The sequence below is a fragment of the Gadus morhua genome, chromosome 3 (genome assembly GCF_902167405.1).
Source record: "Gadus morhua chromosome 3, gadMor3.0, whole genome shotgun sequence".
NCBI classification, from domain to species: domain Eukaryota; kingdom Metazoa; phylum Chordata; class Actinopteri; order Gadiformes; family Gadidae; genus Gadus; species Gadus morhua.
In genome coordinates, this window is record NC_044050.1 from 11,612,882 (window position 1) to 11,684,970 (window position 72,089).

General features: G+C 44.4%; 1 protein-coding gene and 1 long non-coding RNA gene across 2 annotated transcripts; one reads left to right on the top strand and one right to left on the bottom strand.

The window, feature by feature from the left end:
• Positions 1-13,500: 13,500 nt before the first annotated feature.
• Positions 13,501-36,766, bottom strand: LOC115541034 (probable G-protein coupled receptor 83). The gene is made up of 4 exons (XM_030352745.1): positions 36,144-36,766; positions 30,567-30,692; positions 18,023-18,156; positions 13,501-17,558 (listed from the first exon to the last, which is right to left on the bottom strand). Exons 1-4 carry the CDS (start codon positions 36,588-36,590, stop codon positions 16,838-16,840), a joined length of 1,428 nt encoding a protein of 475 aa, XP_030208605.1. The 5' UTR covers positions 36,591-36,766; the 3' UTR covers positions 13,501-16,837.
• A 4,033-nt stretch (positions 36,767-40,799) lies between these two features.
• Positions 40,800-46,049, top strand: LOC115540148 (uncharacterized). Its single transcript, XR_003976124.1, has 2 exons — positions 40,800-40,886; positions 45,857-46,049. It is a non-coding gene; the product is annotated as an uncharacterized LOC115540148 (long non-coding RNA).
• Positions 46,050-72,089: the final 26,040 nt, after the last annotated feature.

A 72,089-nucleotide genomic window follows, 5' to 3' on the forward strand; every position in this document is an offset into this window, starting at 1 on the left:
AAATAATTAATAGTAATAATTTAAAATGTCACCAACAGCGGTAGAGATTTTGAGCAAAAACAATCCATTGCTCAGAGATGAGATAACAAGGATCTCTGAGAAATGGGAGAAAGGAACAGCTAAAACAGAAACAATATGGCCCATGGGAGGGACTTTTGATCCAATAATGTGTAGGGACATGGAGGTAGTAATAAGGAACTACAAACCTAACAGAAGTGGAAAAAGGCCTTAGAGATGAGAGACAGGGAAAGGTTAGTGCTAGCTTTGTTCAAAATGGAGGGAGAGAGGTGGCGCGCAATACGAGTGGCCAGAAAAATAATCACAAAGGAAGAAGAGGCTCAACCTTTGCCTCTGAAGCTTGAGCCACCGCCGTACAAACCAACTAACATGCATCCACTGATAACAGACAACGTGGAATATAAAGGGGAAGTCACACTAGATGAAGGAGATAATAAATGTAACACACAAGGGAGGGTCAGTGGGGACCCAGGCACAGAGGTTTCTGGCTACAGTACATCCATTCAAAGCCCCCTAGTACTCCAGTCACGGGGGAAACTAAGGAGAGCACGAAGGGGAAGAAAGGCACCCGACACCCTCCCAGGTAATTATCCCATTCTAGTCAAAGGACAACAGGTCCAATATCAACCGTGGGGTTCACAGGACCTGGAGGGAGTCATTTCTAAACTCCCCAACATACATAACGGGGCGTCTAAATGGATTGGAACATTTGAGGAACTCACAGTGGGAAAGCTAATGGCAGTGGGGGACCTGAAAGCTCTGTTGGCAAGAGTATTGGGGTTATCTAAATTGGAGTCTGTACTGAGGAATGGAGGGTTGGATGTAATGGACGTAATGCATGATGGGATTACACTTGATTGCTACAGAGTGGCGATGTGGAACACACTCAGAAGGGAGTTCCCGACCCATATCGATCATAAAAATATGAGAGGCCTCCCTATCAATGACACAGAGAATCCTGCATCCTACCTGCAGGCCCAAGTAGACAGATGGCGCATGGAGACGGATGAGGATCCTGAGATCCATCCGGTGTTCTCTGTCATGTTTAGAAACTCTGTGATAGAGATTCTACCTAGCCCAATCAAAGTTAAACTAGATGATGTGGTTGGACTGGTTACAAATAAACCACATAGAGACTTCTGTGACCATGTGGTTCATGCAGTGGAGAAATATCGGCAAAATAAACAGAAAATACAGGAACAAAGCAAAGAGGTGCAGAGGAAGCTATCTCAGCTTCAGTGGGAAGAACTCACAAGAAGAGAGAAAGAGAAGAAGAAACAGGCGGTTGTTTCAGAGCCTGTTGGAACAATATTGCAAGCCGTCCAGCAGGGCGCACCACAAACCCAACCTCCTCAACAGGCATTCTCTACCCTAGTACAACAGCCTCAGAGCCAATGGTCACCCACTCCACCATTCATATACACCATTCAGATACACCTACATAATACTGGGAACCCAACAAATGGGAATAGGCAGGATCAGAATAAGGGGCCCAAAGGTCAGTATATAAACAATTTACAACAAGGACACCAAGGACAGTTTAGAAACAATCAACAACAAGGATCCCAAGGACAACGCAGAGGTCCTTTAATATGTTATGGGTGCAACATGGAAGGACATATTAGGAGGAATTGTTTGGCTAACCCCTAACCACCACAGCAAGGACAGGGTAACGGTTATCAGGGAAGGCAGGAACAAGGAGGTAGCTACCAGGCAGGTCCCTTTATGGGACAGGGATACTAGGGCTGCCCAGAGAATCCACAGGGGGAGGGTCAGCTTGTAGCAATCACAAAACAAGCTGATGAGGAACCAATACTGCAGGTTCTGATAAAGTATAGAGGCACGCCAATGATGGCCCACACTGGAGCCACTTACACTTGCGTAGGTCCAAATTATGCCTCTCACCTCCCCCTGGCAGGAAAATTCACCAAAACTTTAGGATTCTCGGAACACACGCAGTTAATACCTATATGACAGCTCCAAGTCATAGGTATAGCTCCATTCTTATTTTAAGTTGTATTTGTGAGCGAATGAGGGAGTGAGTGAGTGAGAAAGAGTTACATTGAGTTGAGTTAGAGGGGTCAGATGAAGTGATTTGTGAAGAGTGAGACAGAGAAGAGGAAGAGTGTGTGGATTGGCAACGAGAAGTGGCGATGAGATTGGAGAAGGCTTTCCGGTTAGAATTTTCTTTGGGAGAATGATATCTTTCGATGGTCTTTAAAGATTAATAATCTAGTTTTGGAGTGTGTCCAAAAACGAACAAACCAGAAAGGAAAGGAAAGGATTACTGAAAGTGAAAATGGTTATGGAGATTTGTGAAAGCAAAGGAAGTAGGTAAAGAGAGGTAAAGAAAGTTAGAGAGAAGGAACGTAAGTGAGGAAAACCCGCCGGTGGGGGCTGGACAGAGAGACAACAGAGAGAAAGAGACTGAATTTGCATTGTACTGAATAGATTATTTGTGTGCTTGGATGTACTCTGTATTTGGTCCCTGAATGTAACCCATGTCCACTGTTTTAGAGAAAACATAGAACCACCACTGGGATTGGTGATTCTGTGGTTCTTGGAGACTCTGCATCGCGTCGGAACACCATGTGGTATAGATCATTACATCTTGGTACACAGAGCACTGGTGAGACAACGGGTTGGATCAGAGGGAGAAGGTGTTTGGAGAAGGGAGAGGAATGTATAGAAAGCAAAAAGGGCGGATGAGGACCGAGCCGGAGGTAATAAATCAGCGGAGAGGAGGCTGGGGGTCGGTTTAGCTCAGGAAGTAGAGGGTGTCTTGTAACCGAAAGGTTGCTAGTTCGATCCCCATCTCCTCCTAGCTGAGTGTTGATGTGTCCCTGAGTAAGTTACATGGTGATCACAGGATTTAGGAATAATTATCTAGACTCCAAAACATGAGCAATTAGCGTTAAAAATTGTCTGCACACCACACTCCACAGGAGTCAATGGGTTCAATGGCGCCAGGGTAAAGTGACTCATCAAAAGAGGAGCGGACCCAACCCATGGACTCTGCGTGGATAGGTGGATGTTATTTTGGTGCTTGGGCCTGACGAGGTCTAGGTGCCAAGATAACAACACAAATAAAATATTTCCTTCGAGATTATGATAAGTAATAGACAATTTATTAAAAGTGATCTTATATTTAGAAAAAACAATCGGCAATACTTAAAAATTAGACCAAATGAGTATGATAAAACATTGTCCAAATTTCTAATTTAGGTTATCCACAATGACAAATGTCATTTAAAATAAATAAGTAAAATAAAATAAAAAAGGGTGTGTGTGAGCCTGTTCTCGTGTGTGTGTCAGGGCTGCCGAGGTAGGGGAGAATCCTCTCCTACTCCGAGTGAGTACACAAGGGGATACCCAAGCACACTTCAGATAAAACAATATGGTTAATTACTAAATAGAAACAATGTATCAATTCAGTGTTGAATAAACTAGTTAAGATCAACATAGAGGGTTTGGGTTTGTAGTGAATCAAAATATGGAAAACACTAAATGCAATCAATAGGTAGAATAAAAGGTTTAATTAGGTCGTCCAATTTAAATAGATAGTGGAGGGCAATCGGGTAGGATTATGAAGAGAATTGTGATTTTGAGTAACGGTTAAGACAAAAGTGAGTCGCCCAATATTGAAAATGCAAGTTTTAATATTGTGATTTTTGTTTTCTTTCACATCTCCCTAGTTAAAGACAATAGGTGGATTGACGCTACATCTGCTGGGAAGGAGACATACATGCTATGTTGTCAAATTGGATTCGGAAGTAGTGGGTTTACCTTCAAATGCCACTAATACTGCTGCAACACTTTAATAATTTTAACTCTGATAAATTATCTTTTGTTTTATAGTCGCCCTGATGTGTATTCATTACGCACACGTATGGCTGCATAAGGCAGATGCGGCTGAAGACTCTGTCTCCATCCCTCCACTTTGCGATCTATACCACCATATAGGTGGGGATTGATCGTATCCCAGGTACGGCATCCTGCAATAAGCCAGTATGGAAGGCTGGTTAGCCAACGACGGGTAAGATCCCACCTTGAAGCCCGGGACAACCTAAATCAGGCACAGTCACGATTACTTGGCAGAGTCACTGTGAGCACTGGCTCACTTGATCATGGAGTGACGGACTGCAACCATCATAGGAAAAGCCGGCTGATGAAAGGTGGAGGGGGAACAGGAGTCAGATATGTCAGCTATGGCAGCAGAAGTGGTCTTGGAACGGGGCATGTCGCGTTTTATTTCATTTTATTTTACCTTTGTGGTATAGAAGGCCACTAACGCATTTACGTTTTTTCGGTTTAGTGCATGACTTCGGAACAGCGTGGTTTCGGGCGGCTGATGGTAAACCCACCCATATTGGGCTTTGGATTTGGACATACTGGTTTCGATTTCCCTTCCCAAAGGATTGGTTTCAGTTTGCTGATGCTTAAGGTTAGACGTTTCGACGTTGGTTGCACCAACGACGTTCTTAGATTTGCTTATCATTTAAAGCGCATGGTTTTGACCATTGCGCAAGGGGGGAGGTATTGAGGAGAATTAGTATGAAATATTTGAAAAAACAGTGTTCAACAGATGGTTAGAAGCAGTCCCATCAGAAGACCAAAGTGCGGCTACGGTAATCAAGGTTCTGACTAGAGAAGTCATGCCAAGGTTTGGAATTCCGTCACAAATTAGCTCAGGCGACAGAGCTGCGTTTATTCAGAAAACACTCAAACAAGTGATTTAACATCTGCATGTCAAACAAAGATTAGGCTGTGTCTACATTCCTCAAACCACAAGGTATGGTGGAGAGAGGAATCGGACGCTTAAGACAAAGATTAACAAAATTAAATTAGAGTACTAAATTAAAGGACTAATGCATTACGACTGACACTAATGAGTTATCGCGTGAAAACTAACAGAACGACGCATCTAACCCCGCATGAAATGTTTACGGGTCGACCCATGCCTTCACCTGTCATTCGAGGGCCTCATAAAGGACCTCCATTAGAACAATTGGAAACTGAATTAAGACGTTATATGGGACAACTAACTGGCATACACAGGCTTATTTTTCAACAAGAGAAAGACAGAGTTCCAAAGTTGGAGAAGGAGCCACCAAGGGGGGTGGAGCCAGGTGACCAAGTGTACCTCAGGATATTCAGGAGAAAGTGGGACGAGCCCAGAAGAGAATGACCATACAAAGTCGCCAACGCAACACCAACAGCCATCCAAGTGGAAGGAAGTGCCACGTGGTATCATCTCAACCACTGCACAAAAGCCGCTCAACCTAAAGCCAGGGATGAGTGTGAGGAGGAGGAGCCAGACGCAGACACACGTGGGGCTGACCAGCTGCCCCAGGACCAGATCCAGTCGAGCCAAGAGATACAACAGCATGATGATGCTGAAAACGGGGAGCCTGTTTCTGATCCTTTACGGGTTGTGCCAGATTTCGCTGGCACAAGCATAGACCCCGAGGAAGGATGAAACCACGGAGACAACTCAGACCTGGAAGAGCCAGGAATCAGGGGCTGGTACTGAAGGAAGCCTAAGAGAAACACAGGACAATCCGGCCCCAACTCACTCAGGAATAGTCAACAAGAAAGGGAAAATAGTCTTATATGCTCAGATACCACCGCGAGACCAAGTTAATGAATTTGTGTTTACTGTTATGTCGGATAACCAACCGTTATGTGCATTAACCTTCAGCCAGTCTGGCATAGAGAAGTCGGGTGACTGGGAGAGGATGCTCTATGGGGAGATAGATTGGAGTGACACTAGAAAGGAGACCGGAATGTGAGAATCGGACATCAGAAGGAGGTCATATTCTCTTAACTGGTGACCTCTCCATGGGAACCACAACCATTTCAGACAGTGTGAACAAATGGACATTGGACTAATGGGTTCCAGGGCATGGTGGCTGCGAACGGCAGCAACTACGATGCCCAAACCCCCCACGTTATATAGTATACCGGTACATGACGATAATCAGAGCTATTCAAATCTATGCAAGCTTGTTGACAATCTTAGTTTTTAATTTCTATTATTTACTTATTTTTTGAAATGTCATTTTTTGAGTTTCATATTTTTATGTCATATATTCTGAAATGCTAATTTTCAATGCATGCTGAAAATACTGTGTTATGTGTGAATTCTAGTTAGACATGTTAGACATTTGATAGATCTTTTTTGCCTTAATCAGGTTGAGATTCCTGAACATGTTTAAAGGTTTTTAATGATGATCAAATGTAGTGCAAAATATGACCTAAACGACTGTTATGTTTTTGTTATGGGGGGACTCGGCTGTTATCGTTGTTGTTTTTCTTCACGATAAAGTCTTTTGTCAATTCTTGCTCCGGACCCCTCGTTTTATTTTACTCTCTCTCTCTTGAATTAGTCTAAGTGTTTTAAATCTCGATTAATCTACAACAGTCCTAAGATCGAACCTTGTGGCACTCCACACATCACGTTGGTTGATTCTAATACAAAGTCGCCAATGGGAGTGTCTGTCTGGGTTAGAATCCTAGAATCTGGGTTGGAGTCCCAGAGAAAGGACCAAGTTCCTTTAGGTCGGGTTGGAGTCCCGACGTGGGTTCCAGAGAGACTGTTGATTTTCTTGTTGCACTTTCTATTTTACTTACTAAATGCCTTTTTAACTTTCAATTTATTTTCTATTTTTACCAGAAAGATACATGATCTGATACCAGAGAGAAAGGATAAGGGTTTGAGACCAAAATTCTGTCGCCAAAGTAGTTCCTGTTTTGTAGGTAGGATCTGAACCAATTTAAGACTTTAAATTGATGGTCTCTCTACAGTGTCGAATGCAGCACTGAGGTCTAGTAGCATTAGTATTGAGGTTTGTCTCAAGTTTGTGTTCAGACGGATGTCGTTTACAACTTTAATGAGGGCGGTCTCAGTGCTGTGCAGGGGTCGAAATCCTGATTGGAAGGTTTCATAACAACCAGTTGATGCCAGGAAGTGATTAAGTTGCTAGAGGACAACTTTTCAATGATTTTACTTATGAAGGGTAGATTTGATATTGGTCTGTAGTTGTTAATAATAGAGGTATCTAGGCTCCACTTTTTTAAAAGTGGTTTAATAACTGCAGTTTTCAAGGCTTTTAGGAAGTTGCCTGACTGGAGAGAGTTGTTAACTATCTGCAATATGTCTATTGCTAGGCAGTCAAAAACATTCTTAAAGAAGAATCTAATGTACTTTTTAAAAAGGCCATCTCCTTGCTACCACCTCTCAACCCATGTTCTGCTGATGATCTTGTAGAAAACTTTAATTAGAAAATTTTGAAAGTCATAGATGTCATTGCACCTTATAAGGTTAAAATTATTTCTGGAAAGCAAAAGGCACCCTGGAGAAAAGCTGCTTCTGTAACAGCACAGAAAAAAGAATGCACGAAAGTTGAACGCATCTGGCGTAAAACAAAACTTCATATTCACCAGGATATCTATAAAGAGAGCCTCCGTGCCTACAATTTAGACTTAAAAAGTGCTAGAAAAACATTTTTCTCCAATATTATTGAAACCAATACTAATAATATAATGTAGTGGTAGGTAAAGAATCAAGTCAACAGGTGGATGGCTTTAGTTGTGTCACAGTTTCCACAAGAGTTTTAGAGTCTATAACATTAAAGCATGCCATCCCTGCCACGTTACTTTTGCCTAAACAGGGTGGAAGGCCAACATTGATGGCGCGTCTGATGCCTTCAATTTTATCAGCATAAAAAGCTGCAAACTCATTGCATTTCTGCGTGGAATGGAGATCAGGTGGAATTTGTGTTGGGGGGTTGGTCAGTCTGTCAACATTTGCAAATAGGGTTTTTGCATTATTAGTATTGGTTTATAAGCAATCCATCCACGCAGAAATGCAATGAGTTTGCAGCTTTTTATGCTGATAAAATTGAAGGCATCAGACGCGCCATCAATATCTCCACTTGATACAAAAATGTTGGCCTTCCACCCGGTTCTCAGTGGGTGCTGGTCTCCGCCAGGGCTGCGCCTTGTCACCAATCCTGTTTGTGATATACATGGACAGGATATCGAGGCGTAGTCGTGGTGGGGAGGGGTTGCAGTTCGGTGGTCTGAGGATCTCGTCACTGCTTTTTGCAGATGATGTGGTCCTCATTGGATCATCGGCCTGTGACCTTCAGCACTCACTGGATCGGCTGGCGGCCGAGTGTGAAGCGGCTGGGATGAGAATCAGCACCGCTAAATCTGAGGCCATGACTCTTAGCAGGAAACCGATGGATTGCTTACTCCGGGTAGGAAATGAGTCCTTAGCCCAAGTGAAGGAGTTCAAGTACCTCGGGGTCTTGTTCGCGAGTGAGGGTACTTTGGAGCGTGAGATTGGCTGGAGAATCGGAGCAGCGGGGGCGGTATTGCGTTCGCTTTACCGCACCGTTGTAACGAAAAGAGAGCTGAGCCGCAAGGCAAAGCTCTCGATCTACCGGTCAATCTTCGTTCCTATCCTCACCTATGGTCATGAGGGCTGGGTGATGACCGAAAGGACGAGATCGCGGGTACAAGCGGCCGAGATGAGTTTTCTCAGAAGGGTGGCTGGCGTCTCCCTTAGGGATAGGGTGAGAAGCTCAGCCATCCGTGAGGAACTCGGATTAGAGCCGCTGCTCCTTTGCTTAGAAAGGAGTCAGCTGAGGTGGTTGGGCATCTGGTAAGGATGCCCACTGGGCGCCTTCCTTGGGAGGTGTTTCAGGCACGTCCAGTGGGGAGGAGACCTCGGGGAAGACCCAGGACTAGGTGGAGAGATTATATCTCAACACTGGCCTGGGAACGCCTCGAGATCCCCCCGTCAGAGCTGGTCAATGTGGTCCGGGAAAGGGAAGTCTGGGGCCCCCTGCTTGAGCTGCTCCCCCCGCGACCCGACCCCGGATAAGCGGACGAAAATGAGATGAGATGAGATGAGTATTGGTTTCAATAATATTGGAGAAAAATGTTTTTCTAGCACTTTTTAAGTTTAAAGTGTAGCCACGGAGGCTCTCTTTATAGATATCCTGGTGAATATGAAGTTTTGTTTTACGCCAGATGCGTTCAACTTTCGTGCATTCTTTTTTCTGTGCTGTTACAGAAGCAGCTTTTCTCCAGGGTGCCTTTTGCTTTCCAGAAATAATTTTAACCTTATAAGGTGCAATGACATCTATGACTTTCAAAACTTTCTAATTAAAGTTTTCTACAAGATCATCAGCAGAAAATGGGTTGAGAGGTGGTAGCAAGGAGATGGCCTTTTTAAAAGTACATTAGATTCTTCATTGATATACCATCTTTCGCAGTATTTGATTTTGTCTGTATGTCGGGAATAATAGATATATTAAAGAAAACACAAAAGTGGTCAGACAAGGAAGGATCAGTCACAGAGAGATCCGAAACATTGAGGCCCTTTGTGATACCCAGGTCTAGAGTGTGCCCCTTACAATGAGTAGCCTCTTTCACATGTTGAGACAGTTCAAATGTGTCCAAAATGGTAAAAAGTTTTTTTGCACACTTGTCATCAGTATGAAAATTGAAAAAGTCACCAGTTATAACTAGACAGTCAAATTCTGTGGAGATGCTAGACAATAAATCTGTGAAGTCATCCAAAAAATTTGCAGAATATGTGGGTGGCCTGTAAATAATTAATAGGAGAACTCTGGGGGAGCATTTCAATACAGCACTAAGGTATTCGAATGATGGAAAATCACCAAATAACATCTCTTTCCCCTGAAATACATTTTTAAATACAGCAGCAACCCCTCCACCTCTTTTTCCAGATCTACATGCATCAAAAAAGTTATAGTTGGGAGGAGCTGTCTCTATCAAAACGGTTGCACTGTTATTTTGTTCCAGCCATGTTTCAGTTAAAAACATAAAATCCATTTTAGAGGTGGTAATAAAATCATGAACTAAAAATGATTTGTTATTAAGAGACCTAACATTAAGTAGACCCATCCTGATGGTGTTGTTGATAGGCTTTAAGGTTGTTTTTGGTTTGGAGGCAATATGTATGAGATTTGTGAGGTTAGCAGTGTGTCTAAGTTTCCCTTTGTTTACTCTCTTGGTGGTTACAGCGGGAATGCAAAAGTTGCCATGTTTTGACGTAGGCAACCTTGGGTTCAGCAGATAATGCAAAACTTCCTTTATACTGTGTCTACGGCTGAACCGTTTTTGGTCACAGTAATACTCAGGACTACTATCAGTACAGGGGGGGGGGGCTGGGGCTCCCTCCGCTTGGGTGTTATCAGCCTGTGGCCATGACGATGGCGATGCTATCATTGACACAGATGCAAGTTTTATGCCAACATATTCCAGTTTCTTAAATTCAGCTGGAAAACCGCAAAGGGAGGAGACAGTGGAGCTGGAGTTGTTGTTGTGGCTATGGGAGAGATGAGGCTGGAGGTCATCGTCGATGGGGGAGTGCAGAGGAGGGGGGTGGCCGCTCCTATCCAAGCCAGCATCAGCGATGGGGGAAGGCACGGTGTCCATGGTTTCGGGCAGGCTGTTGTCTCTCTTCAAGGTCTGTGGTCTGTCTGCTATCTGTGTTTCAATTAGTGGCAGAGTAGATGCATCGGGGAGGCTGTAATCTCGCTTCTTCTCAACCTGTGCTCTGAATGTGGCCTGTGCGTCAGACCTGGGACTCGGCGGCAGCTCTGCTCCGGGAGTACAATCCCTTTCTCTGCCGAACTGCCTCCCCCCGCCGGAGCTGCCGGCCTGCCGCCGAAGCTAGGAGGAGAAATGGAGGAGAAAGGGATTGTACTCTCGGAGCTGAGCTGCCGGACCGTCGCCGAGCTACCCCCGCCAGACTTTTCAGCTCCCGGAGGACGCCCACCGGAGCAGCCAGAAAGCTTCGGCGGCAGTTCAGCTCCCAGAGTACACTGCCGGAGCTGCCGGGCTGCCTCCGAAACGGCTTTGAAGGCAGTCCGGCAGCTCCGGCGCTGGGAGCTCGGCGGCAGTTCGGCAGCTCAGCTCCCGGAGTACAATCACTTTCTCCTCCATTCATGGACTTCAGAGAGTCAAGGCCAAAGTTCCTTTCCCCCAATTCTTCTCAACCATGGCCGAGATATCCCCCAGTACGAGTCTTTACTTGTTGTGGAAGTGCCAGAGACGTCAGACACAGTCTTTATGATTCATTATATCATCCGAGGCGCACATAGCTTTTGGCCGTGATATTAGATATAATATTATATAAATACCCATATATGATATTATTATTATTATATTATATTATATAATTTATCGATAGAGCTCCAAGAGTCCGCAAACGGCAACAATCCCCCCATCTCCTCCATGCTGTGGTTCAGTCTGACAGCTCATTGGTCAATGGGCAGTAGCTCATTTGCATTAAAGCTACAGACACCAGAAACGGCGCATTCCGAAGGGACTGAAAGAGAGGGGAATAGCGGTAGGCGAGATTTAAAAGCTATATCCAGCAAACAGCTTTGAAAACATGTTTTCTGGAACTCAAATACTATGTTTACTTGTTGTGAAAACGACATAATATATCTCCTTTAAAAGGAGGTACTTCCGACCTTTCTCTACCCTCACATTTTGTATTATTTCCCCAGTTCTCACAGTATCTCACAGTTTTTATCTTTTATTCCATGACGATTTGATTGTATCGTTATATCACTTGTTACAAAGATGAGATTTACTTAATAAAAGAAAAAGATGCATCAACGTCATCTGATTATTATTACAATTATTAACCAGAGAATTTGCTGGATGAACAAACATTCCTAAAAATATACATCGATCTCTATAAGGTGAACCAACCCCAACCGTGTTATTTCCAAAACAGGTGACACTGTCGAAACTCTTCCACTCTCCTCATTTTATCATGTCAGGGGCTTGACCTTTAGTCAAAGGCAAGAAATAAATACCTCTTACCGTACTAGAATAAGTCCATCATTGTTTGGGAGAAGAAGGTTTGGTCTTTGGATTAACTTGTCTCATTGTGTGCATAATGCTGTCTCTGATTGGCACCGCTGATCAGATCATAGCTTGAATCTTGAGTCTCAAGGACTGGTTCCCTCTCTACGGGGAACCAGTCCTTTTGGTCAATTTAGTATGATTCATTGTGTGTTAGTGTGTGCTTAGTGTGTGTGTGCTTAGTGCTTAGTGTGCTTAGTGTGTGTGTGCTTAGTGTGCTTAGTGTGCTTATGCCGCTTTTCCACTGCATGGTACCAGCTCGACTCGACTCGACTCAGCTCGCATTTTTGGCGTTTCCACCGCGAAAACATGGTATCTGGTACCTGAAGTGGCTGCTTTTTTTAGCACCGCCTCGCTCTAGGTTCCAAGCGAGCTGAGCCGATGCTAAAAGGTGACGTCCGGCCACTGATTGGCCAGAGAGTGTGACGAAGTCACGAAAGCGACATGGCAACCATGCTGGTAACAGCCATAGCAGCGCAGCAGCCAACATATTCCACTTCTTCAACCTTCTTCAACATGCCAGCTAATAATACGAACACGAATACCATTGCATCGATGTCGTCCATTGTTGTTATGTGGGTTCTGTCCATGTGTGGGTTGCGTTGCGTGCGTGTTGTTTGCGTCGCGTACAAAAATACGTCACGGCCCTTTCGCGAAGCCGACCCCGCCCACGTCCAGGCGGTACTATTTGCGGTGGAAAACGACCCGTGCTTCTACCGTGTCGAGTCGTGTCATGTCGTGTCGAGTCGTGTCGAGTCGTGTCGAGTCGAGTCGAGCTACATGTGCGGTGGAAAAAAGCGGCATCAGTGTGCTTAGTGTGGTTAGTGTGTGTGTGTGTGTGTGTGTGTGTGTGTGTGTGTGTTGATGTTATTGTGTAGCAGGCGTACAGAAAAAGGTAATATAAACCGGCATTCACCTTTAGTCTGGTAAACGAGTTTTTAAAGAAGACCAAGCTGAACACTGTCGTAATGTTGAATGAATAGCACAGGGCTGGGACAACAGGTGGAACAGGGGCATTCAGACATAACAAAAAGTGAGATTCTTATGCACCTCTTTCTGTTCCTATAGAAAGCAGGCTGCGTTTCTCTCATCTGTGTCTCATCATAGCATACGTGACAGGCCTCCTTAACCTGCTGATATTATATTCATCTTGCTGATATGTTGTATGTAGGCTTTCCATTCAAATCATGCCTGTACATTTTGTATTTTATATTGCACTCATACATTACATGTGATACGTTTTCCGCGTACTAATTAATAACACGTTTCCAAGAACTCTGCACTGTTTAAGGTGGTGGATAACGGACTCCCCAATGTGCCCTGTGCTTTCATCACTGTACTCTGAATTGAGCAGTGACATAAAATGACTTCTGAATCATCACAGGCCCTCGCTGTCTCTCACGATACCCCTCGGTTTCGGCCGCCCATCAGGGATCGGAACGTAGCTTGAATCTGAGTCTAGTCAAGGACTAGTTCCCTCTCTACGGCTTCTCCGCTGAAACCCTGCCTTACTCTACACACCTTGCCAGTTTATTGTAGTTCTGTCAGGAATCCCTCATGTCATCGATTTAACCATTTATTTCATGAAACGGACATACAATTCAGTGTGGCGGTATGGTTCCACTCTTTTCTGGTGCTCCCTGCTGTATCATTTAAAACATGACCTACAGATGACAGATACAGATCACCAACAGCATAATAACATTTTATAACAGGGAGCACGATACAATCCCACATGGGGTACATCAGATATCTCAGCCCCATCGTACAGGTTACATACAATACAGAGCTGAATCAAAGCATTTGGAGCCTGGGGTGGTGGTAGGCGAAACTCTGCTCAGCACATTTAACTTCCCAGAGAGTTTGAGGAAGGTCTTAAATTGACCGCCTATCAGTGTACATGTGTTTGATTGGACAGCGTTAGCTGTCAGCTGATTGGGGCACATGACTAGAGTGTCCCGCCAGGACGTACAGAATATGTTAATATAAACCGGAAATCATCTTTTGTTTGGTCCATAAGTTCTGAAGGTAGACCAAAGTGAACACTGTTGAAATGTTAAATGAATACCCCTGGGATAAAAGGGTTATCGGGGGCATTCAGTCAATAACAAAATTTGATTTTGCCCTTTCCGGTTGACTGGATAACAGCAATTATTTTTCCACTTTTTTCAATAGTCCAAATTGCGCTTCTAACGACCGATACTGAGACAGAGCGAGGAGAGAGAGACAGAGCGAGAGAGAGCAAGAGTGAGAGCGAGAGAGAGACACAGACTTGCTTTCTGACCGAACGCCAGAGAGAGAGTGAAGAGAAGAAACTAATGTTAATGGAGCCTGATGTTCCCTGGGTAACTAGTCCGCTATGTATATATTAAATATACAGAAAACAGTGTGTGTGTGTGTGTGTGTGTGTGTGTGTGTGTGTGTGTGTAAGTAAGCAGCAAAAGCCTTAAAAGGACATTCAAGGCTGTGGTATTTTCCTGCTGCCCTCTCCTTTGAGATGTGAACCAAAGATGTCCCTGAGTTTCAGACTCCCTGAAACAGCTTAAATGGAATAACAGACAAAATTAAAGAAAGACAGGCTCACTCTATTAAATTAGCTCAATTGATAATTTTCTGTTTAGACATCTCTATTAATAACAAATGAGTCATGAATACCAAATTAACTCCACAAGTAAATATGCTGTAAAACAAAAATAAACAATGTTTTTCACTGGCTGTGAGGTGAATATCAAATTGCAATGGACACACTTGGCACCTTAGTGCTTCACATGGCCCTTCAGGGATATCTTAAGACCAAAGTCTACGTTGGTCAACAGCATTCAAGGCACCCTGAATGTTTTGCCGGATCAGTTTAGATGTGCAAAGGCATTGTAACCTTTGCACATTAATGTATATTAAGGTTGCTAGGTGACCAATGATATGCCGTCCTGCCCAAGCCTAATGATCAACCGTGGGGGTTACACACAGAAACGGGGAGTTCTTTCATGCTGGTTTATATTGTGTTTGATGCTGAATGGCGCTATTATACGAGTGTTGACATTATTCCTGCAAATGGAAAAAATTGGTTGCATAAGTATCGCTTCCATCTCTTGTTATACAGAGAGCAGGTATACTTTATGCGATTAACTCAGAGGCCCTAAATAAAAAAATACCCCAAAAATTGTAGCTTATTTTACAAGAAAGGTTAGGAAATAATATATGTCAAGGAACAATTAAACAGTGTCTAGGTACATTCGGCCAGCACACATTTCTTTAGTTTTCTCCCATTGAGAATGTTTTAATGCAGAACTGTACACTCTTTTGATCCGGAGTCTCAGTCTCCAGCTGTTACAATAGCCCAGTCTATTCCCTGCTGTTTGTGCTCACATGGCTCACATCAAAAGTTATCAGTACAACTTTTCTGTGGCTCAAAGCCTTTCCAATTAAAACAGGATATCACGGCAGAACTAAACATATAGGTGTGTTTGCGTGTGTTGATGACATTATTGATCAGATCTAATAGCTGGAATGGCCTACTGAGACAGTGATGTAGTCTATGGTTCTCACTGTTTGAAGGTGTCGCCTTCAAAGGAGACCTTCAAAGGTGTCAAGCTCACAGACGAATGAGAGCACCGATCGCATAACGAACTATTGACCAGAAATTAGTTGTCAAGGTGAGAAGTCCTTTCCTCTCTGTCTTTAATGACGCGTTTCCACCGGGCTGTGCGGTTAGGCCCAGTACGATAAGGTCTGGTAGTGTAGGTGCGGTTAGGCCCAGTATGATAAGGTCTGGTAGTGTAGGTGCGGTTGGGCCCAGTACGATAAGGTCTGGTAGTGTAGGTGCGGTTAGGCCCAGTACGATAAGGTCTGGTAGTGTAGGTGCGGTTGGGCCCAGTACGATAAGGTCTGGTAGTGTAGGTGCGGTTAGGCCCAGTACGATAAGGTCTGGTAGTGTAGGTGCGGTTGGGCCCAGTACGATAAGGTCTGGTAGTGTAGGTGCGGTTGGGCCCAGTACGATAAGGTCTGGTAGTGTAGGTGCGGTTGGGCCCAGTACGATAAGGTCTGGTTGTGTAGGTGCGGTTGGGCCCAGTACGATAAGGTCTGGTAGTGTAGGTGCGGTTAGGCGCAGCTCAGTCATGGCTTGCTTTTCCATCGCAGACAGTACCCTTATGGTAGGGCAGAGTTTAAGCCGGATGGCGATAGCCGCGGCAGCTAAGTAAGCATCGTGAACTCATAGCAGCCCGACACAGTGCAGCCTGCTAATTGATCCAATTAAAAAATGAAGAACGTGACAATATAAACAAAGAGCAACAATGTAGGATGTCCAAGAAGGACGGCAAACCTTTGCGGGTCATTTTCTTCATAAACTAAGCACCTCGCGGATACTGTGTTTGTTTGTTTTTATTCCCATGTCGCCCGGAAGTGACGATTCTGTCGACCCATCAACGGACGGCGTGTATTTCAAACTTGTTGGCACCCTTTCAGATGTCTTGCTAACCAAACCGAGGAGCACTGAGAGATAAGTACGGCTAAGTCCGGACCCCGCCCACTTTTGGCGATGGAAATGCTAACCGTTCCGCACCTATTCATACCGAAGCGAACCACAACCACGGGTGGAAACGCACCATAAGTGCCTTCTCTGGGTTGAATGAGGACATTCCAAAAACCATTACGTCCAGTACAACCACCATATCAAGGACTTTGTCCTTTCTCCCATTCTGTACAACCACAACCACACGCATACCACATCCACGAGCTGACATGTGTCTCGCTCAGCCAGGGAATCAAACCCCTGACACATTCCCTTCAGAACGGGCGTCCAAACGCTCTCACACGTCCAGCGAGCCGGAGCGTCCCCCCCCACAGAGGTCGCAGTCGTGGGGGTTTCTACGGTCTCAGCCACACTCCGCGACCCCTTCCTTCAGCTCAGAGCCACAATGGGCTCCACCGACAAGATGTCGGTTTTCCCAGAAATCCCCTGCCGGAAAAGCACTCGCGAGTCCTTTGGGTTGTGGCAGGGGCACACGGAGGAGGAGCCGTGGCTCGGCTGGGAGGAGGCGTGGCTTGGCCGCGAGGAGCCCAGGCTGGGCCTGGAGGAGGCGTCGTTGCCGTCGGGCCACGCCGCCCTCTGACAGGGCACGCACACGCCGGCCGAGCGGTCCGCCGGCGGCACCCCCACCCGCTGCGCCTGCCACAGCCGCCGGAAGACGGAGGCCAGCAGCCGCAGCTCCTGCCGGAAGGTGGGGTTGAGGCAGCAGTAGATGAATGGGTTGTAGCAGGTGGAGCTCATAGCCAGCCAGTGGAAGCAGAAGTACAGGGCGTTGGAAGAGTGGATGGCCTGGCTGGAGAGCAGCACCACGTAGCAGTTGAGGGGGAACCAGCAGACGGCGAACACCCCCACCACTAGCAGCAGCATGGCCAACGTCCGCCGCCGCTTGCGCCGCCGGTTGGCGTTCTGCGTGATGGTGGTGTCGCCAATGGCGTTGCGCCGCCACAGGTGGCGGCCCACCGTGGTGTAGGCGGCCGTGATGATGAGGAGCGGCAACAGGTACAGAAGGATGAAGGTGAGCAGGGCGATGTACTGCCAGTAGACGTCCGAGGGCTCCGGGAAGTCGGGGACGCACAGGCTGCGCTCCTGCCCCCTGGTGGTGGAGGAGGAGCAGAACCAAGTACAACAAGGGTTGTTATTAGGGTATTATAACAACAATTTAGGATTGTATTCTAGTAGAATAACTATTCTATCATTGAAGGCTGAGCTGTCCGGGCTTCGCCTTATGGACATGTACAGTGTGTGCAGACTGCATATCTTACAATAAACAAAGACAGAGACAGACAGAGTAGGAAATACAGACTTAACTACATTTCATAATTTCAATCAATTGTATGATCTTCCTTACTTTATCACTGGCTCACTTAATTCACAATTTTAATTTTTAATTTGCATCATATCATTAGTCATAGTCATTAGTTTAACTTTTACCTTTTGCTAGTAGGTATGTATATATTAGATAATGATTATTTCCAAACATTTGTGTGTGTGTGTGTGTGTGTGTGTGTGCGTCTGTGTGTGTGTGTGTGTGTGTGTGCGTGTGTGTGCCCACCCCACCTGTAAGCAAAGCTCAGTAGTTTCTGGTAGATGGCGTGCGGCAGGGAGAAGCAGCTGGCCATCATCCAGATGACTGCTACCCACACGCCTCCCCTCAGCGACGACATGCGCGTACGCAGAGGATGAATTATCACCTGAATACAGTTTCAGATAAACAGGGTGACCACACATGGCTAAAACCACACACACACACACACACATTTGCATACGCCCACACAGACACACACACACACACACACACACACACACACACACACACACACACACACACACACACACACACACACACACACACACACACACACACACACACACACACCGTACATAGTGGCCTTCCCTAGAATTTAATTTGAGAGGAACACTTGTGTATACTAATTTGCTTTATATAATGTGTTTAGAGCGCTGAAGGATTAGGGGTAAAGTATTGCTTCCCATCGCCTGCCGTTGGTCCTCAATGCATTCTGTGGCACGGAAAAGAGAATCCACTCTTGAGGCGACTTATCCTGGAGGGCTTCAGAACGCATCACAATTCAAGACATGATCTTAAGACTCAGCACTGTAAAACCCATCAACCACAACAAACAGCAAGCAAATAGAGGCAAATTCCCAAAGAGAGCTTCTATCATAGGTATGAGCAGTGGTAAAGGTCTACGTGGTACATTGGTATACAACACACATATGAAAGCTCCTAGATTTCTGTGCATCCACTTAAAAATGTGCAAGGATAAGTAATAGTATAGTTTTTTGACAGAACTTTCCATTTAGCAATTTTCCCCCCAAATACTTCAGAGAAAGGCTCGGTGAGAGAGGTTATTTGACCTCAAGTTCTCTTCCAGAGAGGGACAGCCTGATAATTTAAGCCTACTTTAACAAGATATTTGGCTGTCAGGGGTATCACAGTGATCAACTGTGATAATTGCCAGCCTGCATTCATCCAGACACATCCCCCATATGAGCCAACTAGACAACGCTGTTTATATATAGGAAATGTGCTTGATTATGTTGTGAGGATGGGGGCAGGAAAGGGGACCTTGAGATGTTTTATTTTACTTCAACAATCATGCTTAATAATAATCGTTAATCAATGCTTTACCAGAGCTTGCTCCTCAGTTAATTTTTTTCAGTTTAACATAAGAAATTAACTGAGGAGCAAGCTCTGGTAAAGTCCACACTATTCTCAATTACACAAGAAGATGTTAGATCAGTATTTAAGAGATATAAGGTCAATAAAGAGATGGTTAAAGTGCTGTTCAGAACAGCTCTGTGGGGTGTTCACTGAAATGTTTGAGATGTCCTTGGAACAGAGAAGGGTCCCAAAGGCATGGAATGAGTCCATTGTTATTCCAGTGGCAAAGGGCAACATTACACAGGGTTTAAATTACTTCAGACCAACTGGTCATGAAGTCATTTAAAAAGATTGTGAAATGTCTTTTGTTGTTAAGGGTGCATGGGTGAGGCCCTGGACCCATGGCAATTTGCATACAGGGCTAGAAGAGGGGTGGAGGATGCCCAGATTACACTACTACATCTCCTGTACAGTCATCTAGATGGTCCATGGCACACACGCCAGGCTTTTGTTTTTAGATTTTTCTTCTGCTTTTAATACTATCCAGCCACATGTTTTAGTCAGAAAAACTACTATCAGAATTTAATCTTGAGAGTAATCTTGTGAGCTGGATTATGGATTTCATTACTAACAGAACACCACAAGTAAAGGTAAATGGTTGTCTCTCGGAAAGGCGTCTCTTCCACTGGCTCTCCTCAGGGTTGTGTCCCCTCTACTGTATATCCTCTACACTAATGACTGTAGAAGTCAGCAAATGAATAGACACATCCTGAAATTTGCTGATGACACAATTATTCTTGGTTTACTGCATAGACATGAATCTCAGCATGGGCCAGTGGTTGATGAGTTTGTCAGTTGGTGTGACAAGTCTTTTCTTCAGCTTAACATCTTAAAACAAAAAATATGGCCATTTATTTTAGAAGAAACCAATCTTGTTCTCCTCCACCTACTTACATAAATGGAAACTGCATAGAGATGGTTGACCAGTTGAAATATCTGAGAACATTGATGGACAATAAACTCAAATTTGACGTCAATACTGATACTATTTGCAAGAAGGGGCAACAACGATTGTACTTCCTTCGGAAGCTTAACTCTTTCAATGTCGATAAGGTTATATTGTCTTTATAAATCTTTTATTGAATCTGTTCTCACTTTTTCTTTTATTGCCTGGTATGGGGGCATCAGCCTTAGGGACAAAAACAACCAGCCATATTGTGAAGGTGGCTGGGAAGTTGATTGGCTGTCCACAAGTATCCTTGCTGAACATTTATGAGAAGCAGGTTAGAAATGTCTATATTGGACTGTAAAAATCACCCCCTTCATTGTTCATTTGAGGCCCTTCCCTCAGGCCGGAGACTAAGAGTCCCTCTTTCTAAATCCAATAGGACAAAGAACTGTTTGCTCAATTTACACAATTCTTTGCACATACCTGTAAATGTATTTGAATCTGATGACTAGATAAGTATGACCGTTTATTAACTGTCTATCTCTTTGTCGATGTGTATATGTACCTGACTTCAAGTTTCCCTTTTGGGACAATAAAGTCAAACTGAACTGAACTAACAAATATACATTCTTACCAAAAATGTATAATCAATGTTTAAAAATAATCCATGTTTACCAATAATGAATGATCCATTCTGAGTAATGAACCGTAGAGATGTTCATATAATCTGATGTTCATATATAGACTAATGTACCCGGCCCTTGCCAATAGACTTGATGCAGAGAAGTGGGAGAGCAGACCTAAAATAGCCTGCTGGAAATCCCATTCAGGGCTCTCTTGGCTTGGGTTTGAGGAGAGCCCAGGGGTCTCATTTATAACCGTTGCGTACGCACAAAACGGGGCTGAAATTGGCGTACGTGACTTTCCACGCCAAGGTTGTGATCTATAAAAAACCAACTTGACGGGAAAATGCGCAGCCCTAAGCAAACTCTGACCCATGCGTACGCATGGTTTGGAGGAAAAGGAGAATTGGCGACACAGATGGTGTGGTGGTGAACTGAAGTCTGACCGAAGAATTGTAGAGTGAGAAGAACGAATATGTTTTATCATCGCCCTTCATAAATTTAATTTCAACCCGTATCATGCGTTAAATCCTAATCAGAATAATTTAAATCAACTGCGTTATTTCTCAGTTATAACTCCAGAAACATCTCCTTAGAATAGAAATAAAAAAATAATCTCTATATTTAATCCCGTCACTCCATACTGTCCACTGACGGCGCGACTGCATGGAATAAAGCATCTGTCCAACATGTGTCATTAACATAATATTTTTATGTGACACTGTAAACACATAATCAAATGTCAATTAAATCCCAAGTGTGGAAAACCAAGCCACACTCCTCATCACAATCGTTGTCCGTTACTCTTGAAGCTTTTCATGTCAAATCAGGCATTAAAAAGGGGTTATGTTCAAGAACATTTTACGTGGGTGATTACAAACTGATTATCCAAGGTGTTCTCGGTCAGTCTTATTACCGTAACCCTATAAATGCAGAGGTGAGCGCTGTGGTAATGCTGCACCATAGGCACTTCTGGCGGACCATGCAAATGGCAGGATTCGGAGGGAGAGGGTATTTAGGGACCATAACAATTTATTGGTAGGCTACATAAAAATATGTAACTCTATGTCTTTTTTAATTCTGGGACTGTGCGCTCCGTGCTACTGACAGAGTTCACTGCTGCAGCAACATGTTGCCACTCACTGACCGCCGAACAAAACTACCTTTTGGGCCTCCATCTCACTTCAACCTCGGTGAAATTTCGCTTTCTTGCTTTTCTCAGTACTTCTACCATTGTTTCCGACAAGACATAATACTTGCATCTGAGTCTGTTTTATATGCAGATCGAATTCATGAGGTCATTTGCATTGACCATTTATGGTTAAAAAGGGGCGTGTAGAGGGCGGAACGTGAAGCTGATTCAGCTGCGCACAATTGTAGTCAGTATGTGATTTATAAAGCAAAGATTGCGTACAGGTGTGCGTACGCAGTGTTTTATAAATCTGAATATTTTTTGGCGCACGCAAAACTTGGCTTCTGGGCGTACGCACATTTTTAGTAACGATCCCACGCACAGTTTTATAAATGAGACCCCAGACGTTTTGGCTGTATACGTAGAAATCAAACGGCCCTTTACGCTACTCTGAAGGACAACGAGAAAGGGCCTGGGGTCTCATTTATAAAACTGTGCGTGGGATCGTTACTAAAAGTGTACGTACGCACAAAAAAATATTCAGACTTATAAAACCCTGCGTACGCACACTGTACGCAATCTTTGCTTTATAAATCACAGAGTGCCTACAAATGTGCTTAGCTGAATCAGCTTCACGTTCCGCCCTGTAGACGCCCCTTTTTAACCATAAATGGTCAATGCAAATGACCTCATGAATGCGATTGGTAAATAAAACAGACTCAGATGCAAGTATTATGTCTTGCCGGAAACAATGGCAGAAGGACTGAGAAAAGCAAAAAAGCGAAATTTGACGGAGGTTGAAGTGGAGACACTTGTGGGTAGGGTGACCAGGCGTCCGGCTTTAGGCCGGACAGTCTGGATTTTCAATGCCCTGTCCGGCGTCCGGCGCAGCATCAAGCCGGACGCGTATTTGTCCTCCTTTTTGAGGCATAGGCTTGAAGAGCGGAGTTTTTTCATCTTTGCTGGGCTGCAGCACAATATCCAATCATAGACTGTAAAAAATGCATCCAACGCAGTAACATATCTGGTCTAAAAAATGACGGCTAAGAGTGGTGTCAGGTGACCTGCTTATCATTGGTTAAAAAAGTAAACAAGGGTCCATGTGCTGCTACGTCATATGACATTGACAGAAAGTAAGCATCATGCCAAAACGCAAGACCTTGGCTGAATCCGAATACTCATACTTGACTGCTATATATTATGCATTTTGTAGTACGCCACAAATATAGCGCGTCCGAATGCTCAGTATGCATTGTGTAGCACGGAAAACGTTTCCGAATGCGTACTACCGCCACAGTAAACAACGGAGTTCACTACGCTATCCCACAATGCAACCGGAGTCTGGTAACGAACGAAGAAGAGATGGCTGACCCGACACCACCAAAAAGAAGTTGTAGAAAGCGGCGAAAAAAAGTCATTAAAAAAAGTAAAGTAAGTAATTAAGTAAAAAGAGACATTTTTAATTTAATAGCAACGATGACAAGACAGCAAACAGGTAACTTATCAAGGTAATTTTGCCGGCATCTGAGGGGAGATACGTCATCTCCAAACATCCGGTGGAGTTTCATCAGTGTTCGGAAGCGTTCGGAGGTGTTCTACGCATAGCTGTAGACCGTACTACACAGTCAAGTGTGGTACGGTCAAGTAGTAGACACTGAACAGAAATAGTATATACTAAGTATTCAGATTCGTTTAATTCTGAATGGACAAAAGAGCATGAATTTATATCGAAAAGTTTTAAAAAGCCATATAGTGCAGCATTAACACGGCGCTAACCTCTGTATTTATAGGGTTACGGTAATAAGACTGACCGAGAACACCTTGGATAATCAGTTTGTAATCACCCACGTCAAATGTTCTTGAACGTAACCCCTTTTTAATGCCTGATTTGTCATGAAAAGCATCAAGAGTAACGGGCAACGATTGTGATGAGGAGTGTGGCTTGGTTTTCCACACTTGGGATTTAATTGACATTTGATTATGTGTTTACAGTGTCACATAAAAATATTCCATGCAGTCGCGCCGTCAGTGGACAGTATGGAGTGACGGGATTAATTATAGAGAATTTTTTTTATTTCTTTTCTAAGGAGATGTTTCTGGAGTTATAACTGAGAAATAACCCAGTTTACTTAAATAATTCTGATTACATAGATTTAACGCATGATACGTGTTGAAATTAAATTTATGAAGGGCGATGATCAAACATAATCGTTCTTCTCACCATACAATTCTTCTGTCTGACTTCAGTTCACCACCACACCATCTGTGTTGCCAACTCTCCTTTTCCTCCAAACCATGCGTGGTACGCATGGGTCAGAGTTTGCTTCGGGCTGCGCACATTCTCCCGTCAAGTTGTTTTTTTTATAGATCACAACCTTGGCATGGAAAGTACGCCAATTTCAGCCCAGTTTTGTGCGTACGAAACGGTTATAAATGAGATCCCTGGTGTTTGATCACCACTGAAGCACAGAGTCAATGAACAAAGCTCCCAGTTAAGACAGATGACCCCCTTTTGGTTTGACCTATTGCTTCCTTGTATCGCATCTTAATAATTTAGACTCCAATGAACCATTTGGTGTGTGTTTCTTTGCATCCTTTGATGTGGCTGCTTATACAATCTGACTAAAGCTCATAAGCAATCCTTTCACGATGCTCAGTGAATTATACACCTGTGCACCTCACCTTGATGATGCTCCATTCCTTCAAATGCTTTGCTCTCAATGAGTGTCCGACTACATGGTGCAGTTACGTTTTAGAGTGGTGTGTGTGTTATGGCGACACATTAGTGCCATAATTCACTAATGTGATAAAAGATGCATTCGAGCGTATTATATTATTCCACACGCGTAGATATTAACTGCGCGCGCCGAATGATCTCTGCGCGCGCAAAACAGCCTCTCGCGCGCGGAAATTACCTCAGCGCGCGCAAAACCTCTTGCGAAAGATGTTTTTACGCTCTCGCTCAAATTTAATTTTGGCACTATGGGGGAGGGAACCAAGGCAGGGCGGGCTTTCCTATGATTGGCCGTTTCTGTAGCGCGATATTTGATTGACAGTCCTCAGCCCTCCTCTCATTCAATTCTGAATTGTACAGTAAATGGCTGAAACGATAGTTACGTATTGTAACTCCAGATTCTATGAGTATAGGCGCAGCCTTTTAAGTGTCGGCCTCATTGTCCTTTAAATAGCTGAAGAAAAGCTGTTTATTGGGAGCAGAATGTCCGCCGGAGCCCGACTATATCTGCGAAATGCGGACGTCGTTGAGGCACGCCGCACGCAGACGTAATTGAGGCCCACGCTGTTGGTGGTCGGGGATTACAATTTTTTCAGTGCAACGGCTCACGCCTAGGGATAACCCAATAGCGATAGCCTTAAAAGGCTGCGCCTATACTCATAGAATCTAGAGTTACAATAAGTAACTATTGTTTCAGCCATTTACTGTACTATTCAGAATTGAATGAGAGGAGGGCTGAGGAGGGCTGTCAATCAAATATCGCGCTTCAGAAACGGCCAATCATAGGAAAGCCCGCCCAGCCTTGGTTCCCTCCCCCATAGTGCCAAAATTAAATTCGAGCGAGAGCGTAAAAACATCTTTCGCGTATGGCAAGCCATCCCCGCCAGAAAACGGCATCATTTAGACGCGTATCACCTTCATTACGCCGTAAAAAACGCCGTAAAATGTAGAAAAACGCCGTATTTTACGCCGTCGTGCGCAAAAAAGCGCCGCTTTTTACGCCGCAATTAAGCCTTTCAAGAGCGCGCGTAAAAAGCGCCGTTTTTAACATCAAACCGCGCGTAAAATACGGCGCTTTTGTGCACATCACAACGCCGTAACATACGGCATTTCTTTAGTACGCTAATAATCTCCGCCCTTCTTTTCTCTCAGCCAATGCATTTGAAGTGTTTGCGCCCAATCGCTGAACAAGAGAAGCAGACCAAATCAGTTCAGCCAGCACAGATCTGCTCTGAGGAGTTCTCCTCTCATTTGTTGTTAGTTGTAGCGTCATATAGATATATATTAGTAAATCCAGTTACAACAGTGTGGTCACCGTGGCCGTGGCCCAATCGATAGAGACGCTTGCTCTGTAGGCAAGAGGTTGTTTTAAAAAAAAAAAAAAAAAAAAAAAAAATACATTCGCGTCCTCGGCAGCCAGTCAGTTTCGTTCTCAGTGGGTGCTGGTCTCCGCCAGGGCTGCGCCTTGTCACCAATCCTGTTTGTGATATACATGGACAGGACATCGAGGCGTAGTCGTGGTGGGGAGGGGTTGCAGTTCGGTGGTCTGAGGATCTCGTCACTGCTTTTTGCAGAAGATGTGGTCCTCATTGGATCATCATCGGCCTGTGACCTTCAGCACTCACTGGATCGGCTGGCGGCCGAGTGTGAAGCGGCTGGGATGAGGATCAGCACCGCTAAATCTGAGGCCATGACTCTTAGCAGGAAACCGGTGGATTGCTTACTCCGGGTAGGAAATGAGTCCTTAGCCCAAGTGAAGGAGTTCAAGTACCTCGGGGTCTTGTTCGCGAGTGAGGGTACTATGGAGCGTGAGATTGGCTGGAGAATCGGAGCAGCGGGGGCGGTACTTCGTTTTACCGCACTGTTGTTACGAAAAGAGAGCTGAGCCGCAAGGCAAAGCTCTCGATCTACCGGTCGATCTTCGTTCCTATCCTCACCTATGGTCATCATGAGGGTTGGGTGATGACCGAAAGGACGAGATCGCGGGTACAAGCGGCCGGAACTCGGAGGAACTCGGATTAGAGCCGCTGCTCCTTTACTTGGAAAGGAGTCAGCTGAGGTGGTTCGGGTATCTGGTAAGGATGCCCACTGGGCGCCTTCCTTGGGAGGTGTTTCAGGCACGTCCAGTGGGAAGGGGGGGACCTCGGGGAAGACCCAGGACTAGGTGGAGAGATTATATCTCAACACTGTCCTGGGAACGCCTCGGGATCCCCCCGTCAGAGCTGGTCAATGTGGCCCGGGAAAGGGAAGTCTGGAGCCCCCTGCTTGAGCTGCTCCCCCCGCGACCCGACCCCGGATAAGCGGACGCAGATGAGATGAGATGAGATGAGATGAGATGATCAAAAATACATATAAAGACGTTTCAAACGTTCCATCGAGTCTCTCTCATTCTACAATGGCCAGCTTTATTGTTTCCCGTGGGAGCCGGCGCCCAGTCTGCGAGTGGACGATCTGAAACTAAATCGGATACTAGAATTCTTCTTTGAAGGTTGTGCTCCACACAGAACCTCCTCACCGTCATAACGGAGCACTTCGGGGCACTAGATTGCTTTAGAGCGGTATACTGATCGCGTCGTGTGTCTTTCCAGTGTCAAATAGCCTAGTTCACGAATAAAATCACCATGAGGTTCAAGTGCGGCCATAACTAAGGCTAAATATAATTAGACAGTCTATTGCAGGTTAAGGTGGTTGGCTCTTTTTTCTTCGCTGCGTTCTGCCTTCTGGTGTAGCCTATAACTATGCATGTATCTATTTTTGTTTTTCTGTTTCGGGTTTAAAAAACCAACACACAAAACACAGAAGCACAAATGCCGTTTATTTGTTTATTCCTTTTGCCCTTTTTCAGTTTCAAAACCAAATCAGAAAAAACTAAAAACAATCCTGTTGATTGTTTTTTCTGATTTTGTTTTAAATCGGAATATTCAAAGAACGAACCATACACGGATTCTCCTACCTCCTATATTCTATCACTTTACTGACACACACAATGTGTGGCAGTAAAGTGACAAGATCATTCCATAGACAAAAATCTTTCCATAAAACTAATTTAATTTTGGATAGTCATTGCACAGCTGTAACCGAGTATTCTCATTATAGCCTAGTTATATCCTAGTTTTGCATATTTATACATTGCATCCTATTTTCATATTTCATGTGGCATCTGTATTTTTATGTAGGCTACAGCATCTGTATTTTAATTGTAGCTTATATCTTCTTTTTACATTTTACCTTTTGCTGAGGTGGGCGCTGTATTAGCCTACTGTATAGGCTGTCTGTATTTGTGTAAGAGTTACTTGTATTGTGTAACCTGCTGGATTATGAAAGTTAGTTTTGGGTAAATAAAGTGTCTGTCTGTCTGTCTGTCTGTCTGTCTGTCTGTCTGTCTGTCTGGGGGAAAATGCCGTGAAAAATGTACGCACGGTGCGTTCAGGATTAGGACTGATATTATGTCGGTATAGGCCTAATCAATCGGGTTTTAATATTTGAAGCATTCATATCAGTCTATTCTTTTCGTAGGCTACTCTGCTGTTGGCCTTGATGGAGATATTTTTTTGCTTCCATGCACAAATAGTTGAATCCAACAACATTCCTGCGTCTCCAGAGCCCATTTAAGCACCGTGTCAGACTCAGTAGACTGTTTACAAGCCTCTGAACGTTGTTAGAGCATGGCTCCCCAGTTCATCAGTGTCTCTCTCTATGGCTCCCTCTCACTCCTTTCCACTGTGTATTTATATCGATTGAACAAGAGAGGATGTTACGATAACTCCGCGAAAATAAAGGCTCCATGGCTGTAATAATTTAAATATAATTAACTTATAAAGCGTGTAACAAGACACTTAGATGATCTGGCTGGCTGACTAAAAAAGCACTGAATTTGGAACTTATAACACAGGAGGTCTGGCTTGCGGACTAAAAAGCATTGCGATCATAAAAGCTTGACCATCTGACAAAAGCACAAATCGGACAATAAATGGATTCGATCCGACAACCTCTTCCCTACATAGCAAGCGTCTCTATCGATTGGCCCACGGTTATCACAACGTTGAAACTGCATTTACTAATATATATATCTATATGAATATGACGCTACAACTAACGCCAAATGAGAGGAGATCTGTGTTGAACTGATTTGGTCTGCTTGTTTTGTTCAGCGATTGGGCGCAAACACTTCAAATGCATTGGCTGAGAGAAAAGAAGGGCGGAGATTATTAGCATACTAGAGAAACGCCGTATTTTACGGCGTTTTGATGTGCACAAAAGCGGCGTATTTTACGCGCGGTTTGTTGTTCAAAACGGCGCTTTTTACGTGCGCTCTTGAAAGGCTCATTTGCGGCGTAAAAAGCGGCGCTTTTTTGCGCATGACGGCGTATTTTACGGCGTTTTTCTAAATTTTACGGCGTTTTTTACGGCGTAATGAAGTTCATACGCGTCTAAATTATGCCGTTTTCTGGCGGGGATGGCTTGCCATATTCGCGAGAGGTTTTGCGCGCGCTGAGGTAATTTGCACGCGCGAGAGGCTGTTTTGCGCGCGCTGAGGTAATTTGCGCTCGCGAGAGGCTGTTTTGCGTGCGCAGAGATCATTTGCGCGCTCGCAGTTAATATCTACGCGTGTGGAATAATATAATACGCCCGAATGCATCTTTTATCACATTAGTGAATTATGGCACTGATGTGTTGCCATAGTGTGTGTGTGTGTGTGTGTGTGTGTGTGTGTGTGTGTGTGTGTGTGTGTGTGTGTGTGTGTGTGTGTGTGTGTGTGTGTGTGTGTGTGTCAGGGCCGTGCAGCGACCCTTTGAGGGGCAGGGGCTCAAATTCAAAAAAGGGCACATGCAAAAACCACTACTGTCAGAGACACTGAGACAGAGTAGACATGAAACGGATTTGTCGTGTCCAGTGGCGGCTGGTGATCAAAAATTTTGGTTTGGCACAGTAATAGACTGGGGGTCTGTTACTGTGGGGGGTCTGTACCGGGATGACGTGCCCGGTACAAATTTGGCACCCGGTACAAATATGGTGTGACAGCGCCATAGTTACTACAGAGTAGCCTATACAGATTCAATATAACAATGTATGCTTTCCCTTTGCAATTTCAAAAGGTTTCCCAGATAGGTTAGCTGTATAGACAGCTGGTAGGCTATAGAAAATAAACCGAGTGGTAGCCACTTTCACAGTCAGTTAAAACGATGCTTGTTGAAAAGCTTTTGCTGGCAAACATAGGCCTATACTTCAAAATGACGCTACAAAACGAGATAACTGTTACAGTTTATTTAGCATTATCAACTTAATGGTTTTGGAAACAACTGTCTGTGTCTGACTCTGTAGTGATCTTACCCTGCATTGTACCGTCTCTTAAAACAACAAGCGCATCGCGCAGGCAGGCAAAGGTGAAAAGTCACGTTGATAGCCTATGACGTCACCCAGCGGCAGCTGCGCACTGAGCGCCGGTAAACGAGGCTACAAAGTACAAACCTTACTTCTCGATTATTACTTTTAGACATTTTTATTCTCGAATAATTTTTTCACATGTTAATGTTTAACTGTACATGTGTAATTTTACAAAGCATTGAAAATCTAAATGACCACTCAAAAGGGCACTTTGGTCCTTCAGAGGGAAAAGGGCAGGGGCTCGGGCACCCATAGCCCCCCCCTCTGCACGTGCCTGTGAGCTGTTGAGAGAAGCTTACTTCAACAAGATAATTGGTTGCCCTTTAATCAGACTTGAAGGCTATATTCCGCTAGTGACTGCCACAGAAAAATACTGTTATTGTGTATCGTGTCTTTGTGCGTCTGTGTGGGTTAGTATCTGTGTGTGTGTGTGTGTGTGTGTGTGTGTGTGTGTGTGTGTGTGTGTGTGTGTGTGTGTGTGTGTGTGTGTGTGTGTGTGTGTGTGTGTGTGCATCTGTGTGTGTGTGTGTGTGTGTGTGCATCTGTGTGTGTGTGTGTGTGTGTGTGTGTTTGTGTGTGTGCGTGTGTATGTGTAGATGTGTGTGTGTCTGTGTGTGCGTGTGCTTGTGCGAGTGTGTTGAGAGTGCCCTGTTACCTGGCGTCGGTCCAGAGCAATTGCGGTGAGTGTGAGCGTGGACACGTGCAGCGAGCAGTACTGGACGAAGCGACTGATGTGGCACATCACCCTGCCGAACATCCAGTTACTGTTGACGAAGCGCACCTGTAAACACACACACACACACACACACACACACACACACACACACACACACACACACACACACACACACACACACACACACACACACACACACACACACACACAAGCACACAGACACACACAAACACACACACACAATACACATATGCATGTATACACACACACACACACACACACCGCACACATGTACACATAAACAACAACATGTTTTTACAGAAACATTTGTACACGAATATTCACGTCACAGTTATAACACACAGACAGACACCGGTTGGTACACACAGGGACGTCCTTAGGGGGGGGGTAAATTAGGATGATTCCAGGGGCGCACCACTTACGGGGGCGCCCCAGAGGACACTGGTGGTATTATTAAAACTATACACAAAAAATATATAGATTTTTTTTTTCGGATTAAATCACCAAATTAAGGTGGTTTGTTTCGTTGTTTTGTTGTGGTTTGTTTCTCCATTATTACAAAATCATTAGAATGTCTTCACCCTATTATCACAGCAGCGCCTCAGAGACGAGCTCATTGCACTGAGTAAGATCAAGACATACCCTAAAGCTTTCTACTCTTTTGCAAAAAAGTTCAAAACTCCAGTCTCGTCGGTTGGACCTCTACTGGATAGCGATAACCAGCTCCAGTCCGACCCTGTCAGGATGGGCAGCATCCTACAAGAGCAATACGCCAGGGCATTCAGCAACCCTGACAAAGCTAACCTTGCTGAGGTACGTGTATCGAAGCTTGTTGCACAGTCACAGTCAATGACAGATCTTGTTTTCGACGAGCAAGACGTCCTGGGTGCAATCAAAGCAATGGACCGATACTCGGCTGTTGGTCCGGATAAGTTCCCTGCCATCATCCTCAAGGAATGTGGACAAGTCCTTGCGCCAGTGGTCAAACAGCTCTGGAGAGCATCTCCGGACTCCGGCGACATAGCCGCTAAGTTCAAGAGCCAGAGTGTAGTCCCACTATTCAAGAAGGGAAAAAGATCGATTGCTGCCAATTACCGACCAGTCTCTCTGACTTCTCATCTTATCAAGATGTTCGAGCGAGTCTTCCGAGCTAAACTGGTCGACTACATCGAGGCCCAAGATATCATCAACGACGACCAGCATGGCTTCCGGGCTGGAAGAAGCTGCTTGACTCAATTGCCCCACCACGTGGAAGACATATTGAATGATCTGAATGCCGACGAGAACGCGGACATCCTATATCTGGATTTCAGCAAAGCCTTCGACAAGGTCGATCATGCTATCTTGCTGAAGAAACTCAACCTTTATGGAATCCAGGGAAAAGTGCATCGTTGGCTCTCAAACTTTCTCAGCGGTAGAACTCAGCATGCGGTGATTGATGGTGTGAGATCTAACGTCATCAGAGTTCTGAGTGGTGTCCCGCAGGGCACAGTGCTGGGCCCACTCCTCTTTATCTTGTATATAAACGATCTGTTCTCTGTCGTTAAGCACAGCAAAATAAAGGTATTCGCTGATGACTCAAAGCTCCACAAGAGCATCGGCTCCCCTAAAGACTGCAAGCTGCTCCAGGAGGATCTCCACGCAGTTGTTTGTTGGGCAACTAACAACAACATGGAGCTAAATGAGTCCAAGTTCCAGCTCCTACAGCACGGGAAGAATCAAGATCTACAGGAGCCGTACAAGCTATCAACAGGACTGGTAATCTCCTCAGACGATGTCGTCAAAGATCTCGGAGTGTTCATTGACAAAGATCTCTGGCAACACATCACCAAAAAAACAGCCGAAGCTGCACGAAAAGCCGGCTGGGTTCTGAGGACGTTCTCAATCAGGGACAAAAGCACGATGCTACTGCTCTTCAAGACCTATGTTCGCTCCATCGTAGAGTACTGCTGTGCTCTCTGGTCACCCCATCTGCAGTGCGACGTTATCATGATTGAGTCGATCCAGCGCTCTTTCACTGCAAAGATAGCGGGTTGCTCGAATCTCAGCTACTGGGACCGCCTCAAGCATCTTAACCTCTACTCGCTACAACGCCGCCGTGAAAGATACATGGTCATCCTTGTCTGGAAAATCTACCACGGTGCCATCCCCAACAGCGTCAACCTGGTGTTCCAACACTCGGAGAGGCGAGGAGTAACCTGTGTACGGCCGCTTGGAAGCTCCAAGTATAGCAGCATCGACACAATGAGATTCCACTCGTTCTCATCAACTCCCTCTGCTCTGTACAACGCTGTACCCAAAAATGTCAAGTCAATCCCAACCCTGATCCAGTTCAAGGCAGAACTTGACCGCTTCCTTCAAACCATCCCTGACACTCCCCCTACTCCTGGATACACTGGGGCCAACAGAAATTCTCTGGTGGAGTGGGCTAGCAGCAAAAGTCAACTATAGCTGCTCCCAACGGGAAAATGGCGGTGGAGACACTTGATGTCTTGGCCTAGGTGTTCTAACCTGAAACAAACCCTAGGTATCCTAGGTAGGTAGGTACCCCTCTCATTTGTCATTATTTGGTACAGTCCAAGTCTTACGCTACTGCAGAGCAAAGTAGCAGCCAGGCAGATCGTTGTGAAGCAAGTGTAGACTGCTAGTGTCTTAAACTAGCAGTCTAAAGTCAGTTTGTGTGTATCCCGGACCCGGTCGGTAAAATTAAGAAAGCAGGTTGTCAGGGGAGGAAAGAAAGGAAAGAGAGAGAGGAAAGAGCTCAAAGCGGTCGAAAGTTCGTCACTCAGTTTTTTACCAAGAAAGGTATATCCCTCGCTCTACACTTTCCCAACAACCTGATAACAAGCCTAGCAGCTAGCGCTACTGTAGCTAAAATAATTACAGCCTGTACTGGATGAAAAAACTGAAAAGATCGTTTGCATTGCCATTCTCATGATATCCAATCTACAAAAAGCCTACATTATTTTTACAAGTCGAGCGGACTATTTAGTATCTCCCGTATGCAGGCGTTGCCAGGCAACGTTGCTATCGCGTCTTCATAGGGTCAATGTCTTTCCTAGGGGTAAATTAACACATTTTATTCTACTTCATTTAAGAATGCTCGATTCTGATTGGCTGGGAGGGGTGCATTAATCCGGCATATTGCCCGCTGACTTGTCGGCTCTACTTGCTGCTGACTGAGCACAGTAGATCAATACGCCGCTTGTATCGTTTTCTATCACATACATTTCAAACATGAGGTCCGTTGTAAAAATAAACCAAGGAGTGCATGTTTGATCGATCGTCATTAAAGCTGACTTGATACGAATGTAACAACTACGTTGTTAAACTAGTGATCAGTTGCAACCTTGTGTGGTTGCTATAGAAACGCGTTACCTACAGTTGAGCTAACGTTATTCACCGTAGTTCTAAAGGGAACTACTTTTCGAGGGAGATGAACTTAAACAGAGCATACATTTAATAAGCATGCAATACGAATAAGAAAAAGGCTAATTATTAAAGTATATTAATTGTTTTATTATGTTGGCCGGCGCGAAGTAGAATAAACGGAATAATCACCTCAAGGCAGGGCAATAAACAGTTTGATATGCCCGGCTCGCGGAAGGTTACCGCCCTCGACTTCGTCTTGGGCGGTAAGCCGTCCACGAGCCGGGCATATCAAACTGTTTATTGCCCGGCCTCTCGGTGATTATTCCTTACTTAACCTACACCCTCCAGCCAATCAGAATCGAGTATTCACCCAGACCATGGTATAAATGGAGATAATGCAATGATTAACATTCCATACTGCTTGCCAGCATGATAATAACATTTATGTAAACAGATTTTGAATATTTCGATTGGCTGCATTACAATATTAGCAGACATTAAACCAAGGGTACTTACATTTTAGCTGACTTTTTAGTTTTAAGTCAGCTAAAATTACAAGTAGTATACCCTTAGATTAATAGCTACTATTTATGGTAGGCTAATGCAGCAAATCAAAACATACAAATACATATTTAGTCATGCCCAGCTCAATCCAATCAAATAGACTGTTGACAACATTGTTTAATATGCTCAGATAATTACGAGACATATTCTGAATTATATGATGCATCTTAGAGTCAGGGCCCTCTTCAAGCCATGATGAACCCACAGAAGAAACCAGTGAGGTTGAAATAGAAGAAAGGGAGAAGGAGGACAGTCTTAGTAGAAGCAGCACTGTCACAGTTTATTAGCTTATTTCTGTCTATAGTAACTACAAGCCAGGTAAATGTGTAACTAAATACTAACTAACTATCTAGTGTACAAAGTAGCCTAGGTAAGTAGGTAGGTTCATCATGTTGTTATTCAGTTGTTATTCATTTTCTTCTGATGATAATGGCTACCCAATTTCGACCCAGTATTACCCAATATTTACTGATTATAAAATGTGAATGAATATATAACGTTAAAAATGTAGGCTATGTAAGGAATAATCACCGAGAGGCCGGGCAATAAACAGTTTGATATGCCCGGCTCGTGGACGGCTTACCGCCCGAGACGAAGTCGAGGGCGGTAACCTTCCGCGAGCCGGGCATATCAAACTGTTTATTGCCCTGCCTTGAGGTGATTATTCCGTTTATTCTACTTCGCGCCGGCCAACATAATAAAACAATTCATATACTTTAATAATTAGCCTTTTTCTTATTCGCATTGCATGCTTATTAAATGTATGCTCTGTTTAAGTTCATCTCCCTCGAAAAGTAGTTCCCTTTAGAACTACGGTGAATAACGTTAGCTCAACTGTAGGTAACGCGTTTCTATAGCAACCACACAAGGTTGCAACTGATCACTAGTTTAACAACGTAGTTGTTACATTCGTATCAGGTCAGCTTTAATGACGATCGATCAAACATGCACTCCTTGGTTTATTTTTACAACGGACCTCATGTTTGAAATGTATGTGATAGAAAACGATACAAGCGGCGTATTGATCTACTGTGCTCAGTCAGCAGCAAGTAGAGCCGACAAGTCAGCGGGCAATATGCCGGATTAATGCACCCCTCCCAGCCAATCAGAATCGAGCATTCTTAAATGAAGTAGAATAAATGTAATAAATATATATTTGGTGGGGGGTTTGATTCCCAAAAATTCTGGGAATCAGCAGATCCCCTCTCGACTCTTATTCATTGGTCACGAACCACTTAAGCCTCTCTGACCTACAGCGATCATTATAGTAGCCTAACTCTTATTTTTCTACGGCCGTGGGAATTCCGAATAGTGGAACTTTGTGTGTGCGAGTGTCTTCCAGTCTGCACGACACGTGTGTGTGTGTGTGTGTGTGTGTGTGTGTGTGTGTGTGTGTGTGTGTGTGTGTGTGTGTGTGTGTGTTCGTGTGTGTTCGTGTGTGTGTTCGTGTCTGTGTCTGTGTCTGTGTCTGTGTGTGTGTGTGTGTGTGTGTGTGTGTGTGTGTGTGTGTGTGTGTGTGTGTGTGTGTGTTCGTGTCTGTGTCTGTGTCTGTGCGTGCGTGCGTTTGCGCGCGCGCGCGCGCCTGCTTGCGGATCTCACCAGAGTGAACGGCGTGTTGAGGACCGTGATGAGGATGTCCGCCACCGCGAGATTCACGATGAACAGGCTCGTCGCGGAGTGCATCCTCTTGGACTTGATGACCACGTGGCAAACCATGGTGTTCCCGAACAGGGAGATCACGATGATCAGCGAGTAGGCGGAAACCAGCAGCGCTTTGGTGCTGCGGTTCTGAGACTCTCCCCCGTAGCGCTTTTTGTCGGCCAAAGAGCGCCAGTCGGCGAGCGTCCCTTCGTCAAAATCCAGGAGGTAAAACCCCGCGGATCCGTTAGAATCGTCCGAACCGTTCGAGCCTCTAGACAGCCCCTTCCCGGAGAGCAGGTCCTCGAAAAGACAGGAGCCGTTGACCCCGCTGGCCAGAATCCGGGCCATGCAACCCGCAGAAACTGTGAAAAATAACAAAGTTATTCCAACTTGTGTAGCAGTCATATTTCCAAGTATTTCTATGTTTGATTGACTTTAGGATAACCAGAGATCAGTTCGCGTGTGTTGGAGGATGATCAGGTCAAAGCGACGTTCTTCGGCATGACTGAAGTTAGTGAGAGCAAAGAAAGTGAAGCTAGATCGTCAGGTGGGAGCTTTTAAATCCGCTGTGCCTCTCTCTCTCTCTCTCTCTCTCTCTCTCTCTCTCTCTCTCTCTCTCTCTCTCTCTCTCTCTCTCTCTCTCTCTCTCTCTCCCCCCTCCCTCCCTCGCTCTCCCTCCCTCCCTCCCTCGCTCTCTCTCTATCGTGTGTGTGTGTGTGTGTGTGTGTGTGTGTGTGTGTGTGTGTGTGTGTGTGTGTGTGTGTGCATGCATGTGTGTTTCTGTGTGTGCAAGATAGGCCTTGACGAAATGTTACATTACCAAAAGAAAATTGTTGTATAATTCGATGCTTTGTTTGATTTATTCCACAATATAAATAACTAAAAAATAAGAGGAAAATAAAAATGTGTGTGATTAATGACTCATTTCAAATCGTTGATTTACTTGAAAATACGATTTATAATTTTTCCCTTTCGCTGTAGCACGTTAGAGAGAGACAGAGACAGAGACATATACAGAGACAGAGACAGAGACAGAGACAGAGATGTGCGTGTGTGATAAAAAATTATTTAATTGGCCAGTCCCAACACAAGGGAGGGGAGAGAGAGAGAGAGAGAGAGAGAGAGAGAGAGAGAGAGAGAGAGAGAGAGAGAGAGAGAGAGAGAGAGAGAGAGAGAGAGAGAGAGAGAGAGAGAGAGAGAGAGAGAGAGAGAGAGAGAGAGAGATGTGTGCGTGTGTGATAAAAAATTATCGGCCAGCGACAGTCACAACAACTAATAACCCGGCCAGTAACAACTGATTACCCAATCCTCCGCGCTGTCCCTTAGTCTGCTGCTCTCCATGGTGCTGAACGGCGCCCCGCGGTGTGGTTGCACTCAACGGCAGCGCGCTACACCTCATCACCTCATCAGATTTGACGAATTGAACATTCGCCTTGGCTTGCACACTTACGTAGGTTTGAATTGTTTACATTACCCGCAATGTGCGGTTACGTGTGATTTCCACAAGCACATTAGCGGTGTCTGATTGATATGCGACAGGCTGGCGAGAAGTATCCCTATAATCTCGTCAAGTGTTTTTACACTACAAATTATGCCCGTCTTATTTAAAACTTTTTCCTGGAGTGGTCCGCACGTAAACACTGAACGATTTCTTAATGGCGGGTCTTACTAAAAGTCGGAAACATTCGGATACATCGGGACACATTTCGGAGACATTCCCGGACACATTTCGGAGATCAGTCAGACACATCGGCAGGCCCGGTTCCAGAACAGAATGCCTTGGGGTGCATCTGAGATTACAGGGGGTGCACCAGTACTATACTAAAACCAGCTACCCAGCTTCAGTTCAGACTTCGCTTTTTACCACACAGGCTTTTCCTACCATAGACAAGCACTTCTGCGTAGTTCTACTGACATGTTGGGACAACAAACAATTACTGTGCTTAAAAGATGGTATCATATCATGTCTTGTGATGTGGAGAACATTTCAGCCGAAACATTAGCTTATTGATATCTTAGATAGCTTTGAATATGAGATAGGTTTTTGAGGTGTAAAAAAGAACAGAATTCTACACAAAAAAAAAAACATGTGACTGCAATTCAAAAATAACGATTATTTTTTTTATAAATTGTGGCAGGATAAAAAAGAACAGAATTCTACACAAAAAAAAACATGTGACTGCAATTCAAAAATAACGATTATTAAGTGGCAATTGTATATTGCCACTTACAAATAAAACAGATTTTAGCTGAACAAGGAAAGAACACTTTCAGACTTTGAACTTTGAACAAAAAGTAATCATACTCTTAAAGTTAACACGATTGTAAATAAATGCAATAAAAAGAAATATGGGTTCTTATGAACATAATACATTTAATACATGTATTGGATATCCAACGGATATATAACTGTTGCTGCCGAAGAAGTTCAACGTCACTACCGTGCGCACCATAGATATACTATATGGGTGCGTGCATTTTGCACACGATGCCGGCCGGCGGCCAATCACAGCAGCGCTGATATAGAGCGACAACATTGCGACCTCGAGTGTGATATTGCTTTATACAACAGTTATACTAGTAAAATGTACTGTTAATAATAATAATTGACAATAGATTTTGAATTGTTTGTTTATTTAATCATATAAACGAATGAAATTGCTTCCGGCAACAAAAATAGATCCCCACTGAGCGGACTGTTGCCAAGCAACATATAAACAAAACACCACACATAAATGCGGAGTGATTTTGTCAGTTTGGTGAACAGTCTGAGTGATGTTGGATGCTGATATCTCAACGGTATTTAATGGAAATTGTCACAGGTTTCATTACAATTTGTTTTGTGAGCAAGTATTTTATTATTTTTTATCATATTTATAAAAAAAATAATCTTTTTTATTTTTTTTCAATTGAGGGTGCAAACATTTTTTTTGGGGGTGCAATGCATGCTTATGCACCCCCGTAGAACCGGGCCTGCACATCGGGACACATTTCGGAGACATTCCCGGACACATTTCGGACACATTTCGTAGTGTAGCTACGAAATTTAATTAACTTTCCTACCTTCATTCTTATTCTCGACCGTTGGCTATCATCACCATGCATTATCGAATGTTTCCGAGCAGTTATTTGGCCGAAATCAATGAAAAGTGACTACCAGAAACAGTAATTTGGTGTTGAAATATGAACAATGATTATTCAGCTAGGAAATGTCTCTGCAATGTGTCCGGGAATATCTCCGAAATGTGTCAGAATGTGTCCGGATGTCTATGTAGCCTGCCCCAATCTCCCCTCTCGAACCACACATAGCCTATTGAGGGTTTCATTTTCAAGTAACGATTAGACGGCATCTCGGTACCCGGGAGGGACAGGACACGGGTAGAGGTGTTGATGACTCGATCAGCGACATTAACATGAATAGTTCTAAGTGGAGTTAATAGCCTATACTCAGATGTAGTTTACTCATTCTTGTACATGAATGACTTGAATAAAAAAAAACTAAAAACATTCCTAGCATGCAAATTATTCTAATGACGTCTCCGTGCGTAGTCCCGACTGCTCCAATGAACCAAGAAAGCCGGCTCCTTGACGAAGGGGAAATATACCCCCTCGGTTTTACACAGGCAGGCTAGGCAGTGAAATAGTAACATCTGCCAAGCAGCGACCGTACCTGTTGGCAGTGTAAAAATGCCTTTAGATTATGGTGCTTGAGATTAATTATCCGAACGCCCATTGCTTTGAGCGCCATTATAAATGGGAAAAGCACATGCCTGAGGGGCGGGGGGATGTGGAGCGTACTCCACGAGGTGCATGGAGATATGAGAGAGGTAGAATTGCTGGAATCAAATGCAGAATCGAATTAATCGATCACAACCTGTTACCTGTGGAGAGACGATGCGTTCGGGCCAAGCAGCAACGCAACGGGAACCGGCGAAAACTGGCACGTGATCCGTCCACCCGGTGTCTCGAATGTTACGATTTGCGTTGCATGACTCAAACAGAGGCCTTTCATGGGGACTACATCAATGCAATCGTTTTTAGATCCATTTTTTTGAATGGTTTCCCAAACGGGGCAGATAAGTGTTTTCCTTCACACCAATCAATCAAGTTAGGATGAACCCAAGTACAGACATCCAATCAGATAGACTTCTGAGACAAGACTCACTTTTCCCTGAAAACTCCCACTGGGGGCTGTTGTTCTCCTATGTATATCAATATTTTTTTGGTATTTTTTCTCTTTGGTCTTTGGTCTCTTTGTTCGACACACATCTAACATCAGGTGCAAGGAAAAAATTGAAGGAAAGTCGTGTCCGAAAAAAACACGAAAAAATTACTTTTAGGCATTGTAATATATACTTATTCAGAAGTAGCAATTTTTACAGTGTAATATCCAGTTTCAATAGGAACTAAAAAAAAACATGAAACTATACACAACATATTCATGCAATGAATGTTCTTGACTAGGAAAAGTGTTTTACTAAATATTTACTCATACTATTAAATTATTTATTGTCACTGCACCAACACCTTCATATTCTAAGTCACTTTTATTCTGAAGAAACAGCGCGTTGGATTAAGCGCATGCGCCATTTGAAAATGTAAAATCAGTGAAGCAAGCGCCAGAGAAGATTGGCAAGAAGGCTCTGAAGCTCTGAAGCAAGAACTCTGGAATCGCCATTTGGCTGGATCGGGTCGAGACGAGTGAGTAATTGCCTTTCTGTTTTATATTTGTAATCGTAAAAGAGTTTGTGTACATTGTGATAGTTTTATTATCGTCTGCATGACGCAATATACGTTAGCGCTACTGTTTGTAGCGCCTGTAATATTCGTTTTTCGCAATCGCCATTTTGGTCTACCAGGCGAGACTAGCTTAACGTTTGTAGAGGTTAGTTGCCGTTTCTGAATAGAAAGCAAAAGTTTAACTTAAAATGTCGTCTCTCAAAACGAAAACGAGTTGTTTTTATAGGGAAGTGTTTATGGTTGACGTCCAGTCAAAACAAATAACTTTTTGGCGCCATGTTTGACAATGACTTGCACTTGAACTTGTTAAAGTGGAAAGGAAGCAATCAAATAAAACATGTCTATAGCACTAGTTAAATATTTAAATATACCATAAATACAAATAAAGTCGGAAATATGTCCCGTTATTCAGAATGAAGCACAAACACGTTGCATTAATTACAATGTTTTCAGCCTGTGCGCCGCCATCTCTGTTTTCAGAATACGATGACGTCACGAGAATGGTTGGTATTAACATTCTATGTTGTTTACATAGCGGCTCATAGCCTCACAGGTAGCTTACTGCCTCAACAAAATGGATATGGACGAATTGGATAGACCCACCAATGAGGGCAGGCATCCAATTGCCTATGCTTTTGAGCCAGTAAGAGAAGTCGGAGTTTTAGTGCCCCTAACAGAGCCTGACTATGGAGGAGAAATAGATGAAGGAGAGAGAGATGTATCTGAGCGCACAGGAAACAATCGGTGGTGCTTGTGTGGGGTTTGTGTCCCTATGTCCACTGACATGGAGAGTGTCTGCTGCCATGAAATGAACCTGTAGTAATGCAGTGTAAGATATGTATATATATTGCACATTATATATTATTACATTATTATATTTTTTATATATATATATATATATATAATAATTATTATAATACTAGAACTGCAAGCAGTTATGCAGGGGTCCAAGAAGTGTGCATTTCGCCGGCACAACGCGACAAGAAATGTGCGTTTCGCCGGCACAACGCGAAGCATGTGTTCAAAACGCTACCCTGAACCTGTGGATACAAAGGATTTGACTGTGGTAGGAGTAGCGAGAAGTCAGTGTAGCGTTTTCGTGGCGAAATTTTGTAGAAGATATACAATTTCCTTGTTTATTGCGCCCCCTAATGGCGAAATTTTCCGAAATTTTTATCGTACGACATTAAGGTTAGCACCAACATGTGTGCACAATTTGGACTCGTTCCGATGTGTAATTTTGAATTTTTTGGATTTTTGATTTTCCACGTCTAATTTAGCTAATAAACCAATATTCAAAACGCTACCGTTTCGTCGTCAAAGGTCGCATCAAAAAAGTGTCTCATGCATTCTTTTCGTGTGCGTCTGACGATGTTGTGTGCAAAGTTTGGTGTTGATCGGGCGAGAAATGTGGGAGGAGTAGCGAAAAAACAGTTTTGCGGTTTTCGCGATTTTGCGAAAAAAAATTCTAGACGCAAATGGGCGTGGCCTAGGCCAAAAGATGCAGCAGACTCCAGTGCATCTGTGTGTACAAGTTTTTGAATGTGGGAGTTTCGGTGTGGGAGTTATAGCCCCAAACGCGTATTCCTTGGTATAGCGCCACCTAGTGGCCGGCGTGTCTGGATTTTTTTATCTGAGTAGCGGTGCCGATTCTGGATCTAGTCATGCAATTGGCGCGTGTGCAGCATTTACGGTTTGGGCTGTGGTTCCACTTTCACGGGGAGGTAGTATAAAAATCCTTACAAAAACAATAGGGATCCAACCTGTTGGCTTGGACCCCTAATAATAAGATAAGAAAAGTAAAGTACACGGGTGCAGCAGCTGGGCTCCACGCTGCCTTACAGTTCGTTAATTTCATGATACAAGTAATTGTCGTGCCATTTGGGTGTGCACGTGAATATGCGAAAATAGTTCAACCGACGGTGTTTGCAAATGGATTATTTCCGATAACAATGGATTATTTTGGCGATGGATTAGAAATTATCCAGAGCATGGAGCGAGCTAGTCTGCAAACAAGACAATCTTCAAACAGTGAGTGTACTTGTACTAATTTATCTGTTTCTCTAGTAGTAGAAGCTAAGTGTACCTCTCGTTCCTCTGCCTGGCAAGCACGTTTCTGCGCTCTTTCGCTGCGCATAAGAGCAGCGCCCGGGTCCGATCTGACGGGTATGTCCGTGTCTCCAGCACTATATCCACTAAAATTAAAAATAGTTGGCACAGCATCTGGCTTCAGGCGATTGGTGGGACGGCGAACAAATCTCCCATCTTCAGAAAAAGCTCCCTCTTCGATGTAATCAGCCTCTATAAAGTGGTCGCTACATACTCTCTGCCCTGGTCCCATTGGGGGGCTGAGGCGTTTCAATGCAGCTAACCATCTTCGGAGCACTTCAGGCTTCTTGACGGGAATTACATGGAAATGAACTATTCTACCGCTCTACTTTAACCGATAAAATTCGTTTGAACAGCCAGGGGCAATACAAAAGGACCCCCCTGTTCTTCTTCCAATATCCGACATGTTTATTTTAAAGAGCCAACCATTCTGATGACGTAGCGCCTGCGTTTTTAAAACATGGCTGCGCCCTAGAGGCGAAAGTCGTTATAAACATGTCATTTTACGGTGAAACTACTTGAATTTCAGTATTCATATCCATGTGTTTCCAAAAATGAAAAAACAAACAAAAAATTGACACAGTTCTCAGTGCTTCATTTCCACTTTAAGTTATGCCCCGTTTACACCATCCAATCAAATGTATGATCGGGTCAATTTATCGGGGTAGCATTTACACATACCCGATGTTATAACGATAACATAACGATGTATGCCAGGGAAGACACCCGAAGTGCGTTTGGCGTCATTTGACGTCATTTCGAATGACGCCAAACACGTCAAATGACGCGTTTGGCGTCATTTCGGGAGAAGGCAAAGGGGAGACTGGTTTAGACTGATATTTATTTATATATTTATTTATATTACAATAGCGATTTTATAATAATAGAACGCCGGTTCTAAATGGGCGAAGTACCCTGTAATTATAAAAGTAGGACATCCATCCATCACCCCCTATTTATACACAAGTGGCAGATTGAGGGTCTTCCTTAACACAATCTGGTCACTCACAATCGTTATTTGTCTAGGGTTCTCGAGGGTCTTTCGTGTGTTGAGGTTGCCGATATAAAGACGATAAAACACGATAAAGCGCGGAAGATTAACGAATATAGCCGATGTGCCCAGGAAAATCCCCGAACGATTTGCGATGTCTTACGTTATACTCCCGTTCTATTCCCGATTATAGCCGATTAGCCCATAGCAACACCTGGTAACCGATTCTACCCCGATTGACCCAAAATTAACAAACATGTTCGTTCTTTGCCGATGTTGCCCGTTGTTGCCCGATCATTGAGCATTTCTTCCCGTTTCTTCCCGTTGTCTAACGATGTTCCCGGGAAGAGTAACGGTGTTTCCCGATGCAACCACGCTATTTGCCGATGTAATAACGATAGCTGCTGATTTAGCCATCGGGCACCATCGGGGCCCACTATCGGGTAGGTGTAAACAGGGCATTAGCGCTAGCCTATATTTTCACTGAAGTCCACATTAACCTACTCAAAACGTTGACTTAAACAGTGGCTCTTAATTTTAAATTATCTTGGCATGATATTTATTTCACACACTTACACCGTCAAATTCTCTTACATGTTCTGCAGTTATCTGAAAGGTTAGCCGCGTTTACATGGACCCATCTATGCCGCATAGATTTCTATGCGGCATAGAAAATGGTCATGTATACGCCTCATTCGGAATACAATTATCTGTTCGGCATAGATTCTATGCCGAATAGAAGAGGTGGTGTAGTCCGTTTCAAATCGCCATGTATACACTTATTCCGCATAGATTGGGGTTTAACTTAGTGCAGCCGCAGTAGTTCGCAATTGGTCCACTGAGCTCCGTCGGTACTTTTAAGCACACCGAACTTCACCGCTGTCAAGGAAAGTGGATTTATTGCCTGATTCACGTCTTTGTTATCACCGTAAAAGTAGTCCGGTAAGCGTGTCCGGTTGCTAAGCGACGGGACACATGGGTGTTTATCAATGACGTGTTCGCGTATCGTAGTGTCCGCGCTCGTCCGAGATAACTGTAAATGAGTAGGCTACTACTAGTACTTTTGCAGGCTGAACGTTAAAATGCTTCTTAACTTAGAGAGATGGCAGCTGCAGTAGGTCGCAATTGGATCTTCGAGGATTCCTGGTCACTAAATTCCCGTAAGACCACTCTCTCCCACCAGTCTTGGCTGCGGACTCGCATCCAAATTCCTCTTGTTTGCGGCGGAGCTTAGGGTAAATATAAAGATCTGACGAGAAATTGACGTTGCTGCGCTGTCGTCCTCCTTCTTAATTGAAGGAGCAGGCAGAGAAAAGCTCTCTCCTGCTGTGCTTTCATTAAAATCAAATTTAAAATCCCCGATAGTGATAAGACATCCATTATGTCGCCGCCGGTCCAGAGATGTGTCAGGTGTGCGCGAGAGACAGAACGGACACTTTTGTTACTGCCATGTATACAGTACATTCGGAACACATTTTAGGAACAGATCTATGCCGCATATAAATCTATGCGGATCAGATGTGCCGTGTAAACGCGGCTACTGAGAGGTTGCTAACTTGGTGTGCGCTTTCAGCATCTTAGAAAAAAAAAAATGTATTCAGTGCTTAAAATGTACGTCACATACAAGACATAGGCCTATATTCTATCTCATTGTGTGTCTTTATAGCCTTTAACTGAACAATTGCACAATAAATGGTCAAATTCTTGACATGAAAAATGTTCATTTTAATCCACAAACAACATATGTGTAATCCGGGGCATATAAAGACTGGGACCAGAAAATAATTACTTACTCTCCATTGAAACCCATTCATATTTTACGATCTTAAAGGTCCCAAGGGGTCTACCGGAAAGGGCGTGACTTCGCCACTCTATGGAGAGGCGAGCGGGCAGAGAGGAAGCGCAGTGTCCTGTCATGTGGCAAGCGAAACTGTGGCGTCCGTGCTTGTCGAACGCATGCGCACACAACTGGAAACCGTTGGGATAGATGAGAATCACAATAAAATGTGACACTGAATTTGAAACAGCCCATTGTAATTTCTGCATCTATTATCAAATATGTAGTAGTAATACAGTGAAAATTAGTAGAAATGTGAATATTTGGTTGACATGTTGATTAACGTTTTGTGCCCCTAAAACTTCTGGTTGCGCCCCTAAAATCTTCAGTTAGGGGCCACAGTGCTCCTAGTGAAAGTCTGGAGCCCTGTACAGGAGCATATACCATCGTTTCACAATATAACAGCTTGTGGTCAGTATACTTTGGATGGTTACTACATTATGGCTTTTAATCAAAACCTGTTTGGAGAAAATGAATGGGATTTTTACTTCCAGAACCACACTGTTGCGATGTGTTGTTGATGATATTCCTTTACGGTTTTCATTGAGAATTGCTTTCATGGCTCAAAGGACACCTTGCAAGTCTAGCCCTGTATAGCCCTGTATAGAATACGTGGTTAAACTTAGATGAGCAAGGTAACTAGCACAAACAAAGGTTAGCTCATAAACAGGGTGTAACAGGTAATGAGCGCGCAGAGACCAGTTTCTTTTGTCCCTTTATTGGGATCTCTTTTATTCAATAAACCAAACTTAGGACAGGCTCCAAAACTATATTATAATGGTCGAGATCCGTGCGCTTTCTGGTTCTGTCGATCTCAGTTTCTGGATCTCTCTCTCAGGTTCCTTCTCTCCCCTACTGAAACACAAAGCAGGCACATAAGTACACATTCCCTGATTGGACCTGATCGCGGGCACCTGCTCGCAATCAGGTCCAATCCCCCCAGCCGATCCGGTGTGTTCACAACCGTCCTCTACCTCCCCCTGCAGGCCAGACGTCGCACGTCCTCCCCCACATAGGGGTTTTGAACTGAACTTTTGTACATTGCATTCAAAGGAGGGCCGAGCTCTCTGAGTGGCCAACGACGTGCGTCGCGACGTAGGTCGCATTGGTCGCGACGTAGGTCGCATTGGTCGCTGTGTTGCTCGCTCGTCTGGCTGGCGCTTTCTCGTCTGCCTGCCGTTTTGGTCGCTGGCTGGCTCGTCCGCTCAAAGTCTATGGGCGGTCCTTAATCAGTTAATTTGCATGTTATTAACAGGTTTTTTTGCGACGCAATCGGCCTCTTTCATTTCAACGTTTTAGTGGGATTTAGTACAATGTTATGATAATTGTTCGACATAATGACGGGCTGCGACGCCTGGCTGGTATCGGCTGGCTGGCTCCGACGACAGGCCAGCCATGGCTGTCCGCTGTCTGCCGCTGGCCACTGGCCGCTGGCTGCGGCTGGCAGCTGGCAGCTGGTAGGCTGACGCTGACCGACTAGGTCGCGACCATAAAAGCGTCGCGACCCTTTTGGCGGCAAATAGGTCGCAACCAACCAGAGGTATGGCTGAATGAGCGACCTGTGGCAGCCGGCCAATGTCACTATGGCTGCTACCACAACCAAAAGCCATGTTATCAGTTAACATCTCATTGAACAGAATAAATACACGTGCGTCAGTATAATAAAACCGTACATACAATGATATATAGCTTAGATATTGATGGACAAATATGCTTTTTTATAATATATATAAATTAATAGGGCTATTGGTCTATCCATCTCTAATTAATTTTAAATTAACTTTGAAATACAGTGATGCGTACAAATTTGTATTGATATATTGTAGGGCCTATTTGTTTGTTAAATGTCCAAGACTAATAAAATATCCAATGAAGAAAGATATAGTATAATATATTTTGATATAAGTGTAGCAATATCAACACAAAAGCCACAGTGGTGTAAGTGGTGCTATAGGTTAGTAATCAAGGGGTTGTGTTTTTGATTCTCTCCACGTCAGATAGATCTTTGCCCTTTTGGTCAAACTTACTGACGCAATCGGCCTCTTTCATTTTAACATTTTAGAAGGATTTAGTACGATGTTATGATAATTATACGACGTAATGACGGGCTGTGACGCTGGCTGGTGTCGGTTGGCTGGCTGCGACGACAGGCCAGCCGCTGGGTGCTGCTGGCCGCTGGCCACTGGCAGGCTGACCGACCAGGTCGCGACCATAAAAGCGTCGCAACCCTTTTTGCGGCAAATCAGTCGCAACCAACCAGAGGTATGGCTGAATGAGCGACCTGTGGCAGCCACTGCTGCTACCTCAACCAAAACCCTATGTTATCAGTAAACATCTCATTGAACAGAATAAATATACGTGCGTCAGTGTAATAAAAACGTACATACAATAATATATAGCTTAGATATTGATAGACCAATAGGCCTTTTTATAATATACATAAATATGGCTATTTGTCTATCCATCTATATTTAATTAATTTTAAATTAACTAATACAGTGATGTGGACAAATTTATGTTGATTATATTGTCTATCAATATCTAAGCTATATATTATTGTATGTACATTTTTATTACACTGACGCACATATATTTATTCTGTTCAATGAGATGCCCTAACTGATAACATAGGCTTTTGGCTGTGGTAGCAGCCATGGTGACAATGGCTGGCTGCCACAGGTCGCTCATTCAGCCATGCCTTGCCCATGCCCTTTGCCGCCAAAAGGGTTGCAACGCTTTTATGGTCGCGACCTAGTCGGTCAGCCTGCCAGAGCCAGCTGCCAGCCGCAGCCAGCGGCAGACAGCGGCAGACAGTGGCCAGCCATGGCTGGCCTGTCGTCGGAGCCAGCCAGCCGATACCAGCGAGGCGTCGCAGCCCGTCATTACGTCGTATAATTATCATACCATCGTACTAAATCATACAAAAATCTTAAAATGAAAGAGGCCGATTGCGTCAATAAGTTTGACTCAAAGAGCAAAAATGTATCAGTCCTTGAACAGAATCGAACGCCGGCCTTCCTGAACACTAACCAAGCGTCATTACAGCTTGTACCACTGTGGCATTGTATTCATGCTGTTGCACTTATATTAAAGTGTATCACTCTATAACGAAGAACTTTGTGCATAATATACCTTATTAGGCTCAATGACATTAAACAAAACAAATATATAGGCTGTTTATAAGATATAAAATACATTATTTGAATACGCCCCAAATTACAACTAATGTATTTTATTGATACTGATAGACCAACGATTTCATCATTTTAAACCGTACTTCAATCTAAAAATATTAAAACAATATTAGCAATAAAAAGCTGTAGGTAGCTTTCGCCAGAGAGTATGGCTTTCTGGTACTTCAACTGTCGCAAAAAACCCGTTAATAACATTCAAATTAACTGATTAAGGACCACCCATAGACTTTTTAGCGACCGAGCCAGCCAGCGACCAAAACGGCAGCCAGACGAGAAAACGGCAGCCAGACGAGCGACCAACACAGCGACCAATGTAGATAGAAAAGCAGGGTGGGCTAACGCATGCATTACATTTATCAATAGGCCTACTTCACAGGGCTCCAGACGCCATGAGGTCACCTTTATATCTCTGTTCATAACTTTCATATAATGTGAATGATTTTTAAACAAGAATAAGGTGTAGAGAAATGCGTGTCTTTATTTGAAACACAATTATAAATAAAAAGAAAAATAAGGTGTTTAAAGTGCAATGAATTGAAATTGAACATTTCGAACTAAACCATTCAGCAAAATAAAACTTTTTTTGTGCTTAAAGTATTAATGCGGCTGTAGACGATCACACACTCTTGAGACGTCTGTGTCGCCGTCAATCATGAAGGACATCTATGTGGCGTTTCCGACGTCAGCAGCTGTCTTTTGCTTTAAGGTGTTGTCACGACTTGACTCAGGGACAAGGACTCAGAAGCAAAACTCAGAAGACGGCAGTATGTTTAAACCAAAAACGCTTTACTAGAAAAAGGTAACAAAAAACGCTCTCATGGAGGATACAAAACTATAACCAAAAGGTGCTCGCTTAGGAGTATACAAAACACAGTTAAATACAGTAGTGTCTGCCAGTGTCAAAAACTAACAAATCCTGAGGCTTGACAATACGCTGGGGACGCAAGACGAACTGACATTAGACAAAGGAAAACAAGGGCTATTTATACATGAGGGAGGGGAACACAGGTGAGACGAATCAGAGACCGGGGAGGCAATCACAGTGGAGGAAGTCAAGTGCCTGAAACGAGAGGGAAAAGGGAACTACAAAATAAAACAGAAAGTGAATGACAAGACATGAGTGATTTTAACTTGGCTCAACAGAATTAACAAACTTTGCGTGACATGACAGGTGTCGCCTATTATCGCAATGAATTGTACACATAACATCTCATTGCTATACGTCGGGTTGACGTTTGATCCATTTTCCTTCATGAGAATAATTTCGGATTTAAATTTGGTGAATGGCAACTCCTCTTTGGCAATGTTGTATGCAACATTAAATTGATCATTTCCGATTCCTTAGAGAACCTTATTGTTACTGCCTGTCGCTGAAATGCAGCTGGGAGAGGGGCCACTTTCTCTACACACTTGTCACGTCATGTTGGGTTATTTAGACATATGCTTTTTTAATGTTTCGATACGAAACGTTGTTGACCCGCTTACAAATGCACTATTACGGCCATATTCTGACCGCACTCAGTAAAAGCAGTGCGTTCCGTAATGCACTGCGTAATAATAAAATGTTATATGAATGAGTCAGCATTTAATTAATTAGTTTGATGTAGGCCTACATCGTTTGGATGATGTGTCCCCAATCTCTTCACTTCCAATTTTTCCTCCAAAGAAATTAATGAAAACCGATTAGAAATTAAATAATCCACTTCGTTCATTTTCATGCCAACGCCCACCATACTGCACTTGCGCTACTGTGCTGTGATTGGTCGAAGGTCACTGTACTGTAGCTACTTTGCTAGCTGGTCCAAGGTCAGCCTTTGGGCTCAACTAATTTAGCCCAAATGGGAAGCATATGAAGGGGGCGTGTCAGGGCACCTGTCATTCAAACGTCAATGGAAGCTTATGCTACTGTGCTTGGGCTAAATGAAATTAGCCCAAATGGGGGCGTGTCACGACACCGGTCAATCACAATGAAATGGCCGCTTATGCTACGGTGCTTGGGCTGAATGACTTTAGCCCAAATGGGAAGCATATGAAGGGGGCGTGTCACGATACCTGTCAATCAAAATTGAATGGAAGCTTACGCTACTCCGCTTGGGCTGAATACATTAAGCCCATTCACAGGAAAAACCCCAAGATATATCATATATCCTGGGTTTCTCTGTCACTTTTTGGTGCAGTTGCTGCTTTAGGTTCTACCAACATTTAAAACAATATGTTCTAAGGTTTATAATAATATTTTTTAATTTTTACTGTAAAAGGTAGGGAGGGCTTAGCCCTGTTAGCCCAATTATACCAGCCGTCCCTGCACACACACACACACACACACACACACACACACACACACACACACACACACACACACACACACACACACACACACACACACACACACACACACACACACGACAAGTATTGCATTCTGCACTATAATCTGTATAGAGAGACAAAGACCAGGAGCCTAAGAAATGGTTGGTCATAAAAAGCATTGAGTATATAACATTGATTATGAAACCTCAATAGACTATGAAGGACCTTTTAAGTTTGGGGGTTGTGTGCCCGTTGCGATGGCAACGGGCGTAAATGCCTAGACTCTGAAGGGAGGACCTAGGACGATCACTCGTTTGATATTTATTTGGAAGGAAATCAGGCGTTGTTTGGGTGCAGCGGTACAAAACACGTTGAATCTAGGAGAACGCAATCAACTGATGAGACAGCTACAAAAATATATGAGCAATATATAGATAATTTGAATATTCGGTGTAATTTGGGTTCTAACCTTTAGCAGACAACTTTCATTTTTAATGAGCACTCAATTTGACTTCATAAAAATGAAATTTGGCTTGCATCATGTTGTAGGACGATCTTTGCTGTTGCTTTTTTTCAGGTTTTTACAAAGAACCTCTGATGTTTGCAACCACTTTCATTTTTCAGCAGCGCTACTATCACTCCCTCCAGGAAATAAACGACAGCAGAAAGCAGGTTTAGTGAAAACTATGAGTTAGTTAACCCTGAGATGAGGGAAACTCGGGTTTTTCAGTTTCACAAAGCCAGTTCAGCTTTACTCTGAGTCAGTTACCCTGGCAACATACTCCGTGAACCTAACCTGCTCGCTGGCAGGTTTTCTTCAACTAACCCCGAGTTTCTCCTGCTCTTAAGTTGATGCCTGCAGACTGAAGGCAGTGGCAGACATGGCGTGTCCTTTTATTGAAGAGCCAGTTGATGTCGAGGCGCAGATACTTGGATGTTTTATCATTCCCTGATGAGTAGCTACCTGTTTGAGCGTTTCCGTTTCTCTGCATCATCAATAATTTATATAAACAATATTCTCAGCCCTCACATCGCTCACATGACACATCGTGGACACGCTCAGTTCCGAGCAAATTCTTTGTATTGCACTTCGTTTTTTTGCCAACAGCAGTTTTTTGTATAACGTCGGTGATGCAGAGCATGTGTCCAAGGAAACTGTCTGTCGGGCTGTCCGAAATGTGACACTTGCACTGAAACGGCTACTATGCACGTTTGTAGTGTTCCCAAGTAACAGACCCACCAGACTTCTCAAAGAAGAGTTCCACAGAATTGTAGGTATCAGTCTAAGCAGTAATTCATTTATGTCATAAAGCTTTGAGACTTGAAGCACTAATCAGTCAATTTGATATATTTTAGGGTTTCCAGGTGTGATTGGCTGCATAGATGGCACTCACATTCCTATCATAGCCCCTTCAATAAATGAAGGAGATTATGTGAATAGGAAATCTGTCCACAGCATTAATGTACAGGTAGGCCTAAATAGTAGCCTTTAACATTCCAAATGAAATATGCTTCACTATACAGCTAATTACTGTTCTCCACTGTGAAGATCATATGTGACGCAGCCCATATGGTAAATAATGTGGAAGCGAAGTGGCCTGGGTCTGTGTATGACTCACGAATGTTTCGTGAGTCTACACTGAGTGCCAGATTTGCCCGTGGTGAGTTTATATATATATAGTTTATATATCCAGTATATAGTTATATCCTATGATCAATATTTTGTTTCCTCCTATTACAACTGAAACAATAAAGTGTATCTTGTATTATCATAGGAGAGTTTGATGGTTATCTACTCGGAGACAGAGGGTACCCCTGCCAGCGCTATCTGCTGACCCCTTACCCTGACCCTGACCCTTGCCCACAGCAACACTACAACTTGGCTCACTGCAGGACACGAGCCAGAGTGGAGATGACCATCGGCATACTCAAGGCCCGGTTCCAGAGCCTTCGTAGGCTCAGGGTCACCCCGGAAAGGGCTTGTGACATTATAGTGGCATGTTTGGTTCTCCACAACATTGCCACTAGAGGAGAACAATGTCCTACTCTTTCCCCCAATGATCCAGATAATAATCCTGACCCCCCTGCTGATGCACGAGTTGAAAGAGCCTTTAGAGACATGATATGCTTCAATCATTTCTAACTGACTCTGCCTTTTTTCTGTTGGCTATAATGGAGGTCAAATTTAAAGATAACCAGAAAACACAAATTTGGAGACTTGTATGTATAAAAGGCATTTAGGTGTTGCTTTCATATAGACAATTTTAAATACTGGCAGTGTTGGGATTTTTCTTGGTTTAGCAGATTTCCCAAATTACTTAAATATATCTATCACATGTTGAATGCAGCCACTAAATGCTGTTTAATGAGGGCAGGCTAAACAACATCACAATTGCTTGTACTTAAATTATACCTTATCTGTTTGAACTACATTTTTATATTTCATTTATAGTTGCAGCCAAGTCCGTTTGGGGCCTGTTGGGTTGCACCTGTGCGCACAAACACACATATGGAATATAATTGTTGAATAAGTGGAACATTCAAGAGAAAACATTTTATTTTTCTCAAATACTCGGTCAGCTATTTTTTTCCACGCGAGTCCCGCTTTTTGGCTGCTGGGATAGTATTGCTTTTTAGTAAAAAGATATGCTCGCTTTCTGCATATGCAGTCATTAAGATTTGCAACTCCGCTGGGGAGAAGTAGGAGGATCGAGGCTTGTTAGTACTTGTTGCCATGGTGAATCATGTTATCTGTGTTCCATTGATGAGGGCTTTTTATATCCTCATGCACGAGCTTCACTCAGAGTTACTTGACTCAGAGTTGATTGAACTAAGCGTTATTATATATTGAACTAACCGAAAATTCAGAGTTTTACAGCTCGGAGTTGGTCAACCTAGAGTTAAGGTTTTAACTTAAAGTTTGTTGAACCTGCTTTCTGAAACGGGCCCCCGGTGGTCTCCGTGTATTATAAATAAATAATAAATACATATTTTTTAAATTATTTAGGGGATAATGTATAAAACGCCAGTCATTATCGGGAAAATATTTTTTTGATAATGACCGGCGACGTTCTATACATTATCCCGCTTATTAAACGGCTACTAGCCAAAACTAAAAAATCACTTCACACGTGTGTCTTTCTACAATAACCCTTCCTAGTGTTGATCAGCAGAGAAATAATCGGCCACTAGTCACGTTTCCATCTAAAGGTGAAGCGAATCATTAGAAAGTTCGCAAAAAAGAAATTCGTATTCGGTGCATTTCCATCAAGTTGTTGGAGCGGAAAACTACACTAGCTGGGAGGTCATAGTGGAAAGACATTTCACAGCCAGCCTTTGGCTACAACATTGTAGAATGTCCAAGCCAACTTTTGAAACGTTGTGCAACTCTATCGATCCATTCGTTGGTCCCAAGCCAAGCCCTGGACGACGTCCGATTCCAACAGAAATACGCATTGCCATTGAATTGTACAAGTTGGCCACCTGTGCTGAATACGGAGTTGTGGGAGAGACATTTTGGAGACATTTAATTGTATTTAATAAATTGATACCAACCTGTGCTGTTGATTATGGATGCCAGAGATGTGACAATTGGCCTCTGGCCAAGAATATTATCAATTTTTGTGATAAAAAAGAATTTGGTTTTTCCACCGGCACCGCTTCGGGACATTTGTCGTTTCTCGCACATGTATCTTCGTCTTAGAGCTTTCCACTTACTCATCAACACATTCCTGGGCTTGTCGTATCCTTTTGATAGCGTGCTCTCTATTAGGTGCTGATATATGGTTGAATTGCGTTGTTGTTTTCCATCTAAAGTAGCTGTAATGTTTTTTTCTTCGATGAGAGCAAGGAAAAGTTGTACCTCTTCATAAGTCCACACGTATCTATTATTCTCATTGGCCATCTGTTCCATGGACATATTTAAAGGATATATTTAAAGGATATACAAATGCTTAAAATATATATTGACGATACAAGTTGATGTCGGCGTGGTTGCTATGGTCGGTCTTTATGCGAAAATCGGAAAGACGTTGTCAGTCCTTTGGGTTCAATGTTCGCTACCTCACAGCTGTTTCGAAAAGTGTGTTTCCAAAATTTGCATAAAGGCAGGGGGATGGAAACACAGCTAATGACGTTGACGTAGCATAGCAACCAAGTACGCTGGGGTTGATAAGTTACCGGACAACTTGCAGAGTGATACAAAGACGTGAATAAGAGCCAAAGAAACCCCCTTAAATTAAATTTTAATATTTAATTAATTAAATACAATAATGGCTTTAAACATGTGACATGCCTACGTGTTTTTGGCCTTTTCGTTTCAATGGGCCTGCGTCCACGTCAAGTGACTCTCATGAGAGATGCACATGGACAGATTCTTTAATAGGTCCATGCCTTAACCTCGTTAACTTGGTTTGGAGCCATGTTTGGAGCAGAGGGGATGGTCGATGGCAAACACCATAGCAACCATGAGAGTAACATGACGTGGACGCAGGCCCATTGGAAAAAAAAGGCCAAAAAACGTAGGCATGTCAAATGTTTATAGCCGTTATTGTATTTAATTAATTCAATATTAAAATATATATATAAATGTACAATTATTCAGTTATAATATTATAAGTAGACCATAGCTTTTATTAAATTATCGTTATGACAAGATCTGCATCTGACCATTGACCATCCTCTCGGAAATTCTATGAATGAAATCATATTGATGTATGGCACCATATCCGTATTCTCGCCCATCTTGAATTTAATAGACCATTCTCTTTCTTTCAATGAGGTCTGATGGTCTCCGTAAGAGATAATAAATAAATAAATATATACATTTATTACACGGCACTTCTCAATGCCGTGGAATGCTCCATACTCTTGCATGGGCCCTTCACAACTTCCGGCAAGGAATTATATTTGATAATTTACAGTTTAAGTATAATTGACCACTTTCAAGAAAAGTGTTTTTTTTTCCGGTAATTTACCAATCCCACCGTATTCAGTAGCTAAGCGATGTCAACGTCTTTGGCAGACTATTTCTCTGCTGATCAACACTACGAATGCTGGCAACAAATTAATTGTAAAAAGGAACCCTAACCCTAAAGTTATTTTTTCAAGTAGCTGTGTAATAAGCGGGATAATGTGTAGAACGTTGCTGGTCATTGTCGAAAATAAGCCCCTTCAAGACGAAGCAAGACACCTCCGCTTCCCGTAGTGTCCAGTTCCGATGATGACCGGTGTTCTATAAATTATTTCTTACTTATTACACTGCTCTTTTCAATGCTGTGAAATGCTCTGTTCATCAATTACTGCAGTAAAACGAACACAGAAAACAGTGAATGATATTGTAGCTTCGGCCAAGAAGGACAGAGTCAGGTCTTAAGGTAATTCCGCCTCTCATACACCGCACGACAGCAGAACCTTTATTTGAACAATGTCACACAACACACAGCGCACCGCACACCCACCCAATGGACATGCTACTCTGGGTAACGGTTGCCAGCAACACCCCACAACACATAATTTACATTCAACCGAACACACAACCCAAACCCATTAAACCCAACACCAAAAGGCACTAAACCCCTTTTCCCCGAACAACATTGCGAATCCCCAGACTCCCCGGGGGGTAGGAGTCGCCACACAGCTCCCACCTGAGGGGTCAGTCGTCCCCGGCGACCCCATCACCTGTCACATAGTCCTTCAAGTGTCTAGGGGCCTGGCGCTGCCGGTTAGGCCGCCGGGCTGCGGCCCCGTCCGGAGAGTCGGCAGGGGAGCGGCCTGGGGAGTCACGAGGAGTTCCCCCTCGCCAGCAACAATCGGGGCAAGCGGGCGGTACGGCGAGAGTCTGTCCTGGTGCAATACCACCACACGGCCCCGGGCGCCTAGCCCCGGCATCTGCAGGCGGTACACCAATTCGGACACTCTGTCCAGGATTTCCCCAGGCCCCTGCCAGTGGCTCCGCAGTTTAGAGCAGACCCCTTTCTTTCTGACGGGGCAGTACACCCACACCCTGTCCCCGGGTGTGAATGCTCGTCCCCGGCAGCGAGTGTCATAGCCCCTCTTCTGCCTCACCCCTGTGGCAGCCTGAGCCTGCCGGGTGTATGAACCACCAGCAGGCGATCCCTCAGCCTGCGGAAATAGTCCATAGCCGCACCCCCAGCGATCTCAGGCTCGGGCGGAGACCCGAACACCAAGTCCACCAGTGTCCGGAGCTCCCTCCCGAACATGGGGGCAGCTGGCGTGCAGTGACTGGACTCCTGTACTGCAGTCCGAAGGGAACAAGACCAGGGGAAGGTGACGCTCCCAGTCCAGCTGGTGCTGGCTGGTGAGGATGGCGAGCTGGGTGGCCAGGGTGCGGTTAAACCGCTCCACCAAACTCTGGGGATGGAACGGCGTCGTCCTCGTCTTGCGCACCCCCAGTCGCCGGCAGACCTCTCCACCCTGGGACTCAAAGTTCCTCCCCTGGTCGCTGTTGAGCTCAGCAGGGACCCCGAAACGGGCAAACATCTCCTCCACCAGCCTCTCTGCGGTGGTGGCGGCGCTCTGGTCCGGCACCGCATACGCCTCAGGCCATTTTGTGAAGTAGTCCATGGCCACGAGGACGTAGCGGTGACTGGGAATGGCCCCAGGACGTCGACCCCCACCCTGCTCCATCGGTGCTCCCACTAGGTACTGCTGTAGCGGGGCGTGGGAGCGCTGGGCAGGCCGCTTCTGCACTGTGCAGGTGTCACAACAGTGGACGTGCAGCTCGACGTCCCGTCGACAACCCGGCCCTCAAGGTTCTTAAACTGAGGAGCGATGCAGGTATGGCCTGAATTGCCGCACGGCCAGAACCACAGCCAACAACTCCCGCCGGGTCACTCAGTAATTGCGCTCCGCCCGAATGAGAGTGCGGCTGAATAGGCCACGGCACGTTCCTCTTCCCCCACCCCCTGGGAAAGGACCGCACCGACCCCCACATTGCTGGCATCGTGTCAATGACGAAAGGGCGACCAGCGTCGGGGTAAGCCAGGACCGGAGCCTCGGTGAGGACCACCTTGAGTCTGGCGAAGGCCGTAGCGCAGGCGTCGTCCCAGACATACGGCCGGCCTGCCTCGATTAGGCGGTCGAGGTGGCTGGCGACCGTGGCAAAGTCCTGGACGAACCGGCGGTAGTACCCCGCTAGGCCCAGAAAACTCTGCAGTTTGCTGATGTTGGCGGGGGGGGCCAGTCCCGGACCGCTGCCGCCTTGTCCGGGTCAGTGGCTACACCATTTTCGTTCACCACGTGCCCCAAGAACAACGTTTCCCTGGCCAACAGGGAACATTTGGCAGGGTTCAGCCGCAACCCGACCCGGCGGATGGCCTCAAGAACCTCCCGCAGGTTCGCCAGTGCCCCGCCGAAATCCGCTCGAACGTCGCCGGTGCGTTGCATAACCCGAATGGCATGACCCGAAAAGGAGTCGCCACAATATGTTTATACTTACCACTTACTCATCAACACATTCCAGGGCTTGTCGTATCCTTTTGATAGCGTGCTCTCTATTAGGTGCTGATATATGGTTGAATTGCGTTGTTGTTTTCCATCTAAAGTAGCTGTAATGTTTTCTTCGATGAGAGCAAGGAAAAGTTGTACCTCTTCATAAGTCCACACGTATCTATTATTCTCATTGGCCATCTGTTCCATGGACATATTTAAAGGATATATTTAAAGGATATACAAATGCTTAAAATATATATTGACGATACAAGTTGATGTCGGCGTGGTTGCTATGGTCGGTCTTTATGCGAAAATGAATGAAAAAATTCAGTCTTATTCTATATTGTGCAAAAAACAAATGTTTAGATGAAGAAATGTACATTGTATCTCATACGCTTTGATCTCATGCTGCTTTTATCTGTATCTTTTGACCTCCTAAACCCCAGAAACTGATGGGCGTTCTCTGTATATAGTCCATCACCTCAGCAGAGGGGTAAAATATATCTATGGTGCTGCTTGCACGACTAGCAGATGATTAATATGGATTGCATAATGGACCTATTATGCAAACAACACTTTTCCTGGGATTTGGGGTGTTGTTTTGGGTCTCTGGTGCTCCCACACGCATACAAAAAGATCTGTACATGATTTTTTGAGTGAGATATGCATTTCTGTGAGTACCCTGCCTATAGTTACCAAACGAGGCACCCCTCCTACGTAGGAGGGGGAATATTACCTCCCACTTCCCCACCCCTCTCCAAGATTTTGTGGACCAGCGAGCAGCTCGGGGGCAGCCCGGCAGGTCAGCTCCGGGAGTACAATCCCTTACTCCGAACTGAGCTGCCGGACTGCCGCTGAGCTCCCCCCGTCGCACTGCCGCCGAAGGCAGCTCTGGCCGGTGTACTCCGGGAGCTGAACTGCCGCCGAAGCTTGTCCGGCAGCTCCGGCGGGTGTACTCCGGGAGCTGAACTGCTGCCTAAGCTTTGGCAGCAGTCCGGCAGCTCCGGCGGGGGGAGCTCGGCGGCAGTCCGGCAGCTCAGCTTCCGGAGAAAACTCTCCCTTTCGCCTCCATGACGCCGCAAAATGGACTTCAGAGAGTCGAGGCCAAAGTTCCTTTCTCCCAATTCTTCTGAACCATGGCTGAGATAACCCCCACTTGTTTGCGGAAGTACTAGACGCAGTCTTTGTGAATCATAATATCATCCAAGGCGCACATAGCTTTTGTCTGAGATATTAGATATAATATTATATAAATACCTATATATTATATTATATTATTATTATATTATATTATGTAGATATAGAGCTCCAGGAGTCCGCAAACGGCAACAATCACTTCTCCTTCATGCTGTGGTTGCTGCTCATTGGTCAATGGGCAGCAGCTCATTTGTATTAAAGCTACAGACACCAGAAACAGCGCATTCTGAAGGGTCTGAAACAGGGGAATAGCGGTAGGCAAGACTTTTTTTCCTCAAAGCTATTTCCGGCAAACAGCTTCAAAAACATGTTTTCTGGAACTCAAATACTATGTTTACTTGTTGGTTAAACACCATTATATGTCTCCTTTAAGCCTTTGCCAGAATGTTTTTTTCTTTGTGGAATGGAAAGAAGCACACATCCTTTGCCCTTCTTTCTGTAGGAATCTGTCTAGCAGGCCCATTAGGATGAAAGCATTCCACTTTAATATCTTGGTGATGCGTATCAATACGCTTTTGCTAACCAAAGGTTCTTGCGGTGTATCACAGCAGGCCCGTCTCCGCAGTTAATGTGATCTGCCGTATCTCTTAGTGAACTCATTCTCCCATTTCCCCCATTAACATTGCAACAGGTACTATTTCCACGTGTGAGCAGAAGCACTATATATGCTCATTGAGATCAAACACAGATGGAGGGAAATACTGACACGTCTTTGATTCAAAGTGAAAACAGGACAATGATCTGCAAAAGATCTTCTGCCCCTCAGGAATGACCTGATTTGTTCATGGGTTGAAGGAGTTCAGCCTAGTGCGCCATTTCTTTATCTTTGACATAGAACTGGATGTTGGTGAGACTTTTCCCCACCATTTCATAGAATGTTTTCCCATTTGCAACATCATTCTCTTGCAGAAGGAGACGATCTGCAGTTCTTCTAACGTTCCCTCCCATGCAAGTTGTTGCTCTCTTTTCGTGAGAAGTTTAAAATGGCTCTTTGGAACCCGAATCTTGAAGGGACAACACATAGAGAGAAATTATTCTTATTTTGATAACGAGCAACCCAATGTTCTCTCAAAACGTCAAGCATAGTCTTTGCCTTTTCATGGTATTGGCACTGACAGCTCTTTCAATAAGATGGCTGGAGTGCTTTGATGTAGAAGGGAACGAAGCGGAGTGCAGAAAGATGAATAACTCAAGTCTGGGTGTTTATCTATATAATCTTTGTGGAGGTTAGTTTCTGAGAGGCCAAATCTTTGATGCGTAAATTGGGTGGACTGGGACAAAAATTCAGCCCTGGCATTTTCTGTCCAGACCAGCCCACTACATTATCAGCACTAGGGGTGGGACGAGACGAACGGGAAGAACCCTGTATGTACTTTATTAAAACAATTTAACATACATCCAAATAATAGTACAGCACTGCAAATAGCAGTTGTTGCTTTTCTTTGCTTTTGTTTTTCAAGTTTGTGTCTCTTGTGCTGCTGACAAGAAAGGTATGAAACCTGAACAGGAAGTTAACAGACATAAATAGAAATAGAAACATATTACAGACAGTAGCAGCATTAGAGCTGCAAATCATTTGTTTCCAACTGTGACTCAGTCATTGTGAAACCATAAATAGAGAATTTAATGTTTTTTATCTGTAGCTGCGAGAAAAAGTCTAAGACATGAATTACAGGTCTGAACAGATATGCATTCTCATATTAGACATTAGACTTTTTCACACAGCTATAGATAAAAACAAAAAATATAAATTCTCTATTTATGGTTATATTTATATATATTGCCCTACTTCCTCGTCCGCAGCCAGCCAGCTACACTCCTCACCAAATTCATGACCTGCAAGAAACAGCAAACAGAACTTGTACTCAGTATCTGTGTAGTGAGTGACAAGTATATGTAGCCATGTAGGCTTTTTGTGACGTAGTGACACTTAGTGAACAAATGTATCTGTCATGAAGGATGACTTAAGTCTCAAAAGAGCCCCAAGACCTACCTGCATAACTGTTAATTGAACTTAAAAGAAATGCAGATGTTTGAAATTAAAATCATCAATATGAAAATCTTCAACCAGGAAATAAACCTTTGTTTCAATCTGAGACGAAACATGTTGCATACTAAACTCGCAAAGTCAAGACGAATCTCTCTCTCTCTCTCTCTCTCTCTCTATCTCTCTCTCTCTCTCTCTCTCTCTCTCTCTCTCTCTCTCTCTCTCTCTCTCTCTCTCTCTCTCTCTCTCTCTCTCTCATATAAGAACTTATATTAGGTCAGGAAAACCTGTTTGACAGGAGATGATGGTAGCAGAGAATATAAAGAGACATTTATGAATTACCAATTGTCATTTTATCACACATATAGTATGTTTCTTCACATAAACCTTTAAACATACACATATTGCATTCCTCTCACCACATGTAATAGTCATCACCTCAGTAAACAATAAATGAATTGAAAGATTACAATAAATTCAATGGCAAATATTGCAAATTAAACAAATTATTTCCTATAGGTTTACTTGTATTTTGTGCTAAAATTCAAAGTATCTCATCTGTATTTACAATACAGCATGATTCTGCTTCTCCATTAACAGCTAGTTAGTCCATGTCAATGTTTACTGATGCTATGGCAACAAGAGACTGCTGACGTTAGAAGCTGTTAGCTACCTTAGCTAAATCATCTGAACAATAATAACCCATAATATCACAATTCGGCATATTTAAACAAAATCAACCACAACTACCAACAGTCACAGCCCTTCAACTTTGGGCTAATATGTTGTCACAAGTATGCAGTTAATTAGGTCACATCACATTCAATGTAAAAACGTTTTGTTTTGGACATGTCTCAAAATGTAGCCTAGCTAGCCCCAGTCTAACGTTACTTAGCATATATGCCTCCAGTCGCTCGTCTCCCGGCGCAGCAGCACCAGCTGGGGTGTTGAACCCGGCACCAAATAGGTCTGTAAAATTTGAACATTTAGCAGCTTCCACCTCCAGAGAGTCGCAGTTTTTCAGCGCCACCCGGGCGTTTCTTACGCTTATCCATTTTCAGCTCCGTCCCGACTCCCACAACTCCGGCCCATGCCATGAGGTCCAGCCCACCCTCGTTTCTGTTGTGAGTGACAGCACTGTCAGGGCTCTCTGAGCCAGTCAGACCATGATTGATTGACAATGACAAACATAGACCAATAATATGTGTCGATGCTGGCCACACACTGCTAGCCCTCTGTTGCCCATTGGCCGGCACAATTGGAGGGAATTTAGAGAGAGAGAAAAAAAAAAAACATAGCGGACCGGACTGGCCCACATTGGGTTAACGGCCCACCGGGACGATGCCCGGTATGCCAGATGGCCAGTCCACCCCTATCCTTGGTGTTATTGTGTCTTGTCAGTGGTCAAAGTGCCGAATTATAAAAGCTTTGGACTGTTTAAATCCTTGTATGACTGTAAGTGGCCCCAATGATTTAATTGCTTTGGCCGTAGCGCAATGTATGTCAGACCAAATTACAATCACTTTGTATAGCAGAGAGTATTTTTAGATCGGGAGTTTTCTTTGCTGCAGGCAGATGGTATTTCTAGCCTGCATCATTGTGTGGTGGTGATTGGCGATTCACATGGTGTGCTCATTGTCACGGTTAGCGATTGGCAGGCAGGTAGGACCCAGTAGGAGACATTAGAGGTAAAGGGTCATTTATTGATGCAAAAAGGCAGGAACACGGAGAACACGGGTTACGCAGGTAACACCGGAAAAACCAACCCAGTCTCACCAATATGCGTACAGATCGCACGGTTTTACACTTTCAAAATGCGTGCAGTACATACGCCAAATGACAATTCCGCATGCATATGATACTCAAAACCCAGCATTAACTTCTTTGGAGGGCAGATGCGTCCACATACCACGCATCACTTTATACCCATACCGACGTCACCAGCGAGGCATGCTGCGTTCCCAACACAGTCTCACTCCCTACTACTAAATGTGTGACGCATGGCCAAGGGTCCCTGGCGTCAATTTCCGACGAAAGATGGGTACCTTTTTCGGTGTTTTTCAACGCGGGGGTCCGTCAGATAGACATTCAAGTTATACCTTTTGCGGCGTTTTTCAACGCGGGGTCAATCCGATAGACATTCATGTTAATCCCTCACCGTTGGATATAGACGAAAGGAAATCAATGTCCATCAACGGTGATGCCGTCACGTTATGCAACTATTGATTTGTTTGACATGATCTAAAAAAAACAACAACTCAGACCATCAGAGCCATCTACCTTTGGTTACTTTGATCTTGCATAATTTTATTCAGCTCCGGTGTTGGTAACGTAAGGTAAAACATATCATAATAATGACGATGATGTTGATGATATAGTAGGCCTAATAATAATTATAATATTTGAATATTTATCTGACTTTGTATATCTGGGCAACCCAGTCGCCAGAAGCATACGTCGACAGTGTATGTTTTCGTGAACACTGGATTAAGACGCATTTCAACGTAAAATAGCGTGTTATATCTACAGTATCCGTGCGTAGCGCTTTGGAGGCGCCTGAAGAAAGCACAACCAACAAGGTTATAAAATACATAAATTCCTGGTTATATACAATACATAAATAAATACAATACATATTTAATAAATTATAATTATTTGGAAACTTCCCATCGCTGCCAGTACAGTGAAGGTGACGGTAATGCCGGTTTGCAAGCTTCAAACCTCAAAGGCGCGGGTCACGGTTTTCTCTTTCGAAACCCACCGCAGACACAGTTGGGGTGTAATAAGTATTGTATAATCTTGATGAAAACTCAGTCAGAACTATTCAACACCAGAGGGTGGGCGGGGTTGGGCAGTGGACACACAGACACAAACACGCGCACACACACACACACACACACACACACACACACACACACACACACACACACACACAATGCATTTAGCTGCTACGACAAGAAAAAATACTATGGCAGAATAAAGAATAAATTCATGCATTATCATTCAACTTGAACATGTGTTTTTACGAAACTTGGCCTGGTCCAACCTGGTCCCACAAGAATCCGTGAAATGACTACGGACGAATAACTCGAAATCCGTGGACACATCACGGAAACACGCCGATTTCCGTGATGTGGCCACGGAATTCGCTCCAATGCAAGTTAATGACGCTGATGTTCCGTGGCTCACACACGGATCCCCGTTTCAACGAGCGAGTCGACCACGGGGGCTTAACTCAAAACCCGGGGTGGTCTCACTGAAACACTTAAATTGTCCTTGTTGTGTCCACGGAAGTTGCTCCAATGCAAGTAAATGACAATGATATTCCGTGACACACACACAGATTCCCGTTTCAATCTGTGTGTGTGCTCCCGTTTCGATCTGTGTGTGTGCCACATTTGACCACAGCGGGGGCTTAACTCAAAATCCGTGGTGGTCTGACGGAATCACTTCAATTGTCCGTGATGTGGCCACGGAATTTGCTCCAATGCAAGTAAATGACACTGTTATTCCGTGGCTCACACACGGATATCGGCGTGTTTCCGTGATGTGGCCACGGATTTTGAGTTAAGCGTCCGACCGTAGTCATTTCACGGATTCCTGTGAGACCATGTTGCCCGGTCGGACACCGAGGGACCCACCTCTTGGTCCGACCGGGCCAAGTTTCGGTGCGGGGGTCCCAATTAGGCCCTAGAATTCCTGCCCTCGGGGTCCGACAGGGCCAAGTTTCGGTGCGGTGGTACCAGTTAGGCCCTAGAATAAGGTATTCAAATTTCAGGGAGGTGGGACCTTCCTATCTCAAAAACTGTTTTTCCACCACATTCTGAACCATTAGGTCTGACAGGCAAAACTTCTGAGGGTCTTTGTCCAAATTGGATTGGATTGGATTGGATTCACCTTATTGTCATTGTGCAGAGTACAACGAAATGAGGTTATGTGACCAACCAGAAGTGCAAAAGAGCAGTAAAGTGCAGTTTGTACATGAATTATATAATATCAGAGCAGCATAGAGGTACCATAAGTGCAGTAAATATAAATATAATATAATAAAATAAATAGAGTACTATGGGTGTTGATAAAGGGGATATGTACATTCAAGTAGAGGGATAATTGTTCAGTCAACTAGCATGGATTAGTGCAATGAATGTTCTGGACAGCCTCGATGGAGGGGAGTGAGGCACAGATGATGCGTTGCGCAGTTTTCACCACCCTCTTTAGTGCTTTCAGGTCAGAGACAGAGCAGTTGCCATACCATACTGTGACACAGTTGGTAAGGATGCTCTCGATGATGCAGCGGTAGAAGTTCGCCAGGATCTGAGGAGACTGATGGGCCTTTTTTAATTTCCTCAAGAAGAAGAGACGCTGGTGAGCCTTCTTGATCAGTGTAGAGGTGTTGAGGGTCCAAGAGAGGTCCTCTGAGATGTGGACACCCAGAAACCTATAGCTGGTGACACGCTCAACCTCCGTTGTGTGTGTGCCACCTCTAGACTTCCTGAAGTCCACGACATGCACGGCGTTATGGGTGGGAGAGGGCGGAGTGGAGTTTCGTGGAGATGGCATCCTCTGTGCTCCTGTTCTAGCGGTAGGCGAATTGGAATGGGTCCAGTGTGGGTGGCAGGCAGGTTTTGAAGTGAGCCAGGGCCAGCCTCTCGAAGCACTTTGAGATTATAGGGGTAAGTGCAACTGGGCGGAAGTCATTCAGGCTCGCTGCGGTGGAGTGTTTTGGCACCGGCACGATGGAGTTGGTTTTGAGGCACACGGGGACAACTGCTTGGGCTAGTGACAGGTTGAAAATGTCAGTCCAGACCTCAGTCAGCTGCACAGCAAAGGCCCTGAGGACCCGTCCGGGGATACCATCAGGTCCAGCAGCCTTCCGTGCATTAGTCCTGCTCAGTGCTGCATACACGTCGATGGGGGAGAGAATGAGGGGCTGGTGGTCTGCAGGGAGCACAGCCTTGATGGTTAAGCTCATCAGGAAGGGAGGCGTCACTGGATGGGGGGGAGATGTTGGCCGGTTTGTAATCCGTAATGGCTTGGATGCCCTGCCACATGTGCCGGGGGTCAGATTTGCTCTTGAAGTGCTCCTCGATCCTCTGATTGTAGCACTGCCTGGCCGCTTTGATGCCCCTCTTCAGGTTAGCCCTGGATGAGCTATAGGCCCGAGCATCACCTGAACTGAAGGCGATGTTGCGTGCCTTCAATAGGAGTCGGACCTCTATGTTCATCCATGGCTTCTGGTTTGGGAATGTGGTAATCCGTTTGAGGGTGGTGACACTGTTGATTTCAGAGTTCATATGTTTCAGAACAGAGGAGGCGTATATGTCAATGTCCATGTGGGAGTCGATGGTGGCCTGAGTGGCAAAATCCCTCCAGACAGTGCTACCAAAGCGCTGAGTCTGCTCCCTCTGGCCAAACCTTGACTGTCCTTTTCGTGAAATCTATTAACGACTTATTTCACTTCAACTAGCTATACGCAAGAGGAATCGGAGAGTCCGGATCAAGTATTGACAGAGACTTTATTGCTACCCGTAAGCAAGCAACAACAAAGCCGAGTGAGGTTTGCAAAGACACTCCAGAATGATTCTCGTCCTGCTCCATATATACCCAATCCTTACATAATATGAGGTCAGACTTACATAAAATGTTGATTTGCATAGCGTATTTTTCCAAGTCACAGCTTTACCCTTGACCATTCATTAACCACAAATGTTGATTTACATAGCATATTTTCCAGGACACAGCTTTACCCTTGAACATACATCAACCATTATGCATACAGAACAATGGTGTACATGTCAGCTTACCCTTGAAAAAGCACACAAGATAGGAACAGAGTGAACTTGCTCCCTGGCGCCATGTCAAACCTAACTTATAGGGGAGAGGTGATCAGCTACCTTCCACCATTAAAGTATCTATATGTTTTATAGGCCTAATAATAATCATAGTTTACCATAAAATGTAGGGTTAATTTCTTCTATATCCTCACTGTGGGTTTCAGCCGTCTGATGGGTGGGGAGTACTTAGGCAGTAGGAACAAAGAGAGGTGGTCAGATTGACCAAGGTGGGGGAGGGGGACGGCTTTGTAAGCATCAGCTATGTTTGTGTAAGCATGGTCTAATGTCTTGTCTCCTCTAGTGGGGCAGGAGACATGTTGGCGGAATTTGGGGAGTACAGACTTTAGGTTGGAGTGGTTGAAGTCACCCGCAACAATAAAGGCTGCCTCGGGGGTCAGAGTCTGTTGTTTACTGATACCATTGCACAGTTCTTTCAATGCAAATGCAGCATTAGCATCCAGGGGAATGTAGGCTGCAGTCACAATGGAGGATGTAAACTCTCTGGGCAGACTGAAAGGTCTACATTTCAATCCTTGGCAATGCATCACACATTTGACGAGTAGGGAATGAGACTGTTTTGGTAACGCAGCATGCCTCGCTGGTGACGTCGGTATGGGTATAAAATGATGCGTGGTATGTTGACGCATCTGCCCTCCACAGAAGTTAAAGCTGGGTTTTGAGTATCGTATGCATGCGAAATTGTCATTTGGCGTATGTACTGCACACATTTTGAAAGTGTAAAACCGTGCGATCTGTACGCATATTGGTGAGACTGGGTTGGGGAAAACAGCTAACACACAGGACACAACTCACCACAAACCACAATGATCCGACAAAGAACAAAGGAAAGACAAGGGCTTAAATACTAAACACAGGGCACGCAACGAGTAACAGCTGAAACACATTAGGGGAGGGAGTAGTAATCACACTTGAGGGAAACTTGACCAACGTCGAGGGCGGGCCCCTTCTGGAAGGTTTAGAAGGCGGGACCCCTCAGGAAGGCAAGGTAGAGGGCGGGCCCCTTCTGGAAGGTTTAGAAGGCGGGATGCCCTCTGGTGGGGCTTTCGCACCAAAAAGAACCAAGAGCCAGTTCCGGGCTGGTGCTAGGGTCAGTTCCAAACAGGTTCCAGCCTTATCCCAGTTAAGAACCAGTTGGTTTCACACCGACCAGAGCCGGTGTGAAACAGTGAGCAACGTCATGACGTCACTGCAAATGTCTCCGCTTTCCCAGCAACCCTCCCGCCCTGCCGGAACTGTAAGAAGAAGAACCCTCGTGCCAGTTTCAAACACAACAACAATTTCGTCTTCGATTTCAATCCGTCTATGGTTCGTTCTTTGAATATTCCGATTTAAAACAAAATCAGAAAAAACAATTAACAGAGTCGATTTTTGGTTTTTCTGATTTGGTTTTGAAGCCGAAAAAGGGCAAAAGGAATATACAAATAAACAGTATTTTTCTGTTTTTTTAAATCAAAACGGGAAAACTGAATAATCCAGTTGCTTGTTTTGTTTGTGTGATATTTAGATAAAACCACAATGAATGCCGGGAAAAGGGCACGCGGATTTAAAGAAAATACATATAAAGACGTTTCAAACGTTCCATCGAGTCTCTCGCATTCTACAATGGCCAGCTTTATTGTTTTCTGTGGGAGCCGGCGACTTAGTCTGCGAGTGGACGATCTGAAACTAAATCGGAAACTCGTTTTCTTCTTCGAAGGTTGTGCTCCAAACAGAACCTCCTCACCGTCATAACGGAGCACTTCGGGGCACCAGATTGCTTTAGAGCGGTACTGATCGCGTCGTGTGTCTTTCCAGTGTCAAATAGTTCATGAATAAAATCACCATAAGGTTCATGTTCAAGTGCGGCCATAACTAAGGCTAAATATAATTAAACAGTCTATTGCTGGTTTAGGTGGTTGGCTCTTTTTTCTTCGCTGCGTTCTGCTGTAGCCTATAACTATAAGTGTATCTATTTTTGTTTTTCTGTTTCGGGTTTAAAAAACCAACACACAAAAACAAATAAAATGCAGATTATTTGTTTATTCCTTTTGCCCTTTTTCCGATTCAAAACCAAATCAGAAAAAAACAAAAAACGACTGTTTTAAATCGGAATATTCAAAGAACGAACCATACACGGATTCACGTCCATTGTTTACTTCGGTGTTTTAAAAATGGCGGTCTTCGTTGGTCTTCCTGTTTATGAAGGTACGGCTAACCCCGCCCCCTGCCCCCGGCGTAAAAGCGGTTCTAGTTCTAGCCCAGCTCAAAAGTGGGGCTGGAGTTGAACCGGTTTTTAGAGGCCGGAGCCGGTTCTCTGGCGGTGTGAAACCAAAACCCTGGCCCTAGCTCCGAACTAGCCCGGAACGGGCTCAGATTTTGCGGCGGTGTGAAAGGCCCATGGGAGGAGTGGGTTCAGGAACCAGACAGGGCTTGGGGACTGGAGTCAGCCCAGGAGCTGGAGAGTAGTGTGGAACCGGATGGCACTCCAAACTCACCACCCCCAATCTGATAGTCCGTAAGGCAGGAGGAGGCTGGTAGCTGGGGCCCGGGGGTAGAGGCTGGAAGCAGAGACCGGGGGCTGCGGCTGGAAGCAGGAACGTGGAGGCTTAAGACGATCGCCAAAGTCCGGTGGCAGTAGCAATAGCTCTCAGGCAAAAAAACTGGGGTTGAGAAGCTCGACTGCCCACTCGGGTAAGGCACCCTCCAACCCGGGCCTTGAAGCAACAGCTTTGCACATACGCCCCCAACACAGCCTCCAACTCAGAGCAAAAAGAGTGCCCGCTGGGTCCAATGATGGTCGGATCATTCTGTCACAGTTAGCGAGTGGCAGGCAGGCAGGTAGGACCCAATAGCAGACAGCTCAGGTAAAGGATAATTTATTAACGCAAAAGGCAAGGAACACGAACACAGGTGACGCAGGGAAAACGCAGGACACAACTCACCACAATGATCCGACAGGGAACAAAGGGATCCTGTCGGATCCAACAACCTAGCCCCCAGTTATCTCTGCGACCTCCTCCAAGAATACACTCCCTCCCGCTCCCTCCGCTCAACCTCTGCTGGACTACTATGTATCCCCACATCACGACTCACTTCAATGGGTGCCCGGTCATTCAGCTGTTCAGCACCCAGGCTCTGGAACTCCCTCCCCCCACACATAAAACAGTCAGACACCATTTCAACCTTCAAGTCACAACTCAAAACTCACTTGTTCAAACTCGCACACAACGTCTAACTGATCACTGTTTTGATTGTTTTTTTTTATTTTTTATTTCTTATTGCTTATGTTTATTTATTTATTTATTTTTTCCACAATGTCTTGCTTTTTAAAAAATGTATGATGACTATATGCTCTGTAAGGTGACCTTGGGTGTCTTGAAAGGCGCCTCTAAATTAAATGTATTATTATTATTATTATTAAAGGAAAGACAAGGGCTTAAATACCAAACACAGGGCACACAACGAGTAACAGCTGAAACACATTAGGGGAGGGAGCAGTAATCACACAGGAGGGAAACTTGACCAGACATGGGGAGAAACAAGACAGGGGTACGAAAGTAAAACAGGAAACGCAGGGAAACACAACAAAACAAGACAAGGGGCCCGTTTCAGAAAGCAGGTTAAACAAACTCTAAGCTAAAACCTTAAGTCTAGGTTGACCAACTCTGAGCTGTAAAACTCTGAATTTTCGGTTTCAGAACAGGTGATAACGCTTAGTTCAATCAACTCTGAGTCAAGGTAACTCTGAGTGAAGCTTGTGCATGAGGATATAAAAAGCCCTCATCAATGGAACACAGATGACATGATTCACCATGGCAACAAGTACTAGCAAGCCTCGTTCCTCCTACTTCTCCCCAGCGGAGTTGCAAATCTTAATGACTGCATATGCAGAAAGCGAGCATATCTTTTTACTCAAAAGCAATACTATGGCAGCAGCCAAAAAGCGGGAGCTTGCGTGGGAAAAAAAAACTGACCGAGTCAATGCGTGAGTATTTATTTGAGAAAAATAAAATGTTTTCTCTTGAATGTTCCACTTATTCAACAATTATATTCCATTCGAGTGTTTGTGCGCACAGGTGCAACCCAACAGGCCCCAAACGGACTTGGCAGCAACTAAAAATGAAATATAAAAATGTAGTTGAAACAGGTAAGGTATCATTTAAGTACAAGCAATTGTGATGTTGTTTAGCCTGCCCTCATTAAACAGCATTTAGTGGCTGCATTCAACATGTGATAGATATATTTAAGTAATTAGG

What these genes read in the sequence shown, in the direction of transcription:
- LOC115541034 (XM_030352745.1), bottom strand. Translation starts at nt 36,590, where the DNA reads ATGACTGCTACACAAGTTGGAATAACTTTGTTATTTTTCACAGTTTCT. An exon ending in TCAACACGCCGTTCACTCTG is followed by an intron (nt 30,693 to 36,143) that starts GTGAGATCCGCA and finishes GTGTGTTTACAG; the next exon opens with GTGCGCTTCGTCAACAGTAA. An exon ending in TTGCTCTGGACCGACGCCAG is followed by an intron (nt 18,157 to 30,566) that starts GTAACAGGGCAC and finishes AACTGTATTCAG; the next exon opens with GTGATAATTCATCCTCTGCG.